The sequence below is a fragment of the Myotis daubentonii genome, chromosome Y (assembly GCF_963259705.1).
Source record: "Myotis daubentonii chromosome Y, mMyoDau2.1, whole genome shotgun sequence".
NCBI classification, from domain to species: domain Eukaryota; kingdom Metazoa; phylum Chordata; class Mammalia; order Chiroptera; family Vespertilionidae; genus Myotis; species Myotis daubentonii.
In genome coordinates this window covers 15,106,705-15,178,793 of record NC_081862.1, presented here as the reverse complement: position 1 = coordinate 15,178,793, position 72,089 = coordinate 15,106,705, and positions in this window count along the sequence as shown.

The following is a 72,089-nucleotide window of genomic DNA, read 5'->3' as shown; positions in this document are numbered from 1 at the left end:
TAAGATTCAGTCAGAGACTCAGCACCACAGGGAATGACCTTTCATATGTCCCAGAACCTCTGTGTCAGGTGCCTCTCTCTTTATCATGTACTATTTCCAGATGTTTAATCTTTCTTCCTAATTGGCATTCTGAAAGGAAATTATTGTGTATCTTTGACCTGAAAGTATGGGTTTGGGAATAAATATTAGTGTGTTTTAATGTATTTGTTTAACTCATTGGTTATTAACTATTGTTGCAAGTAGTCCTTTTGCCTACTCTGGCAGTCTTCATGCTTAGCATGTATATGTCACATGTTATCATGTGGGCACATGGGTAGAGGAGGGTGTTAAATGAGAGTGGTTACTCCTGCAGCACTGGCTCTGCGCCCTGTGGTCCTGACAGAACAAGGCGCAATGAACGAGGACAAGGTGGAACTCCATGAAGGTCAGAGGTCTGCTTCCTGCAGGAAGGATGAGGATAACTGGAATGTGCCCAGGGCTTCCCAAACTTTTCCCAGGAGATGAGGATTCAGTCTACTTGGTCCACAGGTCCAGCTGATGGATTTCTGAACAGGTCAGGGATTAGTACCATTTCACTGTTATCTCACACCAAAGACATTACTGTGGAAACTGACTTAATGGAGCCCATACAGGTTTAGGCACTGACACTGAAGCCATGGTATCACATAGAATATTGTCACTGCCAAACATATCCAATTTACACCGCTCTACACAATCACAGATGCCTGACCTCCCTTAGCCAAGGTGTCACCACCCTTTGCTCTTCAGAATGTCTGTGCTGTGGTATGAACTACAATGCAAACTTTGTGCCCTAGCTTTGTGGGAGCATCTTGATCCATAGAACTTCCAGTCATTACCTGAGGACAGTGCCATGTCAATCTGGAAAGGACCACTCAGTTCTGACTTGTCTGTTCTCCAAATCCAACTCTATCCAGAAGAATACACCACGCCAACCATCTCTCTGTGCATGAGTCAGATTTTGCCTCCAGAAGTCACATGGCTCAGAGGTAATGATTCTCAGTGGATCATGTAGGGGGCATGGCGAAAAACATTGTGTGTTCCAACTGACATCCTGGCACACTCCTAGGAGAAGACCTGGGATAGGGCTCCTTGCCAAGTCAACTCCCAGAATCTCAAACTCAGAATCCCACTTCCTGTTTTTCTCTCAGTGGCAATCAATCCTACTGAGCTTTCTCTTCATCATGGGTATTGTGACCTTCAACTCTGGGAAGTCACTCTGTCTTCCTTTGATCCCATTTTTTTTCATCCGTTTCTCCTCCTGCAATTGATTTTACTCAACTTCTAATGTCTCCTCAAGCAAGGCGAAGAACTACCTCAGGAGCACTAACCCTCTGCCAAAACTACTTAGAAACAAGCAAAATGGTCCTAAGGGCTCGGTTTGGTCCACCTCATGTGGCAGGTGACAGGAAGGAAGTGGGATACAGAGGTAACAGAGCTCAGATGCATGTAGGAGTTATCGAGGGACAGGTACTGAGCTGGATTGGACTTGAAAGAGTAAGAGAAGCAGACAGAGAAGAGTCTGCCACCTCCCTCTCAGCTGCCTTTTCTGGTGCTCCAGTAGAATCACCTGAGGCCTCCAGAGTGTGCAGCTGTCCTGATTTGGATAGAAAACTTGCTGTCGTTTACCCCTGACCTGTATGAAGTCCTCATTGGTGTTTACCAGGAGATTCCGTTGAGTCTGTGTCTGCCACAAAGGGGTATGCTCTATGTCTGATGCGTCCCAACATTTCAACTTCCCAATATTTCTATTTCCTGAAGTGGCAATAAAGGGCCCTGAGCCTCAGACACTATGCAGGTTGGGACAAGGGGGACATGAGGACTCATTGCAACTGAGAGTGTCAAGGAAAAGGCTAAGAAAGAATGAAAGGGTCCAGATTTGCCCTTGGTTCTTGGGTAACTTAGCGATTGGATGTTTTCCTAGACAACCTCAGTCACTGACCTCACCTTCCTCCTAATACCACATGAGGGAAGTCCTCAATTCCTCAGACAAGAACCACGTTGATGACCACAGGAGGTACGACAGGGGCATCCAGTGTTGGCTCGAGGGGCCAGGTCTCAGTGTGTCCTGAGTGAGAAGAAACATGTCAAACTATTCCCATTCTCTCAGGTTGGCTCGCCAGATTGTGTTCTTGGTCTTTTCAGGGTCCTGTGTCCTGTCTGCCTTCAGTGTCTGGAACACCTGGAAAGTAGGTCACCATCTGCTTGCTGGAAGCAGTGATGGTACTGGGTGTTACATTTATGTCTCTGGTACCGTTTATGTATTTGACATGGACCCTACCCCCCTGATTTATGGGGTCAGCGTTGGGCCCTCAGGAATCCCTGAGCACTTCCCTGGCCCCAAGTCTGACAACACGGCCATGCTGACCATGCCTGGGCTGCAGTCGGAGGATGAGGCTGACCACTACTGTTGCTCACATATAAGGAGTGATACTCTTTACACCGTGGTGCCAGCTCATGGGACAGTGGGAACTAAACTGGCCCTCTGCTCACCGCTCCCTTCCTGCTCTGAAGATGCTTCCACAGCTTTCATTCACAATGGGCTGGAGCAACATTGCAGGTGCCTCTCTCACCATGGCACGCAAACCATCTCTCTAGCTTTTTCTTTTGGGACAGTGACAGTTTCCTCTTTCCCTGTGTGTCAGAGTCCCAGAATATGCAACTCTTTCCAACTCTTCAACTGCAGTCATGGGGAGAAGAGGGCCTGCATGCATAGGGCCATTTTACCGTTCTCAGGAGCATCTCCACTTTAAGTGCTTTCATCTCTACTGCAGAGCAGAGCGCCAGAGATGGATTTTCTTCTACTGTTGTCCTCCTCAGTTCTGTGTGCCCAGGCTCTCTTGGCAGGATTACCCTCCTCATGGGCGGTCCCTCTCTGGGCCTGCTGCTGAAAGAACAGCAACTGAGAAACGGTGACTGTGTTGCCAAGGGACTGAGGAGAGTTAGGTGCTCTCAGTCTTTTGGGATACCTCATTGTGACACCATATCCAAGGAAGCTGACCAGTAAAGGTCTGGAGTTGCAACTCTGTTTTCCGGAGCATGTCCTGTCCCTTAGAGCAATGGACTCCAAATCTGGAGGCAGTTCTCACAATGCATGTCTCCCCATCACCTGGTCCAGAGGTCCTCAAACTATGGCCTGGGAGCCACATGTGTCCCGCCGAAAACATTTATCCGGCCCTCTGGATGTGTTTTGCTGCTGCTGTGTGCATAGGAATTTGTTCATAGTTTGTTTTTGTTTTTAAAACTATAGTCCGGCCCTCCAACGGTCTGAGGGAGAGTGAACTGCCCCCCTTTTAAGAAGTTTGAGGACCCCTGATCCTAGCTTTTCCAAATGGCTTCCTTTTCCGCACAAGGAAAGAGATACCGGGTGGGTGTGTCCTCCTTTTGTCAAGGCCCCTCAAGGTGTTTGTGATATTTCGATGAGCCAATCCAATTTCTACCTGGCACATGTGTATTTCTGCTGTGCATATACAATGACAAGAACTGTTTGGACATCTCAGTCAGCAGGCGTAAGCACCAGAAAACCTGCACTGTAACCAACTCTTCCCATTTTTCCAGAATTTTCCCGGTTTTAGCACTAAAAGTGCCATATTGTAGCAAGGTCCTCATTCTCTGAAGATTAATATTATGGATATCTTGAGTGGGCTACTGAGTTCCCCGATTACACATTATTTCCGGATGTGTCTGTGAGGGTGTTCCTGGATGTGACCGGCATTTCATTGGCTGACTCAGTATAGAAGACACATTGCCCTTCCCGTGAGATTGAGCTCAAACAACCCACTTGAGGGTCTAAGCAGAACAAAAGGCCAGGGAAGAAGGAACTCACATCCACTTTGTCTCAAGGATTGAAGGGGGCATCGCATCTCACATTCTCCTGCCCTCAGACTTGAATTCACATCATCCTCACCCCTCGTTCTCAGGCCTTTGTACTGAAATTGAATGGCAACACCAGCTTTACTGTCTCTCTAGCTTATAGGGCAGCTCATGGGAATTTCCTAACTCTGTAATCAATAACCATGCGAGAGTCAATTCCTCACAACGGCTGGGCATATATCTAGGGTTGGGCAAACATAGATTTATAGTTGTTCATATGGAAAAGAATTCCATGATTAATAAATAATAATACAGGCATAAACTCTGTGTTTCCCATACTCACAGCTGTAAACCTGCCTGTGCCCCATCCGTGTGTTTCTGACTCAGGACAGACTGTGCCGAATGACAGACCTGAGGGAATCAAGCCTGCTTTGGGGTGTCCTTACTTTCCTATTGTAGGAGTTACAGTGCTGAAGGCAGAGGAATCCTAGGACATCCCCCCATTGCTGTGTGCGACAAAGGTAACAAGAACATCCCAGGATGGCTGGGGTTAGCCCAATCCAATTCCTGCCCTTCTCAGGGACCACAGGCAGAGCTGGAGATTGGTAATTCTCCCTCAACCCCTTCTTGATCCCGCTCTGATGGGAGAATCTTACTGGCACTTCCAGAAAAGGAATTATCCTGACAAAATAAACTTTGACATAATCAGTAAACCTTCTTTGTGTCCCACTTAGGAATGGCTCATCACGCAGCTAATGAGACTCTAAACAGCAAAGGATAACAAGGAAAGTACCTTTCCCAACTACAGGCCCTTGCTGACCCCTTGTGGCCTTAGATAATGAATACCAAGCACCATGATATGCTCCTACTCCTGTCCTCCCTCCCCAGCTCATGACCAGGGCCCGGGGCCCTCTGATCCACTTCCTGATCCTTTAACTTCCTCCAGAAAGGCTTATTTTGGGCAAAGATGTGTGGCCCATTGTAAAGCCTTTCTTCTTTGAAAGCACTGATACACCTTCGGACAGACACCAGTCCATTTTTGAGAGGTGTTGACAGCAAGCTCTCCTTAATGTTTTCCCCACCTTGGTAGGAACGCCTTGGGACTTAGAGGGGATGGAATCCACCTTCGATGCCCAGAGAAGACCTCTGACAGAGCCTGGAACCCTTGACTCCCCACAGGTCTCTGGGTAACGAGAATCCCATGGAGCTTGGCCTAGAGGTTAGCTCATGTCAGCTATCCGAGGCCAGTGAACCATGATGATCAGGGTTGCTAACTTCTGGGTCCACTTCCATGGCTTCTGGTTTAGCAGTGATGGCAACTTGAAATCGTCACCTGTCTTCTGTGCTGACAAGGGTAGGTGTCAGAGAAAATTGCAATGTAAGTGACTATTCAAGTCAATGGTATTGAGAACCTATGGAACGGGAGCTAACATCAAGCCCCTGTCCTCCTGAAGTATACCCAGCCCCTGTCCACTGAAAACATATAAGATGTCCTTTTTATTTCCATTTTTTTCATGGCAGTTATTTTAAAAAAAAATATTTATTGTTGAAAGTATTACATATGTCTGTTTCCTTCCCCCCAGCGACACTTCCAGGCCACTCCAGCTCCCTTCCCCAGGCCCTGACCGCCCCCATTGTCTGTGAATACATTCACACAAGGTCCTTGGTTGGTTATCTCGCAGCCATCACCCACTCACCCTCCCCTGCCTTCCCTGTGAGTTTCCACAGTCTGTCCATGCTTCCATGTCTCTGCCTCCATTTTTAAATCAATTTAGTTTGTTCATGAGATTCCAAATAAGACTGAGATCATGTGATACTTGTCTAGCTCTGGCTGGCTCATTCCCTTAGTATAATGCTCTATAGGTCCACCCATGCTTAGCAAATGAAAGAGTTCTTCCTTTTTTCTGCTGAGTAGTATTGCATTGTGTAAATGTACAGCAGTTTGTTTGTCTTATCCATTCACCTGCTGATAGGGCACTTAGGTGCTTTCCAAATCTTAGCAATTGTAAATTGCGCTGCTATGAATATAAGGGAACATATATTCTTTCTGATGTGTGTTTTGGGTTTCCTAAAATATATTCCTAGAAGTGAGACGGCAGGGTCATATGGGAGTTCCGTTTTCAATTTTTTTATGGACATGCCATTTTGTTTTTCATTATGGCTGCACCAGTCTGCTTTCCCATCATCAGTGTGCTAGGGTTCCCTTTCCTCCACAACCTTGCCAGCACTTGTCATTTGTCGATGGTACCCATTCTGACAGGAGTGAGGTGATTCCTCATTGTCCTTTTAATTTGCTCAATGTCCTTTTGGTTTCTGGTACGTTGAAGGCGCTTGTTACATATTGACCTTTATACTCTGCCTTCACATGTAGGGTTTTGTAGTAGCTAATAATTAGATTTTCTCATAATTTCTGTTGAGTGCAATGACCCATTTATTTGACTTATGAAGAATAATTTATGATCATTCCCTTATTGCTACTTTCTAAGCACAACAAAATGTAGTTTGTGTAGACATTATTCCTCAATTTCTTTTTTCAACAGATATTCACAGGCTTGCCTTCTGAGTGCTAATGGTTCTGAATAAGACCAACCCCCTATTTTATTGAGCAATGAGTTTTGTGGTAAAGAGAACAGATATTCAAGGAAAAGGAAGTAAGTACCATTATGCACAAGAATGTTGAGAAGGAAAATATGGGTAGTAATTTAGGTGGAATCAGTGGGGGCACTAGAAAACGCTTTTATTCATAAAAAATCAAGGGAACCAAGGGGTATTAGCTTCATCTTGAATGTTGAGAATGTGGCAGAGGTGCATAGATCTCGAGGAAATATTTTAGACCCAGAATATGTGAATGGCTGTTATGGTTGTCACTTTGTGTCAGAGCCCCTGTATGGCAGAAATCTTATTGGGATTTGTTTACAAAAGTAATACCAAATTTTCTTACTAAAGTTGTTTATGTGGATCAGTTACTATCCCCTCAGTTAGGGTTACACAGCCAACTTGACTTTGGGACATCAGGGAATTAAAGCACTTACGATAATGAAAATAATACAGTTTAAAATGTTATATTCATGGATCCATTTAAGTAAAAATAGCTGAGTGATGTAAACATATTATAGATTATGTAAGGATTCTATTTCAAAATAGAAAAGATGAAATCATTTAAAACTGTAAGCAAAGACATGCAATTCAAACGGAGAAGTTTTACTTCTAGCATTTTAACCAGAGAAATTATAAAAATAATACAGACTATAAGTAAAATAACCAATCACTCTGAACGAATGATTCAAGACTTTATTTCCAAGCTAGTGCACACTTGTAGACCACCTGTGCACACATTAAAATAAATAAAACCTGATAATGCAAAAATGAAGAGAGGGCAATCCATGTAATCTCTCATCATATGGGAGACATGTAAAAATTTGCTTATTTCTAGAGGGCATTTGAGTAACTTTTAATAATCAACATATATGGCCCACACCTTTTCCTCCACCTTAGTGGTTTCCTGAGACCCCACCCCATCTAATTGGCAGCTCCAACCAAGCTGTCTGTAGCAGGTTTTCCGTATGCATGGCCTGGCCTGGCTCAGGCTTCAGACCTCTCTAACACCTATAAAACAAGCAGTAGCTGGCATCAGAAAAAAATGTTAAAAACAACCCAAGATCCAGCACTAGCCGCAATCTGCAATGCTTCATGCTGGGTCTCTCCTGGGCATTTCCAAGCCCAATGCAAATAGCAGGCATCTCCAGACAGCCCCCTAGCTCCTGCAGTGTTTCCCTAGGCAGTGGCTGACTTTGCCCCTCCTGGGAGGCCCCAGGGACAGTGCACCTGCTGCACAGCTTCCAAACCTACCAGGTTACAGCTCTACACACCCACAAGCGACACACTCCAGGGGCAGACTCAGTGAGCACGAAAGCCCCATTGAAGCAAGCCCTGCTCTATAGGAGGGTCTCATGCACAGCACCTCTCCCACTGTGGTTCAGCTGGTCCTCACAGCAAATTGGCTTGCAGGTCAGTTCCATCCAGGGATGCCAATAGCAATCAAGGCTCACCTACAACAACACTGAACACACAGCCCACACAGGCACACCTGGAGGTGCCAGCTCAGGTATCTGGGCAGGCTGAGCCACTAGGCCCTATAGAACAGCAATGACACAAGGACACTCTACCTAGTCAGGAGACAGAGAAAATCTACCTAGTACATAGAAAAAAACCAGGGAAGCACCCAAGATGCAGAGACAAAGGAATGAAATGCGAGCAAGCCAACTACTGCATACAGAGTTCAAGACAATGGTGATAAGTTTTCTCAATGATGCTAATGAGAGCTTCAAGGACGTATTGAAACAACAATCTTAGTGGGAACACCAAAGACATTAAAGAACCATACAGAAGCTGGAAAGATGTTGCTATCTTTGTGTTGTTGGTAGCAGGGGACTATAATAGTATTGGGCAAAGAGATCACAAGAGGCTGTGGAAGCAGCATCTCCTGCATTTCAGCCTGCCTGGAAAGAGGCAGGGCTACAGAAGAGGAGACACCAGGCCTTAGAAGGCCTTTGGATGTTGTCGCATTCTTTCAGGGTGTTTTTTGGGAGGAGGAGGGAAGAATGACAAACTTCTGATGAGAAGTCTTGTAATTTGGCCAGAAAATAGGGAACTTGTACACTACAGGACTGCAGGGGCCTGACATGAGCTCCTGACCCTGAGGCTCTCAACTCCCTTGGCTTGGTCATTCACTCACATAGACATGCCGTGGTCAGACAGAAGACAGCTGGCCTTTTCAAGATGGAGGCACTGCTCAACAGAAGCCATGGGGCCTGTCCTGAGAATGTGAATGTTTATATATGTGTGCCTGTGTGGGGGGCGGGGGTGGGCAGGGGTTCCCTCAGACCAGCCTACCTCCTATCCAATCCAGGACCACTGGCTCCTAATTGCTCACCAGCCTGCCTACCTGGTCACCCCTAACTGCCCCCCAAACCCTGTCAGCCTGTTGGACACTCACTGCCTCTGCGTGCCAGATTAATCACTCCTAACTGCCCCTCCTGCTGTCTTGGTCACCACCCACTGCCCCTCCACTAACCTAATCTCCCTTCACTGCACCTGCTGGCCTAATTGCCCCTAAATACCCCCTGCCAGCCTGGTTGCCCCAACTGCACCCCGCCTTTCCACACTGGTCACTTCTAACTGTCCCGCAGCTGGACTGGTCGCCTCTTACTGCCACATCCCCCGCTGACCTGGCTGCCCCCAACTGCTCCCCTGCTGGGCTGGTTGGCCCATACTGCCCCCCTTCTCTGCCTGGATGCCCCAAACCCCCCCTCCCGCCAGCCTATTTTCCCACACAACTTGCTGTTCAGTCGTTTGCTTGTCCCTCACTAAGCCCCAGTTGGCCTGCTCTTCTCACGTAGCCTGCTGTCCAGGCGTTTGGTCATTGCTCACTAACCCCCGTGCCAGTCTGGTCTCCCCATGCAGCCTGCGTGTTCAGTCATTTGGTTGTCCCTCGCTAACACCCTGCCATTCTGGTCATAGGCAGCCATCTTTTGATGATGTGGCAATTAATTTGCATATTACCTCTTTACTATTTAGGAGCGTGGCATTGTGATCTGAGAAGGTACTTGATATGACTTCCGTCTCGTTGAATTTGAAGAGAGCTTGCTTGTGTCTCAACTGGTCTATCTTTGAAAATGTCCTATGTACACTTAAGTAGAATGTATATTCTGTAGCTTTGGGGTGAAATGTTCTGAAGATGTCGATTAAGTCTGTCTGATTTAGTGAGTTGCTTAGGATTGTTGTTTCTTTCCTGATTTGTTTTTTTGCATAGAGGATTTATCCAGTGGTGTCAATGAGGTATTAAAGGCCCCTACTATGATTTTATTAATGTTGATCTCTCCCTTGATATAATCCAGTTTTTTGGGTTTTTCATGTATTTGGTGCTTCTGCAATGGATGAATACATGTTTACCAGAGTTAGACTGTCTTGACCCCTTTAGTTATATGATGTGGCCTTCCTTTTCTCTTTTGATGGCCTCCACATTGGGGTTTATTTTGTCAGGTCTAAGTTTTGTTTCCCCAGCTTTCTTTTCATTTCCCTGTTCCTAAAACTCGTATTTCCATCTGTCCACTTTCAGTCTGCATGAGTCCCGTGTACTGAGGAGGGTTTCTTGTAGACAGCATATATATGGGTCATGTTTCCTTCTCATTTCAGCCACTCTATGTCTTTTGAATGGAGCATTTAGTCCATTTATGTTTAAGATAATTATTGATAGGTACTTGTTTTAGCCATTTTTGTTCTTTCTCCTTATGGTCTTTCTTACCCTTCTATTTCTTCTTTTTATGACAGACCCTTTAGCATTTCTTCTTAGTCATAAACTCCCTTAGCCTTTTTCTTTGTTTGTTTGCTTTGTCTGTGAAGCTCCTGAAATCCCCTTCAAATTTAAATGATAGCCTGGCTGGATAGAGTAATCTTGGATTCAGTTCCTTCCTTTGCACCAATTCTTATACTTCCTCCCATTCACTCCTAGCCTGATGTGTTTCTGTTGAGAAATCATTTGATAATCCAATGGGAGGTACTTTGCAGGTAACTCTCTGACTGTGTCTTGCAGCCTTAAGATTCTGTTTGTGCTGTTACCATTGAAACAGAAATGTGTACTCATCTTGTTTGAGACTCTCTGTGCTTATGTGAGTTTTTGCTTCCCCATTTCAGGGAAGTTTTCTGTCATTGATTCTTCTAATAGGATTTCTAATCCTTGTTCTGCTTCTTGTTCTTCTGACACACCTATTATACAGAAATTAATTTCATTCATGATGTAGCAATGCTCCCTTAGGCTCTCCTCCCGGTTTCTAACTTTTCTCCAATTGCTATTCAGATTGTATTGTTCCCTGTTTGTCTCTGCCCTGTCTTCTAAAGCAGCAATTTGGGAGAGAGAGTAGCTCCTTGGGGGCAGCACGCTTCCTCTCAGCTCCACTAGGGAGTCTTCAACTTCAGGGCCCCTGAGGACTCAAAGTGCACCCCAGGGCTTTTGTGCCAGGAAGACAGGGTGAGAAGGATGGCCCAGGAGGCTTTTAGCTTCACCTTGATGCAGGAAAGTGGTGATACCCAGGACATAAGGGCACAGGAGGTTCAGAGGACAGCTTTGGGGCTGGAGCGGGAGGACTTCATGCAGGTTGGGGAGGCTGAGGTTGGACACAGGCCAGCAGGCTTGGCTTTATCTTGAGTGCAGGAAGGGGAGGACTGGGTGGTTGCAGAGCAGTGTATGCAGGGAGAGGAGAGGGAGGTGCAGCAGGGAACCCAGAGTGAGGAGCAAGGGGAAGACAAGGAGGGCCTGAGGGAGGAGTTGCAGGCACAGGCTCAGTTTGTCCTGTGGACAGAGGGCCTTCTGCAGGACAGAGGCCATGGCAGGCCATGTGGGCAGGGGAGGAGGTTTTCCTAGATCCGCAGGTGGGGAGGCAGGAGGAGGTGGTGAGTGAAGAGCTGAGGCTGGAGGCACAGGCCCCAGGTGACCCGCAAGGGAGTGACCACCAGGAGGAGGGGTGGATGGAGGAGCAATTAATTGCAGGGGAACAGTTTGTCCTGCAGGGGGAGGGGAGGGCCACATGAAGGCAGTGGAACAGGTGGAGACACAGTCCTAGGCCAAGGCAATTCCAGAAGAAGATCAGCAAGTGCAGCAGGAGCAGGCCCAGTCAGGGCCTGGTGCCAAGTTCACCTGGTCACCTCTGGAGGTGCTCCAGGCCATCCATTTAGAGATGGAGCCCGTGAACGAGCAAGCCAGCAGGGTCTTTTCTCAGCTCACGTGCAGGACTGGGCAGAGGCTCAAGCCCTATTTCGAATGGAGAAGCCTCAAGTTCTGGTGCATCCCTGGGTTCTGGCTCACAGCTGTATCCTTGAGGGTAGAGGAGGAGGATCACAAGGAGCATGGGACAGTGCAGGAGAATGGTGTAAGCCAGGATGATTCCCATAGAAAAGAACATTGAGGACAAGCTCGGGGCAGTGCGATCAGTCTAGCCCAGGATCCTGGAGACACCCTCTGTCTTATACAGGCACCATAGAAGCGGTACCTGGGAGTCCAAAGGAAGAGCTCCAAGGCAGAGGCACGCATACACCAGGGGCTGATGCCCACAGACAGGGCTGTGTTGCACGGGCTCTTCTGGGACTAACTAATGCTGCCCTACAGGCCATCTGTATGTCCAATTCCTTAGTCAGAAGCAGGAATGTGTGATGTGTAACCTGTCAAGCCCTCAGCACAAAACAATCTGGTGGGCATCAGGGTCTGTCAGGAAACAGATTGGTGCTGTGGCCCTTGCTGCCTTTTATGGAGAAGGAGTGGCTTTAAGGGAAGGAGAGTCCAGGCCAGGCTGCTCTTTCTAGCTGGTCCATGCCCAGCTCCCAGGGAGCAGGCTCTTTAACCCAAAGCAGTTTGTCAACCACCAGAGTTGTTGGCGATGTCCAGCGTCAAAGATGACAACATGCACGGGCACATGATTGATTTGAAGGTCAGGCCTCCTCTTCCAAGGAGTGGTGGAAGGCAGGTGGGGAAATGGCCTGTCCCTGAAAACAGCTACAGGCAGGAGCCCTGGGCTGCGACTTCAATCCATGGATCCACTTGCCTTCTTCAGGTGAGGGAAGTCAGGCATCCCTGGGGTTGCTGCACCATTAGCCTGTGCTACCGCAGCAACCCCTACTTCTGCAACCATGTGATTGTGAAGGAGTATCTCATCACCCTCACGGGTAAGAGGAAGCTCCCTGCAAGGGCTGCGGCTGGTGGTGGGCAGGGTTGGAAGGCGATTTGCGCAGCTTCACATACCCATCTCCTGCAGAATACAGGGTGTCCCTTGACACTCACATTCAGTGGTCCCAGCATTGTGAACGAGAAGCCTCCAGCCACAGGCTCCAGGACAGCAGCGCCAGCTTCTACTGGTTCTCTGACCACAGTGTGGCAGGATCAGGCAGGATTGCTGAGGTGGGATGTCACTGGCCATGCCAGCATACAGCTTCTTGTGTCTGCCTGCTGCTTGGGTTTCTATTTGGGTCCGAGTACTCCCCTAACCCAGGTCTGTTTGCCCTACCAGATCATCAGCAAGGACCTGTGGTTCAATCCCCTGAAGTATTATGAGAGGACGATGGCCCCCAGTGAGCAGACAGGACAGGTGAAGAGTGGCTGCCTGGGCTCTCCCTTGGTGTGCTGCCAGGTTCCTGGGCCATTACTTCTCTCTCACGTGGACACCTGGATGCTGGGAGGGAAACAGCCTGTAACACCAGGTCCCTAGTGTATGTGCCTGAGGCAGGAACTACCAGTCCAACAAGGGCAGTGCAATTCCAGCTCAGGCTGGGGGGCTTAGGCAGGAGGAGGGAGTGTGCATGTCCACTGTCACTCAGAGTCAAAGCAGATTCCTTGAGCCACTCCTCTGAACTCTCCCTCTAGGCTGCTCACAGCACCTTCAGGCCTTGACACCTGCCCCTCAACAGGGGCTGGCATGACATGTTCTTCCTATACTCATTTCCACAGGTGTCTGCGAATCTTCCTCATGCTGAGGCCTAGGATGCTGTGCTGCCGCACCGCATTGCTCTATGGCTGCTCACCACCATCTCCTATTTCCCTAAGGTCTCCTGTTCCTCCTGGGGCCAGTGCGAGAGGCCTGCTCCTTATCAGTATCTTAGGGTGCAAATTGTGGGCCACAGAGCTTGAGCAATCCTTGTTTTGCAGCCTTGTCAGAGGTTCTTCAATCCTTGTATCCATTTATGATTCCAAGGAGAATACCTCATTTGTTTACCCTCCCTAACTGGAAAACAGGGCAGTATGCCATGACAAAATAACACACTGCTTCATTTTGTATGCAGTTCACTTCAAAGACTTTTTGCACTTTTGGTCATAGACACCCTGGGAAATTTAGGGCCATGAATATAACTCACCATCCAATGAGACTGCTTTTATGTGTTTGTAGTAAAATCTGACAAGAAATCCCATTTTGCAGAACACTTTCCTCTGAAAATTTTTTTTAATGTTAGTGTTTAAGGTTTTACAAATAGTAATACATATGTCTCTTTCTTTTTTTCTACTGACCTCCCCCCGGCCTCCCCTATCCCTAGTTACTTGTTCTCATCACCCACTCCCAGTGTCTTGCCTCTGTTGGCCTGTTGGTTGTGCTTATATTCTGAATATTTTAACAATAAAATATGTAAAATTTAAACATTTAAGTATATTGTAATTTAAATCAGCACTTATGAAACAACCTTGAATAATTCAAACCTTGCCTCCAATCTGAAAATTCATAATGGTACCTACAATTCTTGATGCTTCCCCCAACCTACCATTTGCTTTTAGTCATTCTTAAATAACAGAAGCCAAATTCTTTACAATAAAATGTTGTCTGTACCTTATCATTTTTAATTCCAGTGTCTAATTGTTCTGTCACAGGAGCTTCTGCCCTGAATCCCCCAGTGCCCAGTCAGGTGAGCTACTGTACTGCATGATTCACTCTCTCTTGCGTACATGGTGTATCCTGTGATCGCCGCCAGCACCACACTCAGGGCCTCTCACCGGGGTGTCGCATCGGCTGTTGCAGTAATTGCTGTGCCCCCATCATACCCATCTCCTGTGTGGCTGTAATAATCATCACAGGGACTGAAGTACCATAAGTCAGAGGGGGCCTTCGTGCTGGTGGTGCTCCAAGTGAGCCTCCTGTAAAGTCAGTGACCAAATAACAATACTTGAACCTCTTTATGAATAATTTTATGTCAGTATGACAGGACACTAATAAAGTCTTAACTCTTTTGAAAACCTATGATTTTATCTGCCTAAGCTAAAAAGGTGTCAATGAGGCTGAGGTAGACAATGGGGTTTACGTTCATTTAAAATACAGCTGAAGAATAATGTTTTAACTTAAATAATTTATTATGAATGAATATGAATGCACATTCTCATGAAATGGGCTGTAATTCTGACCTTCATGTTATTCCTATGGTTCATGCTGTCCAATGATCCTTCTGATTAAAAATGTTAAATTACCCCCTTGGCTACTGTGCCTAAGTTGGTGGAGCACCAGCCTTGGCACTGGAGGATCCCGGATTTCATTCCAGGTCAAGGGCATGTTCCTGGCTTGTAGCTAAACAATGGATGTTTCCTTCTCTCCCTCTCCCTCTCCCTCTCCCTCTCCCTCTCCCTCTCCCTCTCCCTCTCCCTCTCCCTCTCCCTCTTCCTCTCCCTCTCCCTCACACCTTCGCTTCCATGCTTAGTGTTGAAAAAGGTCAACAATGGAAAAGATCCTCTAATGTGGATTAGCAACAAAACACAAATGCCACTTAAATATAATAAAACCAACATTGAAAAAATTCTCCAGGCGCCTAAAAGTGACTGAAAATCCCAATGCACCAATGTCTAAGGGGAAAAGAGATTGAGAGGCTGCAGGGCCACAACACAGGTGTAGAGTTGGTAGGGGCCTTGAAAGAGGCTGGTGACCCAACTTCCTGCCTGAGGAGGTCCCTATGGTACAGAGCCACAGTTTTAGTTTTCAGAGTGGTGGTGTTGACTTTAATAAAGGGAGATCTGCTCACTGCTTCTGCAATAACACAGAGGCCCCCAGCTTTCCCCTACCTGTCTCCTGTTCCTCTGCTCCTTGCTCATCCCTCCCTCAGGCATGATGTTCATCTTTCATATTCACCTTGCCAGGCCCTTCCCTGCCCCAGACTGAGGGTCAAAGTATGTAGCAACAGGAACTGACATTGACCATCTAGCGACACCACCCTGCCGAGAGCTTCAGAGCAACAGCCCCCCTGAGACTGGGAAAACACCATGCCCTGGGATGTCTTGGAGGCTTGGGCCCAGTGGCCTCCTCTCACCACCACATGCAGGTGGCTGTGATATTCCTCCTATGGGCCCTCTGCCTGTGCTTAAGCTTCGCAGGTATTGGGAAGCGGATGTCCTCTGTTCCAGACAGGGATTCTGCCAGGATATGGCGGTTGGTAGGTGATCCTCTGGTGAAAGGCACACCCTCATCTTGTCCATGAGTGCTCTTCCTGTGTGAGGTGGGACGTCTGGGGGTACAAGATGTATCAAAAGAGATTTTATTCCCGACACCTGGGTGCTGGTGGGATGACACAGAGAAAGTTATCAGTCATGAGAGCAGAGAGAGAGTTTTTATTTATTTTGCTGGCTGCAAGCCGCTCTGCTGACATGAGGGTCTGGTCTGTCCTTGGTTCCTCCCATGCCAGGTGTCTTCTGGTTATCTGGGCTATGCTGTGCTCAAGGCTGCAAGCTTGCTACAAGATATCTGCTAAGCAAAATAAGGTTTTCTCTGCCCTGTTTTATTCTCTTTAACCCTTTCTACAGCCCCTGGGAGGGGAGAAGTAGACGGTATAAAATGGAGGACTGGGATGCCTGGGTGAAAAGGGAAACTCACAGCACCCACAAAGTGGCCCAGGCTTACTAATCTTAACAACTGACGAGGGAGACGTAGACAAGGCATGACAGAGGATGGCAGGTGGGTGATGCCTGGTGGTTGGCACCCAGGACAGATAATGAGTAAAGAGATGAAGCATGCAAGACAGAGAATGGATGGGTGCTAAGAGATGATATGCACACAAGTGAAGCAGACAGATGCCCTGAGAGAAAAAGACAACAAATGCTGGTCTCCACGCCTTGCAACCTTCCCCAGGAGGTCCTCTTTCGCTCCTGCATTTAGCAGGGGACTCTCCACCCTGCTGCCTGTGCAGCCACTCTGGCATAATGATAACATCCAGGATTCTCAGCCTCCCTGCTTCTGGAGCCAGGCCATGCCAGCCACTAGAGGGCCACACCTCTCTGAGTAGCTTTGAGCCATGGCTTCCCACTGCATGAGGACAAAAGGTGAGGGCCTCAGAATGTTGGGGACAATATAGGAAGTCAAGCCTGAAGAGGAGAATGCAGAGCTGTGCTGTGGCCTGCGGCTGGCGAGATGGGTAATGGACACTCATTCCCTGTCAGGCTGCTTCCTATCCAAAGGCCCAGGAAGTTCCCCTGTAAACATGGATGGGCGTGTAGAGGACTCCTGGAGGAGTGTGTGGAGGCTTGTTTCCAGAAATCGCCCTTTAGTTTCTTCCTAGGTGTGTCTTCTGGAGGTGGGGAAGGAGAGTGGGTGAAAGTCCCAGGCTTTGCCCTTGCATGAGGGGCTGGCAGGGAGGGGACAGACTGCATTTCAAGGACTCCTTGTACTGGCCATAGCTGTCTCAGAGTTGATGAGAATGTCTGACAATTTTTATCTTGGCAAGTCCCAAGGCTGTTGATTCTTTGCTTAGTGAGTGAGATAAAGTCCCCTTTCATCCCTTCCCCAAGACAGCAGGCTGGTTTGTTTTGTGGGCAAGACAAAACTGCCCCTCTGTCCATCCTCCTCTCTCACTCACGCCTTGGAAGTTCCAGGGTGATTGTGCTGAATAGTCTCTCATGGGAAGAGAGATATTAACCCAGCCATGGGCAAACTATGGCCCGCGGGCCGGGTACGGCCCGTTCAGCTGTTGTATCCAGCCCGCGGAGCCGAAAGAGCATTGGGTTCTCTTGCTCTCCCCTCCGCTCCTTCACCAGCAGCAGTGTTACCATGGATTAGTTCACACAAACACTCCATCCATGCTTTTGTTCCAGCCCTCCGGTCCAGTTTAAGAACCCATTGTGGCCCTCGAGTCAAAAAGTTTGCCCACCCCTGTATTAACCACTTGTTCTCAAGTGTCCTTGGTTAGGGAGGATTAAGGACTTTCTACAGGCTGTACAAACTGACCAGGCTTGGTTTTCTTGTCTCAGTTGCTCTATTCCACTTGCCCAGGAATTAATCTACCTTCTTGCAATCATGTTACAGTCCCAGGTAATAAGGAGGAAAAGTAAGACATTGTGAGTTTATTATGGGGTTGGTTCATGGAATGCCATAAGAGAGATTAACTGTGGCGTTTATTCCCTACAGATTTTTGGGAAGGTAATGAGGATGCAAAATGCTTTGTCTCTCTTTTTTTTTTTTTTTTACCAAGTTTCAGAAGATTGGTACTATACTGTGTCCATTATATTAATCTAAAGACCTAGCGCATGCAACTCAGTGGGCGGTCCCTCAGCCTGGCCTAAGCCCTCTGGCATTTCGGGAGCCCCTGGGAGATGTCTGACAGTGGAAGTGCGCCTAAGGTGTCAGTCCAATATCATTAGCACTCCCATGGAGACGGGAGAGGATCCAGCCACCACTGCTGTACTCGCCAGTTGTGAGCTTGGTTTTTCACTGAGGTGTGCTCCCTCTATGGGAGCTCACTGACTACCAGGGGGAAGCTCCTGCATTGAGTGTCTGCCCTCTTTTGGTCAGTGTGTGTCATAGTGACTGGTCATTCCACTGTTCTGTCAATTTGCATATTAGCCTTTTATTATATAGGATTAAGAGTCTCTGTGAGAATTTCTCAAAAACTTAGAGAAATTGAAATATCTCTAAGAGGTTAAATTTTAAGTGGCATGTGGCATTTAAAATTCTAAATTCCAGGAGGTTTGATAAAGGAGGTAGCAAGAAACAAGTCCAGAGGCTTTGCTTTTATTACCTTTGAGAATTCTGAAGATGCGACAGATGCTGCCAAAGAAATGAATGAAAAAGTAAGTCTTTTGCCCTAACTGGTTTGGCTCAGTGGGTAGAGCATCAGCCTGCAGACTGAAAGGTCCCTGGTTCAATTCTGGTCAAGGACTTGTACCTTGGTTGCAGGGACATCCCCAGGTGTGGAGGCAGCTGATCAATGTTTCGAACTTGATAACCCTCTCTCATGCTCTCTGTAAAATAAATCAATAAAACATATTTTAAAAAAATAAAAAGTAAGTCTGTAAATAAAATTCTAGCACTGTGGTTCAAGTAATAGTATTTCCAGGTTTCCTTCTTCTTGTCTTTAAAGTTTTATAATGCCATATGAGCCATGATTATTCAGTCATCACTATTTTTTTTTTTTTTTACAAACGTGCTGGACTGTGGGGTTGGAAGGATTTTGAAATGTCCGTTTTGTGTATCAAAATAGTACATTAAGCTTAGTTATTTTAGTATATGAATACAAATGGAATCCTGCTTTAAGCCTTCAAAGCACTTTCTAATTTAGAACAGCCTGCCCACCCCAGACATATAATGTCAGCAGAAATCAGGTCACTGTTGGTAAGAAGCTAATATAATTGATGCAAACATATCCAAAGCATAAAAAAAGGTCTTGAAAATATGGTATGTGTAGTCCCTTTTCCCTCCAGTTGGAACACTTTTTTAAAAAAGTATTTGTATTGATTTCATAGAGCAAGGGAGAGGGAGACAGAAACATGAATGATGAGAGAGAATCACTGATCGGCTGCCATCTCCCTGTCCCCCACTGGGGATAGAGCAAGGGACTTGGGCTTGTTCTTTGACCAGGAATAGGACAGTGACCTCCAGGCTCACAATTGGATGGTCAACCATCACAGAGACACAGCAAGTGGACTAGGTATTTAGTTCTTCATGACAGGAACTGATGTGAGTTAGGACATTGGGTGTGCCATAACTAAATGACCTTAACTTCCCTAACTAACTTTTCTCTGGTTATTTTTGAATCGTGCCACAAGACTGATTTTTGTAAAATATATATATCCTGATTTATTTTAAAGTAGTGGATAAGAGTTCCTTTCATTGAGTCTTTAATGTACTAGTGAAGGAAATAGTCTTATTTCTCTTTGATCTTAAATCTACCCAATGTGTGTCCCATATCCTTCAAAGTTGTCGGAGATCATTGTACAAGTATTGCTTAATATTACCCTGAAATTCACATCATCCGGGCATCGTTTGGGGTACATATTTTCTTTGGTTCTGTTATATTTTCAGATATTTCCAACATATCATACCATTATTTTAAGCCACGTTCTTTTGGATTTATTAAGAATCACTCTTCCCTGGGACAAGGTAACATATGCAGATTTCTATGTCAATAACCAAGTTTGTGCTTTGGCTACACTTTTGATCTTATATTTAAGTTAATTTGTGTGTGTACTCGTTATGCCATATATTAAGTTGTTGATCTTCAATGACTTTTAGTACATAACTCACTTATGTGCCTGGCCTTTATTTGGAGAGCCTGTTTTATGATACATTGAAGGGGGTCAGTACATATTGACCCCTTTACTTTACCTTTGTCTTTTAGGGTTTGTCAACAGCCAAGAGTTGGATGTGTCTCATGATTTTTCTTGAGTTCAGAAGTCCATTTATTTGATTTATGAAGAATGGTTGATGTTGTTTCCCTAGTTTCTAAGCAGAAGAAATGTAGTTTGTGTAGATATCATTCCTAAGTGTCTTCTTTCAAGTGGTGTTTTGTAGCCTACAAAATGATTCTGAATAAGACAAAATCCCTACTTATTGGGCACTTCTTTTCTATGGTAAAAATAACAAACATGCAAGGAAATGTAAATAAGTACAATCATGCATAAAAAAAGATAAGAGGAAAAATATAGGGGGAAATTATTTTTAGAAGTTATATTGGTAGGAGATAGTGTTTCTATTCATAAAATTAAGGGGAGCAAGGGATGTTTGTTGAATCTCAAATGTCGGGAAGGAGGCCGTGGTGTATAAATCTGTGGAAAACATTTTGGACCCAGAAAGCTCAAGTGATTCCTTCAGGTGGGAACTGTGTCCAGTGGCTGTTTAGTTTGTGTCGCTGCCCATCAGTGTCAGACATCTTGGTGGAATATGTGACTTCAGATTTGTTTACAAAATTAATTCCAGACATCCAAAGGGTTTTATGTGGAGCAATTACAGTGACCTGAGTTATGTTTACACATGCCATGTTGATTTAGCTAAAAGATCAACCATCATGAAGTTACTGGGAGACTGGAAAATTTAGGTATGTATGTTAATCAAATTACTATATTTAAAAGGTATAATTCTAGAAACACATTTTTAAAAAAATTCTTTATTGTTTAGAGGATGGGTTAGCCTGGCTAGAGGTTCATCAATCTTGTTTATCCTTTCAAAGAACCAGGTCTTTGGTCTCTATGTCATTTATTCCTGCTCTAATCTTTATTATCTCCTTCCTTCTGCTCACTCTGGGGTTTTCTTGTTGCTCTCTTTCTAGTTCCTTGAGATGTAGAGTTAGATGATTTACTACCATTTTTTCTTGTTTTTTGAGATAGGCCTGTAGAGCTTTGCACTTCCCTCACAGGAAAGCTTTCATTGTGTCCCATAGGTTTTGGATTGTTGTTCTTTCATTGTTGTTAGTTTCCAGGATGTTTTTAATTTCTTCTTTGATCTCATTGGTAAACCAACCAATATTTAATAACATGCTATTCAGCTTCCAGCGTTAGAGTATTTTGTATGGTTTTTATTGTAGATTATTTCTAATATTACGCTATCGTGATCTGAGAAGATGCTTGGTATAATTTCTTTTTTTTTTTAAGGCATTGGGCATTTTATTGTTTATTTATTTTTTAAATAATTTTTTTTTATTATTAGTTAAGGTATTACAAATGTGTCCTCATCCCCCCCCATTAACCCCCAACCTCCCCCCACACACACAAACTCATGCTCCCATCCTCCCGTTGTCCATGTCCTTTGGTTTGGCTTATATACATGTATACAAGTCCTTCTGTTGATCTCTTCCCCTTACCCCCGCCCTCTCCTACTTTCCTTCTGGGGATTGATAGCCTGATCGCTGTTTCTCAGTCTTTGGGTCTGTCCCTTTTCATCAGTCTATGTTGTTCTCTATAATCCACAAATGAGTGAGATCATGTGGTATTTATCTTTCTCTGACTGGCTTATTTCACTTAGCATAATGCTCTCCAGTTCCATCCATGCTGTTGCAAAAGGCAAGAGTTCCTTTTTTTTTTTTTACCGCAGCATAGTATTCCATTGTGTATATGTACCACAGTTTTCTAATCCACTCATCTGCTGATGGGCACCTAGGCTGTTTCCAAATCTTAGCTATGGTGAATTGTTCTGCTATGAACATAGGGGTGCATATATCCTTTCTAATTGGCGTTTCTGGTTTCTTGGGATATATTCCTAGTAGTGGGATCACTGGGTCAAATGGGAGTTCCATTTTTAGTCTTCTGAGGTAGCTCCATACTGTTCTCCACAGTGGCTGCACCAGTCTGCATTCCCACCAGCAGTGCAAAAGGGTTCCTTTTTCTCAACATCCTCTCCAACACTTGTTGTTTGTTGATTTGTTGATGATAGCCATTCTGACAGGTGTGAGATGATAACGCATTGTCGTTTTGATTTGCATCTTTCGTATAATTAGTGACTTTGAGCAGGTTTTCATATGTCTTTCGGCCTTCTGTATGTCCTCTTTCGAAAAGTGTCTATCTAGGTCCGTTGCCCATTTTTTTTTATTGGATTGTTTATCTTCCTTTTGTTAAGTGTTCATGAGATCCCTGTAAATGTTGGAAATTAAACCCTTATCGGTGGTATCATTGGTAAATATGATCTCCCATGTAGTGGGTCTTCTTGTTGTTTGGTTGATGGTTTCCTTTGCTGTGCAAAAGCTTTTTATTTTGATGTAGTCCCATTTGTTTATTTTCTCTTTAGTTTCCATTGCCCTAGGAGCATTATCAGAGAAGAAATTTCTTCGGCATATGTTTGCGATTTCGCTGCCTGTGGATTCCTCTAGTATTTTTATGGTTTCCCGTCTTACGTTTAAGTCTTTTATCCATTTTGAGTTTATTTTTGTGTATGGTGTGAGTTGGTGATCTAGTTTCATCCTTTTGCATGTATCTGTCCAATTTTCCCAACACCATTTATTGAAAAGACTGTCTTGACTCCATTGTATGCTCTTGCCTCCTTTGTCGAATATTAATTGGGCATAGTGGTTTGGGTCGATTTCTGGGGTCTCTATTCTATTCCATTGATCTATATGTCTGTTCTTGTGCCAGTACCAAGCTGTTTTAAGAACAGTGGCTTTGTAATACAACTTGATATCTGGTATTGAGATCCCACCTACTTTGTTCTTTCTCAGGATTGCTGCAGCTATTCGGGGTCTTTTTTTATTCCAGATGAATTTTTGGAACGTTCGTTCTAGATTTGTGAAATATGCCATTGGTAATTTAATGGGGATTGCATTGAATCTATAAATTGCTTTGGGTAGTATGGACATTTTGATGATGTTGATTCTACCAATCCATGAACACGGTATATTCTTCCATCTGTTTATGTCTTCCTCTATCTCTTTTTTCAGTGTCCTGTAGTTTTCAGCGTATAAGTCTTTTACCTCCTTAGTTAAGTTTATTCCTAGGTATTTTAATTTTTTTGGTGCAATGGTAAATGGGATTGCTTCTGTAGTTTCACTTTTTGTAAGTTCACTATTGGTGTAAAGAAATGCCATGGATTTCTTAGCATTAATTTTGTATCCTGCTACATTGCCGAATTCATTTATTAAGTCTAATAATTTTTTGATGGAGTCTTTAGGGTTCTGTATGTACAGTATCATGTCATCTGCAAATAAGGACATTTTTACTTCTTCTTTTCCAATCTGGATGCCTTTTATTTCTTCTTCGTGTCTGATCGCAGTGGCTAGTACTTCCAGTACTATGTGGAACAGGAGTGGTGAGAGGGGGCATCCCTGTCTTGTTCCTGTTTTTAGGGGGAATGGTTTTAGTTTTTGCCCATTGATTATGATGTTGGCTGTGGGTTTGTCATATATGGCTTTTATTATGTTGAGGTATGATCCCTCAATTCCTATCTTGCTGAGAGTTTTTATCAAGAAAGGGTGTTGGATTTTGTCAAATGCTTTTTTTCCGCATCAATTGATATGACTATGTGGTTTTTTTCTCTCAATTTGTTTATGTGGTGTATCACGTTTACTGATTTGCGGATATTGTACCATCCTTGCATCCCTGGGATAAATCCTACTTGGTCATGGTGTATGATCTTTTTGATGTGCTGCTGGATCCGATTTGCTAGGATTTTGTTGAGGATTTTGGCATCTATGTTCATGAGGGATATTGGCCTGTAATTCTCTTTCATTGTATTGTCTTTATCTGGTTTTGGGATTAGGGTGATGTTGGCTTCATAGAATGAGCTGGGAAGTGCTCCTTCCTCTTGGATCTTTTGACATAGTCTGAGGAGGATAGGTTTTAGGTCTTCCTTGAATGTTTGGTAAAACTCCCCTGTGAAGCCATCTGGCCCCGGGCTTTTGTTTGCTGGAAGCTTTATGATGACTGCTTCGATTTCCTCCATAGTTATTGGCCTATTGAGATTTTTAGATTCTTCCTGGTTAAGTTTTGGAAGGTTGTATTTATCTAGGAATATGTCCATTTCCTCCAGGTTGTCTAGTGTGTTGGAGTAGAGTTGTTCATAGTATTTTCTAACAATGCTTTGTATTTCTATGGGGTCTGTTGTTATTTCTCCTCTTTCTTTTCTGATTTTGTTTATTTGGGTCCTCTCTCTTTGTTTCTTGGTGAGCCTGGCTAGAGGTGTATCAATCTTGTTTATCCTTTCAAAGAACCAGCTCTTGGTTTTGTTGATCTTTTGTATTGTTTTTTTTTTTTTTTTTTGGTCTCTATGTCGTTTATCTCCGCTCTGATCTTTGTTATTTCCTTCCTTCTGCTTACAGTGGGCTTTTTTTGTTGCTCTCTTTTTAATTCTTCGAGTTGTAGAGTTAGGTGATTTATTCTCATTGTTTCTTGTTTCTTGCAGTAGGCTTGTAGAGCTATGAACTTCCCTCTCAAGACTGCTTTTACTGTGTCCCATAGGTTTTGGATTGTTGTGTTTTCATTGTCATTTGTTGCCATGGTGTTTTTTATTTCTTCTTTGATCTCACTGGTGACCCAGTCGTTGTTTAATAGCATGCTATTTACTCTCCATGTGTTTGATTTTTTTGGATTGTTTTTGTTGTAGTTGATTTCCAGTTTTATGCCTTTGTGGTCTGAGAAGATACTTGATATGATTTCAATTTTCTTGAATTTGAAGAGACTTTGTCTGTGACCCAATATATGGTCTATCTTTGAAGATGACAAATGTGCACCTGAGGAGAATGTTTATTCTGTGGCTTTGGGGTGAAATGTTCTGAAGATGTCAATTAATTCCATCTGATCTAGTGAGTCATTTAGGACTGATGTTTCTTTGCTGAGTTTCTGTTTAGAGGATTTGTCCAGTGGAGATAATGGGGTGTTAAGGTCCCCTACTATGATTGTATTGCTGTCAATCTCTCCCTTGATCTTCTCCAGAAGATTTCTTACGTATTTGCGTGCTCCTATATTGGGTGCATATATATTTACCAGAGTTATTTCTTCTTGTTGGACTGCTCCCTTTAGTATTATGAAGTGGCCTTCTTGATCTCTTTTTATGTCCTTCACTTTGAGATCTAATTTGTCAGATATAAGTATTGCTACCCCGGCTTTTTTTTCACTTCCATTGGCCTGAAAAACCTTTTTCCATCCCTTCACCATCAATCTGTGTGCGTCTTTTTTTCTGAGGTGGGTTTCCTGTAGACAGCAGATATATAGGTCATGTTTTCTTATCCACTCATTTACCCTATGCCTTTTGACTGGGGAATTTAATCCATTTACATTTAAAGTTATTATTGATAGAAACTTGTTAGTCGCCATTTTTGTTCTTTACCGCTGCATTCCTTCTTTGTTTCCTGTTTTTTTCTATTTACAGCAGACCCTTTAGCATTTCTTGCATTGCTGGTTTGGTTGTAATAAACTCCCGTAGACCGTTTTTGTCTGAGAAGCTCCTGATTTGACCCTCAATTTTGATTGATAGCCTCGCTGGGTATATTATTCTTGGATTCAGACCCTTCCTTTGCATGACTTTGTATATTTCATTCCATTCCCTTCTTGCCTGATGTGTTTCTGTTGAGAAATCGGTCGCTAGTCTGATGGGGGATCCTTTGTAGGTAACTTTCTGTCTCTCTCTGGGTGCTTTTAAGATTCTTGCTTTGTCGTTGGTGTTTGCCAATTTAATTATTATGTGCCTTGGTGTCGGTCTTTTCGGGTTAATTTTGTTTGGGACTCTATGAGCTTCTTGGATTTGTGTGAGTTTTTTCCTCCCTATATCAGGGGAATTTTCTGTTACTATTTTTTCAAACAGGTTTTCTAGTCCTTGCTCAGTTTCCTCTCCTTCTGGCACCCCTATTATTTGGATGTTGTTTCGTTTAGCATTGTCCCAGAGTTCTCTTAGGCTCTCTTCCTGCTTTTTAATTTTTTTTTTCCAGAAGCTGTTCTGCTTGGGTATTTTTTTCTACCTTGTCTTCTAGCTCGCTGATGTGGTCCTCTGCTTCTTCTAGTCTACTGTTGATGCTTTCTATTGAGTTCTTTATGGCAGTGATGTCGTTTTTCATTTCTTCTTGGTTTCTCTTCATTTCCTCTTGGTTCTTCTTCATTTCCTCTTGGTTCCTACACGTATTGTTGAATTGGTCTTCCATTCTTTTCATCCACCTTATGGCCATTACTCTGAATTCTTTCTCTGACAGGTTGCTTGCCTCCATTGCCTCGATTTCATTGACTTCCTTTTCTGATGATGCCTGTTTTTCTTTCATATTTGGGTTGGTTCTTTGTTTCACCATGATTTCTCTTCTCAAGGTGTTTGGTTATGTAGTTCTCTCTCTGCTGCGCTGATTCAAAGGCACAAAATACAACACAACAAGGCACAACGTACAAGGCACCGAACTAAATGCATTCACGATATTAATAACCCCAAATAAAGGTGACCCCCCAAGTGAAGAGAATTAGGGGATAAAGAAGAAAAAAGAGAAACAGATTAAAGAGAAAAATAAAAAACAAAAAGGAGTGCCGAAATGAGATTGGGAAAAGGGAGAGAGAGAAAAAAAAAAAGACAAAAAAACAAACAAAACAACAACAACAACAACAACAACAACAAAATTAAGAGAATGAAATAGAGGTGGGGAAGAGGCTATTTGTATGGGGAGAGCGAGGGATTGGAAATTACATATATAAGTAGGGTGAAATTTAGACAGTGGGTAGAAAGGAGGAATAGGTAAAATCCAAAGCAGGAATAGGGTAAGAGAAACAGGACAACAAAAGGGGAAAAGTGAGGAAGAGAGTTTTGGCTTAAGGGTAAATGTGAGATAGAGAGAAGTGATGCTAAAGGAACGATGAAAATAGAGTGTAGAACACTAATCCCAAAATAAAATAAAGAAAAATAATAAAAAATAATAAAAAATAAAATGACACTTGAAAAAATGGTAAAAGGATAGCAATAATACTGGTTAAAAAAATGTAGTAATTAAAAAGGTAAAATCAGGTGATGAAAAAAATAAAAAATAAAAATAAAATAAAATAGGTTCTTGATGAAATGGTGAAAAAAGAATTTTAAAAAATATATATAAAAATATTCGGAAGTGAAGGTGCTTCAGATCTTCCACTTTTCTTTTTGGCACGCCTCAGTCCTGCCAGGCATTTAGGGGAGTGTTGAACTTCCCTGTGATACACTGATCCTCCCTGCAGTAAACCACAGACCTGATTTTAAGGCAGGGTGTATTTGTTTACCAGACTTCCTTTATTTGTGATCGCAAAAGAGACAGTTCGTGGCTCTGCCTCTGGGTGGCAGTGTGTCTGGATTGACCTCCGAGGCTATTAGTCCTCTCTATCAGTAGGGTTTTGTTTTTGTTTTTCCTCTATGGTATTCGGAACTGATTCAGGAAAGACCACTGCCCAGAGCTTCTTCCTTGCCATTGCCCGCTGTTTCCCAGGCTCCCCAAAAAGAACTTTCCCCTACAGGCTCTGCGAATGACCCCAACTGGGGAATCCCATGCACTGGGTTTAATAATCAAATGCATGGATCAAAGGGGAACTGTAACAAGAGCCTGATAGTTGTGCGAATTCGCAAGCCTCCACATTCCAGGTCTGCGCACAGTCTCCGGGCACAGTTTCCGTGCGCCCATTCGCCCCTGGCACCAAGCAGCCAGCAGATTGGCAAAGTCCAAGGCTGCTCCTTTACATCCAGTCCAGCTATGGGCTCATTTTTCGCGTTCCCTTCTGCCAGCAGCCCTGTGGGGCCCCTTCCCCACTCGCGGGTCACACTGGTCCCAATGGCTGCGGACTCTGTGGGGCGCACATTCTGCCCTGCTCCTGCGCTTGGTCCTCCCTCCAACCCAAACTGCAAACCGCACCTTTAGGGGATGTCCAACCTTTCCCTGAGAAGAAGCAGTGCTCAGTGCTCTTCTGAGTTCACACAGTCACGCTGCTTGAGATCCCTTGTTTCCAGGTTAGTAGCTGGTCTCTGGATGCCAGCGACAACCACCCAAGATGGCTTGGTATAATTTCAATCTTCTTGAATTTGGGGAGACCTTGTTTGTGACCCAATATGTGGTCTATTTTTGAAAATGTCCCATGAGCACTTAAGAAGAACATATATTCCACGGCTTTGGTGTGAAATGTTCTGAAGATGTCAATTAAATCCATCTGATCTAGTGAGTCATTTATGATTGCTGTTTCTTTGCTGATAATTGGTCTAGAGTATTTATCCAGCAATGTCAGTGTTGTATTAAGGTCCCCTACTATGATTGTATTGTTGTCGAACTCTCCTTTGATATCCTCTAGGAGCTTTTTTATGTATTTGGGTGCTCCTGCATTGGGTGGATAAATGTTTATCAGGGTTATATCCTCTAGTATTGATCCCTTTAGTATTATGAAGTGGCCTTCCTTATCTCTTGTTATGGCCTTCAATTTGAGGTCTATTTCGTCCTATATAATTATTGCTACCCCAGCTTTTTATTTTTTTCATTTCCACTTGCCTGAAAAATATTTTGCCATCCCTTCACTTTCATTCTGTGTGAGTCCCTTCTTCTGAGGAGGGTTTCTTGTAGACAGCAAATATATGGGTCATGTTTTTTTTTTTTTATCCATTCAGCCACTTGATGTCTTTTGATTGGAGCATTTAGTCCATCTACTTTTAAAGTTATTATTGAAAAGTACTTGTTTGTAGCCATTTCTATTTTTTGTGCCTGTTTTCTTTCTTACCTTTTTATTTCCTCTTTTTACACCAGTCCTTTTAGCATTTCTTGCATTGCTGGCTTGGTGATGATAAACTCCCTTAGCCCTTTTTTGTCTGTGAATCTTCTTATTTCCCCTTCAATTTTGATTGATAGCCTTGCTGGATAGAGAATTCTTGGATTCAGTCCTTTGCTTTGCATCACTTTGTAAATTTCCGTCCATTCTTTTCTGGCCTGATGTGTTTCTGTTGAGAAATTATTTGATAATCTAATGGGAGATCCCTTGTATGTAACCTTCAGTCTCTCTCTTTCAGCCTTCAAGATTCTCTCTTTGTCCTGAACATTTGCCATGGTAATTATGATGTGTCTTGGTGTGGGTCTTTTCGAGTTTACCATGTTTTGGACTCTGGGCTTGTGTGAATTTTTTCTTCCCCACATCTGGGAAGTTTTCTGATATTATTTCTTCCAATAGGTTTTCTAATCCTTGTTCCTCTTTCTGTTGTTCTGGAACCCCTATAATTCGCATGTTGTTTCATGGCATGCTGTCTCATAGCTCCCTTAGGCTCTCCTCCTGTCTTTGAATTTTTTTCTCCTATTGCAGTTCAGTTTGGGAGTGTTTTGCTTCCCTGTCTTCTAATTCGCTAATTCGGCCCTCTGCTTCTCCTAATCTACTATAGAAACTTTCAGTGGTGTTTTTTATTGAAGCTATATCACTCTTCATTTCTTCTCGGTTCTTACATAATTTATTGATTTTTTCATCCATTTCTTTTTGATTCTTACGTAAGTTGTTTATTTTTTCTTCCGTTTCTTCTTGATTCTTCCATAACTTGTTGATTTTTCCTTCCATCTGGTTTATGCCTTCTAGCACCCTTAATCTGAATTTTCTTTCTGTCAAGCTGCATGCCTCTGTTTCACTTAGCTGCTTTTCTGGGGAGTCCTCCTTTTCTTTCCTTTGGGGGTTTCTTTCTCTACCCATGTTTGGTCTCACCAATATATCTAGATGTTGAGTCACTCAGGGGCTGCTCCTTGGGTGGCAGTGGCTCCTCGGGCTATGGTTGCTCCTCAAGCAGTTGTGATAGCTGCTGTTCCTCAGTTGGCAGCCGCTCCTCTGGTGGGTGCTATTCACAGCTGTGGTGGCTCCTGTGGCTGGCGGGGGTAGGCTTCACACACAGCTGCCGTTCCTCAGACCAAGGATGTGCTGATCACAAGGCTGCTGTTCCTTGGATGCTGGTGGGCCACACACAGAGCTTCTACTCCTTGAACTGGGGCGGACTGCTCACATGGCTGCTGATCCTTGGATGGGGGCTGGCTGCATGCTGCCGTTGTTCCTCTGATGTGGTGGGCTGCTTGTGGGGCTACTGCTCCTAGGGCTTGGATACGTTGATTGCAGGTCTACTGCTCCTCACACAGAGATGGGCTGCTTGCAAGGCTGCTGATCTTTGGACGGGAGTGAGCTGCAGGCGAGGCTGCTCCTCCTCGGACAGGGATGCGCCACTCACTGGTCTGCTGCTCGTCAGACAGGTGCAGGCTGTTGTGGCTCTGCTCCTCGGACTGGTGCGTGCTGTGCAGGGCTGCTGCTCCTCAGATGTGGGCGGTATACTCGTGTGACTGCTGCTCCTCGGACCGGGTTGGGCTGCTGCTGCTCCTCGAATGGGGCCGGACCACTCGCAGAACTGCTGCTCTTCAGGTGGGGGTGGGCTGCTCGCACAGCTGCTGTTCCCCAGATTGGGCAGAGTGCTCATGCGGCTGCTGCTGCTTGGACCAGGCCAAGCTGCTTGTGCAGCTGCTGCTCCTCAGACTAGTGCAGGGTGTGCGCAGCTTCTGCTCCTCAGATGGGGGCAGGGTTCGCAGGGGTGCCGCTCCTCAGATATAGGAAGATTGCTCATGCAGTTGCTCCTCCTCAGAGAGGTCAGACTGCTCGCGTGGTTGCTGCTCCTCAGACAGGGAAGCAGGCCGCTCACACAGCTGCTGCTCCTTGGACAGGGGCAGGTCACATGAGGCTGCTGCTCTTTGGCTCGAGGCAGGCTGCTCATATGGCTGATGTTCCCTGGACAAGTGCGTGCCACTCACATTACTGCTGCTCACGTGGTTGAAGAAAGAATGTGAAAAAAGTAGGAAATAAGGGAACAAACAATAAAAAAGGTGAACAAAGAAAAATGCAAAAAAATGCTAACAAAATAATAATAAAAACAATAAAAATGAAAAATTGAAATGTCATTCCTTAGAATGGCTTCAGATCCCAGTTTTCAGGAATATCTGTGCTTTTTGCTGTTGTTGTTGTTGTTGTTGTTGTCATTGCTGGGACAGAAAGCCCCGCTATAGGCCAGACCCTGATAACTCCCAGGGACTAATCAGATTATTTTAATCCTTCATCTCATGTAGGGTGGAATCTGGATGTGGCTGTTTTCCTTGCCTGGGGCCTGGAGGGAGGAATTAGAGCCTCAGGAGAAAATGGCTGCCCAAGTCCTGGGCTCAGGGGTGACTCAGCATTCAATTAATTTACTGCCACTTCTCCTGGTCCACCTTCTCTTCCCAGCCTCTCCCCAGATTCCACTTGTCCACACCTTCACCTGCTCTTCAGCACAGGTGAGTGTCTGTATACAAAATGTCCTATGAACAGGGTTCATTGAAAACAAACAAACAAATGCAGGCCACAGAAACAGGGCAGGCTGAGTCTCTGTAAGGTCCTCTCTTACCGGCACTGCATGGTCTGGTCAGCGCTTCAGGCTGCCCCTTTTAGGCTCAGTCCTCTGTAATTATGAAAACCAGATCTCAAATCCCCCTGTACCAACAGTCCCGCGGATCTCCTTTCCACAGTCAGGGGCTGTGCCTGTCCCAAGAGTCTTGGCTGTGTGCTGCGTGGTCTTCCTCTGACCCTCTGGGCTCAGAGGTGTGGCAAACTTTCCTGCCCAGATCCCTGGTTTTTACCTTACCAGAGGAACTCTGCCCTTCCCAGCTGTAAACTGTCTCACCACCTGAGTGTACTTCGCCAATTCTAGGTGGGTGTTACTAGTTTCAGCTGAACACTCCATTTGCTCCAGGACAAGCCCTGGGACAGGTCTGCCTATTCCGCTGCCATCTTGGCTTCTCGAGATTTATTTTTTCAAATATAATTATTGATCCCCTAGTTTTTCCCCCCCTTTGCCTGAAAAATATTTCTCTCCTTCCATTTTCAGTCCGTGTGAGTCCCTTATTATGAGGTGGGTTTCTCATAGACTGCATACATATGGGTCTTGTTTTATTATAATTTTAGCCATTTTATATCTTTTCAATGGAGTGTTTAGTCCATTTAGGTTTAAGGTGATTTTGATAGGTACTGATTTGTTGCCACTTTTTTCTTTATCCCTGGGTTTCTTCTGTCTCTTCCATTCCTTCTTTTTACAACAGTCCCTTTAGCATTTCTTGCATTGATGGTTTAGTAGTGAAGCACTCCCTTAGATTTTTTTTTTCTGTGAAAACACTGAATTCCTCTACAGTTTTGAATGATAGCCTTGCTGGATAAGTATTCTTGGATGTGGTCCCTTGTTTTGCATCACTTTGTATATTTCCTTTCATTCCCTTCCTGCCTGATGTGTTTCTGTTAAAAACCATTTGATCATCCTACAGGAGAGCCTTTGTAGGTAACTCTCTGAATCTCTCTTGCAGCCTTTAAGGTTCTGTTTGTGTCGTTGTTGTTTGCCATTATAATTACAATGTGTCTTGGTATAGGTCTTATTGGGTTCATCTTGTTTGGAACTGTCTGTGCTTGTGTGACTTTTTCTTCCCAAGATGAGAAGGTTTTGTGATAATTTCTTCTGATAGGTTTCCTAATCCTTGTTCCTCATCTTGTCCTTCTGACCCCCTTAATATACACATGTTACTTTGTTTCATGTTGTCACCAATTTCCCTTAGGATATCCAACTGCTTTCTATTTCTATTTTTTCTCTGTAATTGCTATTCAGATTGTGTTGTTCATGGTGTGTTACACTTCCCTGTCTCCTAAATCGTGGATTCAATCCTTTGCTACTTCTAGTCTACTACTGAAACCTTCCATTGTATTTTTTATTGTAGCTATTATCAATTTTTTCATTTTTCCTTGATTCTTACCTAAGTTGTGGATTTCCCAGGCATCCGGTGTATAAACTTTATGACCCTTATTCTGAATTCTTTTTCAAACATATTGTATGCCTCCATTTAGTTGAGTTTCCCTTCTCGGCAATTCCTCCTTTTCTCTCCTTTGGGGTTTGTTTGTTTGTATCACCATTTTACCTATCATTGCAGAACCCAGGTGCCAGGGTGCGAGTTGCCCATGGCCACAGAGTGGATCGGCAATTCAATTGTGCACTCCAAGACTCACAGGAGGTAGTGGAGGTGGTTGGGGGCTGCAGTCCCGGTGTCCGTGGGTCTGCTGTTGCCATAAATGGTCTTTGGCCAGAGTGGCTCTAGGATCTCAGGTGATGTCTGAGGCCCATCTGGGTGGAGGTGAGGCTGGGTTCCTAGTCATAGCAGCTCTCTCCTTCAAGATGGCTTGTTTTCTTAGAACCATATTTAACAAAACAGTGTATAACATAAACATACTAAAGATTGAGCAAGAAGCCTATTAGAAATAGAATGAAGAAACAATTCAGAACTATGTAAATACTGAGTTGCAGTCATACTGGACATTTTTTCTTTCGTTTTAACTACAGAAATAATAAAAGTAAGAAATCTGAGAGTTGGTAGAGGAGGAATAAAGTACCTAATCATTTTGAATGGATGATTTTTGTTTTAAAAAATAGTTTATGTAAGACATGTACCCTGGAAAAAATGAAATAGATGTTGTCAATACAAAAATGGAGTAACAGACACATTCTAAAAAGTAATCCACATTGCCCAGTCAGTATTGCTCAATGGTTGAGCATAGAATTGTGAAGCAAGATGTCTCATCATCTATTCCTGGTCAAGACACATGCCTAGGGTGCTGGCTGGTCCACCAGTATGAGACATTTAAGGAAGCCACTGATCAATATATTTCTCTTTCATCTATGTTTCCATCTCTCTATCCCTCTCACTTTCTCTCGCTCCAGAAAACCAAGAATAAGCCTATTAAAAGACAAGAATGGAATGTATGTTTTTTTTTTCCTGGAATGTGAGACATTTTACTTATTAGACATTGCTTATTACTAAAGGTCTTTGAAGAACTTTTATTAACCAACATATATGGTTCTGTGTTGAATACTTCAATGGAATATTGTCAATAATGAAGTGTTTCATAAACTTACCATGAAAAAGGATTCTATCATTTTTGAAGGAAATGCTTTGTTTGGGAGAAAAATTTGAGGTAGATCTTGATTTTAGTTGCAATAATAAGTAGGTTTCAAACAGTTGTTCATTTGTTCAGGTTAAATGTTATGTAGTGTTCATATTATGTGTACTGTTTAGTCTGTGGGTGGAAAAACAATTAAAGTAGACTACACCAAATAACCATCTTTTCAAAGTGGGGGTGGGGAGAGGGCACCACTTCCATCAAGAAATAGAGGTGATATAAGAAGTCTGAGAAGTGAAAGAAGAGGAAGTAAGAGAAGCAAAAGGATATCCCTCAGGTGGAAATAACTTAGGTAATGTTTCAAAATCTAGGGATAGTAGGAGATCTGACTTAGGTAAACACATAATGCAATACGCAAATAAGTTATCATAGGCTTCTGTACATGAAGCCTATGTGATCATATTAACTCCTATAAATTCAATAAAGAGTGCAGAAACTGTCAGTAACTCAAATGTTTTTAAAAAATTAAAAAATAAAAGATATGAGCATGAAACCATTATTTATGTGAAAACAGTGACATTCAATGAAGAGATACACCTCAATTTCATTCATATCTTTCAAAGCAATAGAAATGATACCATTCATTAGATTGAGAATGTATACTGATGATCATTATGATTTGTAATTGCTAAAGAGGTATAGCACTTATAATAATGAATGAAATATGTAATGTGTAAAAAAAACTCATAATGACTTACAGGGATAGAATTTAAACCTCAAGCTAAATTCAGTCTATTTTAGCATTACGTTTGCCTCTTGTCACTTCAACAGTTCTCCGAAGAACTCAATTCTATTGATCTTATGTTAGAATGTTACACTTTAGGAACAAGAAGCTATGTAGGTTTAAAGTGAAGATTCATACTTATTGAACTACAATAATTTGTTCTGAAAGTACACTTCTTTTGTCTGAAAAAAGGACATCAGTTCACCTTTGAAAATACCCACTGTAATAAAAGTTAGTCTAACTATATAAACTTAAAGGACACACACTTCATTATTTAGAATTGGATATGAAATACTAGATTTGAGTATAGGAATGTGCAACCCTGTACTGTGTAAAATAAAAATCTCTATTATTATTTTGATAAGAGGATCTTGTACCTATGTTTGCTCTAGAGAACTTTCATTTGGAAACTACATAAGGGAAATGTCTATAGTATTCAATAGATTCACCAAGGGGTCTCTGACTCAGGAAAAGGCTAAAAACCAATGATTCACCACGTTTATTGGTCTTTCTTTCTTTCTTGTATATAAGAAATATGAAACATGAATGAAAATGTTGATGAGCTATTTTCAGGGAAGTTGTCTTGTAATTAATTTATCTATTTACTTATTTTACTGATTATGAAACGAAGGTATATTCATTTCAATATATCTGTAGCAGGAAAAGTTGGTTTCATATTAACCAGTTTTCCCAATTCCAAATATTTAGTGTTCATTTGTGATAATTAGGCGTGTGATATTTCACGGGAAATTTCCTAAAGTGTTATTGCAGAGTTTGTGCAAATGAAGGCGGATGTACCTGTTTTTCCCACTGAGGTGATACTGAGAAGAGTTTGCCAGTTCATATTTGGCCACATATGAGGATGCTCATAGTTCTTCTTTCACAATACAAATTACAAAATTGGAAGATAAGCCTATTTTCTATTTAAAAATGAAAAAAAAAATGCTTTCACACAGTGAAGTATTATACAGCTATAAAAATGGATTCCGAAGATGGTGGCGATATAGGCAGACACGTCTCAGGTCGTGTCCTGGAGCAAATGGAGTAAGCAGCTGAAACTAATAACACCCACCCCAAATTTGCAAAATTACTCAGCTGGTGAGATGGTTTGCGGCCCGGGAAGGGAAGAACTCCCCTAGAAAGGTAAAAAAAAAACAAAAACAAAAAAACAGGGATCAGGGAAGGAAAGTTTGCCACACCTCTGAGCTCAGAGCTTCAAAGGGAGACCACATGGCTGACAGGCGAGTCCCTTGGGACAGGCACAGCCCTTGACTGGGGAAAGGAGATCCAAGGGATTCCTGGCACAGGGGGATTTGATGTCTGGGTTCTGTGACCACGCAGGACTGAGCCTAAAGGGGGCAGCCTAAAGAGCTGACCAGAGCATTCAGTGCCAGTAAAAGAAGAGCTTACAGAAACTCAGCACTCCCCGTTTCCACGGCCTGCAATTGTTTGTTTTCACTGAATCCTGTTCAAAAGGCATTTCGGATATAGACACTCACCTGTGCTGAAGAGAAGGAGAAGGTGTAGACACGTGGAATCTGGGGAGAGGCTAGGATAGAGGGAGGGCCAGGAGAGGTGGCAGCGAATTGTGTGCTGAAACACCTCTGGACCCAGGATCTGGGCAGTCATTCTTTCCAGATTGTGGGACTCCTCTACCTAGCCCCCAGGTAAGGAGCACAGGCACACCCAGATTCCACCCTGAAGGAGATCAAGGATTAAAATAATCTGATCAGTTCCTGGGAGTTAACAGGTTCTGGCCTATAGAGGGATTTTCAATCCCAGCAATAACACAGAGCAGGGTAATGATTAAAGAACCAGCTCTGGACAGTTGACCTCCCCAAACCAGTTTTAAGTGCAATCGAGAAAATAAACCCTTGCTACTGGAAAGAAAAGCCATATAGCCTCAGAGGCCAACCAAAAAACACTGCCTCCCAGAGGCTGAGCCACAAACTGACTCTTAGCTAAACACAAATTAAGGCAGTCTGGGACACTAATACGGCCTGCTTTAAAATCAGGATTGTGGTTTACAACACAGAGGAACAGTGTATCCCCGGGAAATTCAACACTCTCCTGAATACCTGGCAGGACCAAGGTGAGCCAGACTGATGAGTAGAATAACCGAAGGACGTTCACTACTGCAATTTTTTTTCTTTCTCACCTTTTAACTAAGAAACCAATTTTTTTCTTATTTTTCCAACATCTGATTTTACCCTTTTAATTACTACATTTTTTTATTTTTAACCAGTATTATTACTGCTACCATTTTACCATTTTTTAAAGTGCCATTTTAATTTCTCTTTATTTTATTTTGGGATTAGTGTTCTCCATTCTATTTTCATTGTTCCTTTAGCATCAATTTTCCCTACCTCAATTTTACCTTTATGATAAAGCCCTCTCCCTCACTTTTCCCTTTTTGTTGTCCTGTTTCTCTTACCCTATTCCTGCTTTAGATTTTCCCTATTCCTTCTGTTTACCTCCTGTGAAAATTCACCCTACTTATATATCCTATTTCCAATCCACTGCTCTAAATCCTTATACATATATCCCTTATCTTTCTTCACTATCTAATGTTTTTCTTCTTTTACCTTTCTATTGTTTTGTTGTTGTTTGCTTGATTGTTGAGTATATTGGGGTTTTCTGTTGTTTGCTTGTTTATTTGCTTTTTTGCTTTTGCTTTTTTTTCTGATGGTTTTTCTCCTCCCTACAACCCCCCCACCCCGCCTCCCCCCGATTATTTTTGTGCTTCTGTTTTCCCTTCCCTCTCTTGATATTATTTGTTGTTTCTAGTTTGCATTCATCTCCAGGGAGCTGTTGCAGGCATTTGTTGGGATTAGTGGTGGTTCTATAGGAGTTTTCTCCTCCTATATATAGTCTCATCCCCTCTTCTACTTCATTCTTTCTTTTTGCTCTTGTTTTTCCTCTTTTCCCCCCTCCTTTTCCCAATTTCATTTTTGCACTCCTTTATTTTTCTATTTTTCTTTTCTTTTCTTTTTTCTCTTTATCGTTATCTTTCTTCCTTATCCCCTAATTCTCTTAATTTGGGTGGTCACCTTAATTTGGGGTTATTACTATCGTGAATATATTTGTGTTCAGTGCCTGGTACGTGGTGGTGCCTTGTTGTGTTGTATTTTCTCCCTTTAAATCAACGTAGTAGATCCATGAAACAGCAGCCTCCTGAGCACCATACCCTCTGTCTGAGGAACAGTAGCTGTACGTGAAGCCTCCCCCCACCAGCCAGAAGAGCCACCACAGCTCTGAACAGCACCCACCAGAGGAGCTGCTGCCAACTGAGGAGAAGCTGCTACTGCAACCGCCCAAAGAGCAACAACAACACAAGGAGCCACTGCCATGCAGGGAGCAGCCATTGAACGACTCAATGTCTAGATATGACAGTGAGGTCAAACATGGGTAGACGAAGAAACCCCCAAAGGAAAGAAAAGGAGGACTCCCCAGAAAATAAGCTAAGTGATACAGAGGCATGCAACATGACTGAAAAAGAATTCAGAATAAGCGTCCTAGAGTGCATAAACCAGGTGGAGAAAAAAATCAACAACTTATGCAAGAAGCAAGAAGAAACAGATGAAAAAATCAATAACGTATGCAAAACGCTAGAAAAGACAGATGAAATTATCAATAAATTATGTAAAACCCAAGATGAAATGAAGAGCGATATAGCTGCAATAAAAAAAACACCATTGAAAGTATCAACAGTAGACTAGGAGAAGTGGAGGACCAAATTAGGGAATTATAAGACAAGGAAGCATAACACACCCAAACTGAACTGCAATTGCAGAAAAAAATTAAAAGACAGGATGAGAGCCTAAGGGAGATTTGGGACAACATGAAATGAAACAACATGCAAATAATAGGGGTTCCAGAACAAGAGAAAGAGGAACAAGGATTAGAAAACCTATTGGAAGGAATAATATCAGAAAACTTCCCTGAGGTGGGGATGAAAAAAATCACACAAGCACAGTCACAAACAAGGTGAATCTGAAAAGACCCACACCAACACACATCATAATTACCATGGCAAATGTTCAGGACAAAGAGAGAACCTTACAGGCAGCAAGCGAGAGATGGAAAGTTACATACAAGGGATCTCCCATTAGATTATCAAATGATTTCTCAACAGAAACACATCAGGCCAGAAAAGAATAGACAGAAATTTACAAAGTGATGCAAAGCAAAGGACTGAATCCAAGAACACTCTATCCAGCAAGGCTATCAATCAATATTGAAGGGGAAATAAGAAGCTTTAGAGACAAAAAAAAAAAAAAAAAAAAAAAAACAAAAAACAAAAAACAAAAAAACAAACAAACAAACAAAAAAAAAACACAAAGGGAGTTTATCAGCACCAAGCTACCAATGCTAGAAATGTTAAAGGGACTGGTGTAAAAAGAAGAAATAAAAAGCTCAGAAAGAAAACAGCCACACACAAAAATAGAAATGGCTACAAACAAGCACCTTTCAATAATAACTTTAAATGTAAACAGACTAAATGCTCGAACCAAAAGACATTGAGTGCCTGAATGGATTAAAAAAAAAAAAAAAAGACCAAACTTCTGCTGTCTATAAGAGACCCACCTCAGAAGAAGGGACTCACACAGACTGAAAGTGAAGGGATGGAAAAATATCTTTCAGGCAAATGGAAAGGAAAAGTAAGCTGGGGTAGCAATATTTATATCGGGAAAATAGACCTAAAAGTGAAGGCCATAACAAGAGATAAGGAAGGCCACTTCATAATACTAAAGGGATCAATACAACAAGAAAATACTACCCTGGTAAACATATATGTACCCAATGCAGGAGCACCCAAATATATAAAAAAACTCCTGGAAGATATCAAAGGAGAGATCGACAACAATATAATCATAGTAGGGCACTTTAATACCCCACTGACATCACTTGATAAGTCGTCTAGACAAACAATCAGCAGAGAAATAGCAATCCTAAATGACTCAGTAGATCAGATATACTTTTTTTTTTAATATATTTTATTGATTTTTTACAGAGAGGAAGGGATAGAGATAGAGAGTCAGAAACATCGATGAGAGAGAAACATCAATCAGCCGCCTCCTGCACATCCCCCACTGGGGATGCGCCCGCAACCCAGGTACATGCCCTTGACCGGAATCGAACCCGGGACCCCTCAGTTCGCAGGCCGAGGCTCTATCCACTGAGCCAAACCGGTTTCGGCTAGATCCGATATACTTAATTGACATCATCAGTACACTTCACAGCAACGTTGTGGAATATACGTTCTACTCAAGTGCTCTTGGGACAGATTCAAACATAGACTACATATTGGGTCAAAAGAAAACCCTCCCCAAATTCAAGAAGATTGAAATTATAAAAAGCATCTTTTCAGACCACGATGGCATAATATTAGAAATAAACTACAATAAAAACAATTCAAAATACTCAAACACTGGAAGCTGAATAGCATTTTATTAAATATTGATTTGGTTAACAATGAGATCAACGAAGAAATTAAAAACATTCTGGAAACTAATGACAATGAAAACACAACAATCCAAATCCTATGAGACACAATGAAAGCAGTCATGAGAGGGAAGTTTATAGCTCTACAGGCCTATCTCAAGAAACAAGAAAAAATGGTAGTAAAACATCTAAATCTACTACTCAAAAAATTAGAATGAGAGCAACAAGAAAACCCCAGAGTGAGCAGAAGGAAGGAGATAATAAAGATTACAGCCCAAATAATTGACATAAACACACAAAAAAATTACAGAAAATCAATGAAACCAAGAGCTGGTTCTTTGAAAGGATAAACAAGATTAACAAACCTCTAGCCAGGCTCACCAGGATGCAAAGAGAGAGGGCCCAAATAAACAAAATCAGAAACGATAGAGGCGAAGTAACAACAGACCACACAGAAATACGAATGATAGTTAAAAAATACTATGGACAGCTCTACTACAACAAACTAGATTACCTGGAGGAAATGGACAAATTCCTAGAAAAATACATCATTCCAAAACTCAGTCAGGAAGAATCTAAAAATCTCAATAGGCCAATAACTATGGAAGAAATTGAAGCAGTCATCAAACAGCTTCCATCAAACAAAAGCCCAGAACCAGATGGCTTCACAGGGGAGTTTTACCAAACATTCAAGGAAGAACTAAAACCTATCCTCCTCAGAATACTACAAAAAATCCAAGAAGAAGGAACACTTACAATCTAATTCTATGAAGCCAGCATCATCCAAATAACAGTACAGACAACACAATGAAAGAGAATTACAGTCCAATATCCTTCATGAACATAGATGCCAAAATGCTCAAGAAAATCTTAGCAAATCAGATCCAGCAGTACATCAGAAAGATCCTACAACATGACCAAGTAGGATTTATCCCAGGGATGCAAGGATGGTACAATATCCGCAAATCAATAAGAGTGATATATCACATAAACAAATTGAAAGAAAATAAAAGGTCATATCAATTGATGCAGAAAAAGCATTTGACAAAATTCAACACCCATTTTTGATAAAAACTCTCAGCAAGGTGGGAGTAGAAGGATCATACCTCAACATAATAAAAGCCATTTATAACAGGCCCACAGCCAACATCATACTCAATGGACAAAAACTAACACTATTTCCTCTAAGAACAGGAACAAGACAGGGATGCCCACTCTCACCACTCCTGTTCAACATAGTACTGGAAGTATTAGCCATTGCAATTAGACAAGAACAAGAAATAAAAGGCATCCTAATTGGAAAAGAGGAAGTAAAACTGTCCTTATTTGCAGGTGACAAGATATTAGACTTACAAAACCCTAGAGAATCCATCAAAAAAACTACTGACTTAATACATGAATTTGGCAATGTAGTAGGATACAAAATTAACCCCAAGAAATCTGAGGCATTTCTATATACCAGTAGTGAACTTTCAGAAAGAGAGATTATAAAAACAATCCCATTTACCATCCCACCAAAAAGATTAAGCTACCTAGGAATAAACTTAAGTAAAGAGGTAAAAGACCTCTACTCAGTAAACTACAGGACGTTGAAAAAAGAGATAGAGGAAGACATAAACAGATGGAAGAACATACCATGTTCATGGATTGGTAGAATCAACATCATTAAAATGTCCATACCACCCAAAGCAATCTATAAATTCAACGCACTTCCCATTAAAATACCAACGGCATACTTCACAGATCTAGAATGAACTCTCCAAAAATTCATCTGGAATAAAAAAAGACCCCGAATAGCTGCAGCAATCCTGAGAAAGAACAAAGTAGGTGGGATCTCACTACCAGATATCAAGCTGTATTACAAAGCCACTGTTCTCAAAACTGCCTGGAGCTGGCACAATAACAGACATATAGATCAATGGAATAGAATAGAGATCCCAGAATAGGCCAGAACAAATATGCTCAAATAATGTTTGCCAAAGGAGGCAAGAACATACAATGGAGCCAAGATAGTCTCTTCAATAAATGGCGTTGGGAAAATTGGACAGAAATATGCAAGAAAATGAAACGAGACCACCAACTTACACCATACACAAAAATAAACCCAAAATGGATAAAGGACTTAAATGTATGACAGGAAACCATAAAAAATTCTAGAGGAATGCAAAGGCAACAAAATCTCAGACATACCTTGAAGCAATTTCTTCACTGATACAGCTCCTATGGCACTTGAAACTAAAGAGAAAATGAACAAATAGGACTACATCAAAATGAAAAGCTTCTGCACAGCAAAAGAAACCATCAACAAAACAATGAGAAAACCCACTGCATGGGAAAACATATTTGCCAATGTAATGTCTGATAAGGGCCTAATCTCCAAAATTTATAGATAACTCATACAACTTAACAAAAAGAAGATAAAAAATCCAATCAAAAAATGGGCAAAGGACCTAAATAGACACCTTTCAAAAGAGGACATTCAGAAAGCCAAGAGACATATGAAAACATGCTGAAAGTCACTAATCATCTGAGAGTGCAAATCAAAACAACAATGAGGTTCCATCTCACACCTGTCAGAATGGCTATCATCAAGAAATCCACAAACGACAAGTGCTGTGGAGGATGTGGAGGAAAGGAACACTCGTGCACTGCTGGTGGGAATGCAGACTGGTGCAGCCACTATGGAAGACACTATGGAGTTTCCTCAAAAATCTACAAATGGAACTCCCATTTGACCCTGTGAACCTCTTCTAGGAATATATCCCAAGAAACCAGAAACACCAATCAGAAAGGATATATGCACCCCTATGTTCATAGCAGCACAATTCACCATAGCTAAGATCTGGAAACAGCCTAAGTGCCCATCAGTAGATGAATGGATTAGAAAACTGTGGTGCATCTACACGATGGAATACTATGCTGTTGTAAAAAAGAAGGAACTCTTACCATTCGCAATGGCATGGATGGAACTGGAGAGCATTATGCTAAGTGAAATAAGCCAGTCAATGAAGGTAAAATACCACGTGATCTCAGTCATTCATGGATAAGAGAGACCATTATAAACTTTTAAACAATAATAGATAAAGAAGCAGAGCTGCCTCAAACAGATAGTCTAACTGCAGTGGGTAGGCCGGGGAAGTTTGGGGGCAGGAGGGAGGGGGGTAAGAGATCATCCGAAGGACTTGTATGTATGCATATAAGCATAACCAATGGACATAAGACACTGGGGGGTAGGGGAGGCCACGGGATTGTCAAGGGCCGTGGGAAAAAAAGGACACATAAGTAATACCCTTTGTAATACTTTAAGCAATTAAAGAAATCAATAATAAATAAATAAATAAATAAATAAAATAAAAAGGAAAACAGTGATTTTTAATTATGTATTATTCAACATGTTTTCTTTAAATACTATTAAAATAGAGTATAGAATTCTGATCAAAGAATTATTTTATAAATGAACTGTAGGCATTATATGATAACATATGTTAACACTTTTTTGTGATGCATCATGTTTTGACTGTATATTTTAATTTTTATCTATGACATTACATGTTTTAAAAGATTTAATTAAGATGAAACTAATTTGAAGACTAGTTGAGACTCTTTTCTTGTATGTTAAACTTCTTTCCCTTACTATATCTGGATTCTCTGCATTCAAATTCCGATGTGTGTGTGTGTGTGTGTGTGTGTGTGTGTGTGTGTGTGTTTTGTTTTATTTTTGGCAAGTATATATAATGCTGCTTCAGTTTTTTCTCGGTTATCCAAACTGATTTTCAATAACTCTGAGCACTGTACTGAAGACATGACAAGATAGTATTTTATCATTTTGGGCTAACCAGCATGCTTATGACCATGATCCTGTTTAGGAAAGATTTATGCACAATAACCAGACTTGACCATTTAAAAAACGTTGACCCTACTCAAGTAGAATGATGTTATTTATAACACAGAGGATGGTAGACATACAATTAATCTTCACAGCAGTGGCTCCATGGATGGGTTTCCTTCCACTGAAAAGGGCTCCATCTTCAAGAAGTTGGGATCCTCCACCTACAAAACCTGCCCATTCTATTCCAAGGCAAAGCACTACTGAGATGTGAAGTCACGGTACATGGTACAGCCTCTCATGGATTAGAGTAATGAGCTGTTTTAAAAGGAATGCTGCACCTTAATTTCAGGAAGCCAAGTGGAAAGTGAGTACTGGATGGGCATCTGTACTGAACACTATCTTATTGTTTCATTATTAGGAAATAATTCTTCAGCTTCTAATGAGTGAGGTAATAAGTAGATAACACCAGAGTGAGGAATGCATTCCTTTTAATCCATGTTGATACAGTGTCCCTCTTTTTTATATTTACTTTTTTAATATTTTAAGAAAAATGATTTTAGCATCATAATGGTACATTCAATAAATGTTAATATTTCCAGAAAAACTATTTTAAATGTAATAATTGTACATGCAATAAGCATTAATATTCCAAGAAAAACTATTTTAAATATACTAATACTGGAGACCCAGTGTACAAATTCGTTGTATGCGTGGTGTCTGGCCTGCACACCCCAATCGCTGGGTTGGCCAGCGGAAGGCGATGCAGGTGTTTGGCTGGCTGGCCCAACCCCGATCGAGTGGGGGATCAGATGGGGGAAGATGAAGGCTAGGGGAAGGGGCTGTGGGAAGCTTACTGGCTGGCGGGTCCTCAATCATTGCAGGGGGTGGGGGGTGGGGCGGACAGAACAGTGTGGGGCTGGCTCGAGGGTGCAGCCGGGACAATAGCTACACAGTCCCACCCCATGGTTGATCTCCTGGTCAAACTCGTGTTTGAAGGGACAATTTGCATATTAGACTTTTATAATATAGTGTTACATGCAATAAAAATTAATATGTTAAGAAAAAAATTAAATATAATATTACCAAAACAGTGCAAACCTATTTTATCAGAAAAGTTGTAGGAATTATTAAATATCTGAAAATAATAGGATTCCTTCTACTGTATTCTAAAACATATTTTTTTTTACTCTGGCACTATTTCATTCATCTCTTTCATTTTTTTATTTTTTGAATTTTTTTTTTTTATTTCAGTGAGAAAGGGAGAGGGAGAGAGAGATAGCAACGTCAATGATGAGTGAGAATCATTGATCCTCTGCCACCTGCACGCCTCACACTGGGGACCAAGCCCACAATCCAGGCATGTGTCTTTGGCCAAGATCAAACCTGGGACCCTTCAGTCTGGAGAACAATAATCCATCCACAGTGCCTAACCAGCTAGGGCTTTTTTTTTTCTTTATTGATTAAGGTATTACATATGTGTTGTTATCCCCCATTTGTCCCCCCTACCTCCTACTCATGTCAAAACCCCCACTGGTGTCTGTGTCCATTAGTCAGGCTTATATGCATGCCTATAAGTCCTTTGGTTGATCTCTCCCCCTAACCCCACCTTCCCCTACCTTCCCTGCAGCAACCGTTTGCAGCAAAAATTCAGGATCTGGAAAAGTGGATGAACTCAAATGAATACACTAGAAAACAATTACAAATTTAGAGGGCATTGGGAGCCAGGTGAAGATATTTCTCTCTAGTAAAGAGGCTCTCTGAAACCCAGGATCCATCAGCTTTTATTTACTTGAATACACATTTGCCCTTTAGCAAAACAAACAGGCATATCGATGGTAAAGTTTGGTAAACCATAAAAGTATTATCATGGTAGGAGGTTGCTTTCAGCCATTTTGTGAACAGCAGGGTAACAAAATGCTGATTTTCAGCCTTGCTGAATATCAAAGTCCATTCCTTTTCTGTGGGACTTCTCTCATTGATATGTTCACTACTGTTGGTCTTTCCTCCTCATTTCCCCCTTTTTGCTTTCTTAATTAATTTAGAAAGGTGTATGCCATTAGCTGGGCTCAGATCCTTTTAGGACTTCATTCTGCATCTTCAGACTGGAAGCAAACATAGAAGAACAAGAAAGAAAGACACTAGTGGTTATTCTAAAAAGGAAATATAGGGAGATTCGACGACAAAGATTGAGTTCTTTCATGTCCTTCTAAGTATTATTGTCAGGTATTTAAGGAATTCATTCATAGTAGGCTTCGTTTGGAGCCATTAGATTTTTATGGATCCCTTTCCCAGTCACTGTTAGCTTGTGACATGACAGCAATGATGTTTGAGTTCTGGATGGTGGACAAATGGTGAGAAATGACAATGCATGTCTGACCTTTTTTGGCTTTGTCATGGGCAACCTGCACCAATGCACAGCTGATGAGTGCTAGCATGGCAAGCCGTCTTCACCATCCCCCAACTCTGGATGTTTTCTTCTGACTCCTCAGTGTTTTGCTTGGGGCCACTGCTATCTGTGGTTGCAGTAGTCTGGTCAGTTCCTCTCTCAGATTCATGTTGCAGGAATTGGAGAAGTTTTCTGGAAAGACACAAGTATATCCTCAACCAAAGGTTAATAAAGGGACCCTTGTATAAACCAGACTCAGTATCTTTCCATTTAACCAGAACATTTTCCTTTAGCTTACTCTTTCACTAGTGTCTTTCCATAGGTGTCTTGCCATGAGCATTACAAGGGAAAAATTAAAAGTAATTAAGGCTTTGTGTAGTCTACTTATAGGAGATTTCACTATTCCCCCACTTTTGTTTTTCAAGTTGGGATTTAGAGGCCCTTGTAGCAGATATAACATGCAAGGGGGGCATTTCTTGATAATCTGTTTTGTCTGCTGTACAATATTTTGGCAGACTAATGTAAAAGTTGATGAGATTCCCCTGACCTGTTTCTTTAAAATAACTAATTGATAGGCATATTCATTTCCTTTCGTTAAAGGACGAGGACTTGTTCAAATAGTAGAGATAGGCGTAGGTCACAGCCATTTAAATTGAGTAGTTGCAGTTCTGTTTACCCGGCTGGCAGCATGGGCAGATCTGCCCGTGGCCTGTCCATGCTCCCTGTTTTCAAGGGACCTGGCATATATGGCATACTGTTCTTAATATGGTTGCTCACCTTCTTGGCACTATGTGTTTTAACCAAGGTCTCTGAGAAAGGTTGTTTCCCCAGGTAGGGATTTTCCCCTGAAGTTAGGGAGGGAATAAAACCTCTTAACTAAGTGCCAGGTGGGTAATTAATCACTTTAACTACGAACAATCATGCTTAAGCTACATAATCTTTACTCCCTGGAATGGAGATAAAAAACGCCCTAATCTTTGTAATAGAGATTGATAGGATTGAATCAACTGGTATAAATACAGATGTAACAAGACAGCAAGACACAGAACTTAGGAGACAGAACTTAGAACACAGAACTTAGAAGACAGAACCAAGAGAGACAGAACCTAGGCAAAGAACCGACACAGAACATTACCTAGAGACAGAAGAACTTCTCTGGAGAGAACATGGCAAAAGATCCTGTACAGAAACTGGCAGAACTTCGCTGGAGAATCTGGAGAACCTAGCAAGAGAACATGGACACAGAACCTGGCTGGAGATTCAAAGCAGAACCTCTCTGGAGATCCAGACCAGAACTTGGCTGGAGATCCTGGCTGGAGATCCTGGCTAGGCTGCTGATCAACTGAACACTGTCTCCGTGTCCTTCCTTCTTCGCCGACTCCGTGTACGCCTTTTGGAACCCCTGGACCTGCTGTGGTTGGACCCGGCACAGATCAGAGATAATATGAAGAGGCTTTTGGAAATCCTGCAAGTCAGCATTGATCCTTTCTAATTCGATTCTTTGCACACAAGTATGACTGGTCTGAATGACTTGATCTGAATTCATTGCATTATAAGCAGCTTTACCATGAGATGAACTATCAGTAAAAACAGTGACTGCTCCAGGAATCGGTTTCTGCCTATTACAACTAAGTTCCCCTGAATATTCTTTTATTTTCATTTGCTAATTTAAATCAGTCTAACATAAGGCTTCTTTCCTAACTTCCTTTGTCATTGGGTGGGGACAGTAAATGACACTAATAGGGTTTCTGCTATCAGTCTTTGAGTATATTGACATAAGCTTTCTTTAAGGAGGCAAAATGCAAATTGTTTACTTTTCTTCTCTGAGGCCAAATACATTTATTTTTAATTACAGTTTTCTAGATATTTGAAGGGAATCTCCTTCCGTTTTTTCTTCCAGAGAAATTTATAGGCCACAATTAGGGAGTTTCTTTTCAAAGCCTTTTTCTTTCTTTTAAATAGAGCTACAAACTTGGTTCCTTTTCAGAAATACCTATAAGAGAGACGTATGCTGGCCAATAGTGCAGTGCATTCAGATCAAGTAAAAGTAACTCTCTTTTTTTATGGTTTCTTACTAATGGTGAGATTTAATGTTTGAATAATAACTCTTTGTTTACCTTGTAAATAGCAGAAGAGATTTAAAAAATTCTCCTTTTTATTAAGCTTAAAATTTACTTTTAAACAGCATTCTTTTGGCTAGTGCTCATTTGCATAGGTACAGAAATTTTACTCTAGACTGTGTCAGAACCAACTGCTAATCAAATATCTGCTTCTCGTATAACTGAGTTTATATGAGACCTTGATTATATTGTAAAAAGCTAATTTGTTAAGTGACTAAAGTATGCATCTTTATTGAAAAAGCAAAGTAAGTAAACTTATACGTTTGACCTATGAAGTCCAGATGTTGCACTACCCCCTGGCCTATCTAAAGATCAGGCTGTCAGGGCTCCCATGTTAAAATTCTGCTGCTGAATAATCCGATGTTGCTTAAGAAGTATTCAGCAACTTTGTCCTGCCCTCCCTTAGAGGTTGATACTTTTATAACATTTAAAATATGTGTATGTAAAGAGAACACAGTTATTAATTTTTATTTGATGAAGCTTCAAGTGATTTCAAGAATATAAGATCGGCGTAAATTGGTTTAAAAATATTTCTTTTCCAAAATATTTCTTTTAAGAAGAGTAAACCCTTGAATTATCCCAGGGCACTTGGAAAGTTTCAATGCTATTTCTTGGTTAAAGTCTTGAAATTTAACATGGAAAGACTATCACAAATATGTGTAACCCAAACATTACATTATACATTTGTTGTAAGTATTCTAAAACAGATCAATTAAATTTAAACTTGTTTTTATATTAAAAATTTGGTTCAGACCAAAGAATTATTCCTCTTTTTTAATCAATCCAATTAAATATTATATCCTAGGATGAAATTTTACCACACATGGTACACATAAGTACTACAATATATTTTGTACTACTATTTTTTTCCAGAGAAATCACAGGAATTCTTTTTCTTTTTTCTTTTTTTTTATTCTTCATTTTGTTTTGTTTTTTAATTAAATCTTTATTGTTCAGATTATTACATTTGTTCCTCTTTTTTCATCCCATAACTCCCTCCTCCCAGTTCCCGCCCCACCCTCCGCCCTCACTCCAAACCCACTGTCATCATCTATAGGTGCACGATTTTTGTCCAATTTTTTCCAGTCTCTTCCCGCATCTCCCACACCCCTTTCCCCACCCCCCAAGAATAGTCAGTCCATTCTCTTTCTATGTCCCTAATTCTATTATGATCACCAGATTATTTATTCACTTGATTCTTAGATTCACTTGTTGATAGATGCATGTTTGTTGTTCATAATTTGTATCTGTACCTTTTTCTTCTTCTTCCTCTTCTTAAAGGGTACCTTTCAGCATTTCATATAATACTGGTTTGGTGGTGATGAACTCCTTTAGCTTTTCCTTATCTGTGAAGCTCTTTATCTGACCTTCAGTTCTGAATGATAGCTTTGCTGGATAAAGTAATCTTGGTTGTAGTTTCTTGGTATTCATCACTTTGAGTATTTCTTGCCATTCCCTTCTGGCCTGCAAAGTTTCTGTTGAGAAATGAGCTGACAGCCGTATGGGTATTCCCTTGTAGGTAACTGAGTTTCTTCCTCTTGCTGCTTTTAAGATTCTCTCTTTGTCTTTTGCTCTTGGCATTTCAGTTATGATGTGTCTTGGTGTGGTCCTCTTTGGATTCGTTTTGTTTGGGGTTCTCTGCGCTTCCTGGACCTGTAAGTCTATTTCTTTCACCAGGTGGGGGAAGTTCTCTGTCATTATTTCTTCAAATAGGTTTTCAATATCTTGTTCTCTCTCATCTTCTGGCACTCCTATAATTCTGATGTTGGCACGCTTGAAGCTGTCCCAGAGGCTCCTTACACTATCTTCGTATTTTCGGATTCTTTTTTCATTTTGCTTTTCCAGTTAGGTGTTTTCTGCTTCTTCGGATTTCGAATCTTTGCCTTGATTCTTGCGCTCCTCTGGTCTGCTGTTGGGTGTCTGTATAATATTCTTTATTTCAGTCAGTGTATGCTTAATTTCTAGTTGGTTCTTTATCACAACATCGAGGGTCTCATTAGATTTCTTAAGGTTCTCACTACATTTATCGGAGGCTTCTAGACAGTTCTTGAGAGACCTTAAAAGTGTGGTTCTGAACTCTATATCCTCCATGGACAATTTTGTCCTGTTTCTTTGTCTCCACATTTTTTATGCTTTCTTGGTGCACCCCCTAGTGTTCTTTGTGCACAGTCTTGTTGTAGTTAAGCCTTGATTTTTGTTGGCAATACCGGGGGTGATTTGACCTCCAGGCTAACTGGCTATGAGAGTCTGCTGTGTCTGCAGTGGGAGAGCTTCTGTGCTGGATCTCTAGGGCGGTGCTAATCTAGCTAGCATTTGCCTGAGGCTATCCCGCAAATGGCTGTGTTCAGGGCTTGGGCGGGGCGGGTCCCCGGGGATCTACAGGCATGCCGGAGCAAGCAGTTATGGCTGCTCTCAGTTCCGTCCCTGGGTGATCTGCCTCACAGAGTCCCAGCAACCGCTGCAAACCTCAGAGAGAAAGCTGTCTTCGAGTTCTGACCGAAGCCCGACAGTCCCGCTTCTCCCGTTTGAGTCTGGGTCCCTAGAGACTCGCCCGGATCTGGATTTCAGAGTCTGAAACTCCCTCCCGATTGAAAACAACAACCTCGCCCTCCGCTGCCAGCCCGCTCCGCACACACTCCACACCTGAGTATTTCACTTCAGCACTGCACCTCCTCTGAGTCTGGGTATGATATTCTCTTTCCTCCTAGTTGCAGAATTTCCACTCAGCCAGCCTTCCTGTGGTTCTGGATGATGTCCGTTCCGTCTTTAGTTGTTTTTTGAAGTGGTTGTTCGAGGCAGCAATCTGCGGCGTTGACCTATGCCGCCATCTTGGTTTTCTCTCTATCTATTTTTCTTGATAATGAATTTCTATACTTTATGCATTTTATCATTACAACCATATAATTTCTCCCAATTTAATTTGAACTTTTAACTCTTGGAAGCCTTAAACTTTAGGTGGCAAGTTAAATACTTAGCATTTCTTAGATTAGTAATACCTTCACATTTTTAAGGATATATTTCCAATAAAATTAACAAAGACTTATTTAATTAATACATTCAAATCTGTCCTTTATTTGTTCATTCTTGGCAAACTCAAATTAATATTTCAGTAGTTTGTTATTTCAAAACATTTAGAGATTTAAATAAGTTTTATTCCTTAATGTAACCAACTCCAAATTTTTAAGTTACCAAAACTTTAGAAGTGTATGTTTACACATATGAGGTTGCCAAAGAAGTAGGGGGAGAAGGGAAGAAGGCCTGTAGGCATTTGTATTTTAAAACCACCACATTTTTCCTTCAGAGGTTAGATATAAGGTTGCTCTGCCAGGTTCTCTGCTTTTACAGGGAGAAGATCCACTGGTCCTTTCCTCCAACAGAGAGTGCAGTCAGCCTCTCCTCAGTGACTGCACCCTCACCATCAATATATTAATTTATCATTACTACTGAAAAGCTTTGCCACAAAGCCTTCACATTAGTTATATCTATCTATTTAACTTTTAACAATTTTGAGATTCCAAAGCCAGTTATCACCATCTAAGGCGTTTTACTTTGGCAAATTTTGCAGCAGAGAAAACTTACTGGCTTTCATTGGCTTTAATGTTAACCTTGGAATATGGTCCATTATTATTTAAGAACTGCCCCTTATTATGGAAACACTAATCTTATTGCCTAAACACAGCCTGTATATTTTCCTTGTGTCATTTTTTCCATCTTATAAAGAAAAACAGTCTTGGGTTTGTACTATAGCATCTGTGAGGAGATAGGGGTCAGTCCAAGAGGCCACCAAAATCGGGTGGGATGCGCCTTCCCTTAAGGTAGTGTTTTTCTCTTCACGGGTACAGAAACCCCAGAGATATCCCTTAAATTGTGAGGAATGTCTCATCTATCCAAAGTTCAAATGACGGTCTGGGAAATAAAATGAGGCTTTTAATAACACTCTCGAGAGTGGGCATACATTTTACGGGATCACCAAAAGACTAGTAATTAATGGGTTGGGAGGTGTTTTAGATATTAATAATGACCTGTCCGTCCACTGTTTCTTTTATTATTAAATTAAATTGAACGCATGCTTAATAGACTAACAATAAAAAACCTAGACAGATTGATAATAATCAACAGACAAGTGCCCATAACATAGAGACAAGGCTTCATAAATCAGAGTAGTTTTCATGGGTCTTATCATATTCTGCTCTTCATGGCATTGACTGTACTCTAAAGTTATTTTTGATAAAATCTGCCTGTCCCAAGGTGTCATATGGTAATTTTCAGACAAAGCATTAAAGAGTCCTTTTTTAAAATGACTGTTAACCCCATTTTTTCTAGCTGCTGAGCCTTTCCACACTAAAGGTGGAGGAACCAGGGCTTAGGTATTACAGACTTTTGATCCCCAATACAAATTAGGCATAATGCAGTGCGAACAAGAGCCCACATAGTTTAAGATGAGAAGGTTACCTTTTTTCCTTGAGCCTGATTTAAGAGAGTATCTTTTGATATTTTAATTTCTTTATCCTTGAGCATGCAAGTAAATGTTTACAATTATTATTATTATTATTATTATTATTATTATTATTATATTATTATTATTATTTATTTTTTTTTTGCTTTATACTCAAAGTTTTCCTCATTATAGCCTGGCAGAAATAAAAGATTTTCCGCCCACTTTATGTTTCACAGTTTCCAAAGCTGGCATGGGCTTTGTGCACAGAGAATTTTCCCCTCCTTTTCAGTGCACTTCTCAGCGCACTTCTCAGCTTTCTAGTGAAATGTCTTCCTTTTTCACACTGGTGAAATTTCTTCTCCAGATGCCCCACATTGGGCGCCAGAATGCTGCAACCTTTTGCAGCAAGGATTCAGGATATGGGAAAGGAGGTGCACAAAAATGAATACACTAGACAACAAATATAAATTTAGAAGACATTTGGGAGCCAGGCAGAGACCTTTCTTTCTAGCGGAGAAGCTCTCTGAAACCCAGTACCCATCAGCTTTTATTGACTTGGCTTTACGTTTCTCATATATGCCCTTTAGCAAAGCAAACAGGCATATCAGCAGTCAAGATTGCAAAACATTAAAAGGGTTATCAGGTTAGGAGATTACCTTCAGGCATTTTGCCAACAGCAGGGTAATATAATGCTGATTTTCAGCCCTGCTAAATATCAAAGTTCATTAGCCATCTATGGGAGATACATATACATATACATATACATATACATATACATATACATATACATATACATATACATATACATATACATATACATATACATATACATATACATATACATATACATATACATATACATATACATAAATGTATGTAGGTATATGTGTGTGTGTGTGTGTATATATACTAGAGGCCCAGTGCACAAAAATTTGTTCACTGATGAAGGGGTGTCCCTCAGCCCCACTTGTGCCCTCTCACAATCTGGGGCCCCTCGGGAGATAACGACCTGCTGGCTTAGGCCTGCTCCCATATGGCAGAGGGCAGGCCCAATCTCTAGGTGCAACCTCTGGTCGGGCTTAAAGAAGGGCCGATTGGGGAGTTGGGACGCTGCCCACTGTCATGCACAGAGCAGGGCGGATCGGGAGGTTGTGATGCCACCCCCAATCATGCTCAGGGTAAGGCCGATTGGGGGGTTGGGGTGCCACCCCCTGTAGCACTCATGGCAGGGTTGATGGGGAGGTAGAAGCACCACCCACTGTCATAGACAGAGCAGGGCCCATCATGGGGGTAGGGGCTCCATACCCTGTCACACACAGAGCAGGGCCAATCAGGGTGTTTGGGAGCTCCCCCCTGTCATGCACTGAATAGGGCCTATAGGGGAGTTGGGGCACCGCCCCCTGTCACACACAGAGCAGCTCGGATCAGGGGGTTGGAGCACCACCCCCTGTCACACACAGGGCAGGGCCCTGGAGGTGGTTGTGGCTCCACCCTGTCACACACAGAATAGGGCCCATGGGGGGTTTGGGGTGCCTCACCCTGTCACACACAGAGCTGCAGGGCGATCATGGGGTTTGGGAACTGCCGCCCCTCAGGCTGCTCCAGGGGCCAGGAGGACTCACGGCTCTGCTGATCAGAGTGCTGGGAGGCCTCGCAGCTCCGCTTGACACAGTGTCAGTGAGGACTTGCTGCTCCTCTGATCCCTTTGTTCTGAGGCTTTGCGGCTCCGCTTGATACAGGGGCAGTTAGGACTCACTGCTCCACTGATCTCGGTGCTGGGAGGCTTTGTGGCTCCGCTTGACACAGGGGCAGTGAGCATTCACTGCTCCACTGATCCAGGTGCTGGCAGGCTCCACTGATCCCGGTTTCAGGAGGCCTCGCTTCTCTGCTCATCCCAGTGCTGGGAGGCATATTACCCTCTTACTATGTAGAATAGAGGCCTGGTGCATGGGGGGGCTGGCTGGATTGCCCTTAAGGGTGTCCTGGATCAGGGTGGGGTTCCCGTTTGGGTGCCTTGCCAGCCTGGATGAGGGGATGATAGCTGTTTGCAGCTGGACACACCCCCTTCAGGGTCCAGTTCCCCACTGTGGTGCCTGGCCAGTCTGGGTGAGGGGCTGAGGGCCGTTTTCAGGTTAGCGGGTGACTGAAGCGCCCAACCTGTCCGTTTTTTCTTTTTTATTTTGGGATTTGTTTACCTTCTATGACTGTCACTGGAACTGAAAGCCAAATTTAGCTCTGAGGCTTGGCTCCAGCGTGGAGGCCTCGGCTGCTGAAAGCAGGTATCTGGGTTTCTTAGGGTTCTATTATCAAAACTCTGTTGCAACTCCAGTTCTGCCAGCTGGCTGAAAGCATGGGGTTTGTTTAGTGTCTATAATTGCAACATAGTTGCTTAGAGTGCAAGCACACAGCCCAGCAGTGGCAGGCGGGGAACCTTGGCTTCTTCCTTCACTGGAGCAAGATTGCCTCCTGTTCCCTGCAGCTGCCTGGCTGCCAACCAACGTCATGGTTGGCAGTTAATTTGTATATTGCCCTGATGAGCCAATGGGAAGCATGTCAGAGGTACGGTTAATTAACATCTTTGTCTGTTATTGGAAAGGATATGTATATGTATATGTATATGTATATGTATATGTATATGTATATGTATATGTATATGTATATGTATTAACTACTGTCGGTCTTTGCCTCCAGCACCTTAATCTGAGGTTTGACAGTCTGATCAATTCTTCTTTGTGTCTGGATGTCTTGTTTCTCATCAGTTAGCATAGTTCATTATATTCCACAAATAAGTGAGACAATGTGATATTTATCTTTCTGTGACTGGCTTATTTTTCTTAGCATAATGTTCTCCAAGTCCATCCATGCTGTTGCAAATTATAAGAGTTAATTCTTTGTTATAGCAGTAGAGTTTTCCATGGTATAGGTGTTCCACCATTTTATAATCCGTGCATCTGCTAATGGGCATTTAGACTGTTTCCAAATCTTAGCTATTGAAAATTGGGCTGGTATGAACATACAGTTGCATATAGCTGTCCTGATTAATGTTACTCATTTCTTGGGATATATATATATATATATATATATATATATATATATATATATATATATATATATACTTAATCAAATGGGAGCTCCATTTTCAATTTTTGGAGAAAACTCTATACTGTTTTCCACAATTTTTGCAGCAGTCGGCATTCCCACCAGCACTGCACAAGGGTTGCTTTTTCTTCGCATCCTCTCCAGCACTTGTGGTTTTTTATTTTTTATTTTTTTCTGACAGCTATTCTGACTGGTGTGGACTGGTACTTCTCTCCTTTTGATTTCCATCTCTTGGACTGTTAGTGCCTTTGAGCATTTTTTCCTATTTCTCTTGGCCTTATGTACGTCCCCTTTCAAAAAGTGTCCATTTAAGTCCTTTGCCGATGTTTTAATCGGATTGTTTATCTTCCTATTGTTAATTTGTGTGAGTTCCCTGTAAACTTTGGAATTCAACACTTATCAGAGATACCACTGGCAAATATGTTCTCCTATGCAGTGGGCTTTCTTGTTGTTTTGTTCAGGATTTAGTTTGCCGTGCAAAAGATTTTTATTTTGATGTAGTCCATTTGTTTATTTTCCCCTTTGTGGGCATTGCCTTCGAAACTGTGTCAGTAAAGATATGCTAAGACATATGTCTGATATTTTGCTGCCTATGCAATCTGCTAAGATTTTTTTATATAGATTCCCAACTAACGTTCAAGTCCTTTATCCACTTTGAGTTTATTTTTGTGTATGGTGTAAGGTGGTGGTCTGGTTACATTTTCTTGCATATTTCTGTCTGATTTTCATCATTTATTGAAGATACTGTCTTGACTCCATTGTATGCTCTTGCCTCCTTTGTAAATTAACAATAAAGCGTAATGACTTGGGTCCACTTCTGGGTTCTCTGTTCTGTTTCAGTGGTGTATATGTCTTTTCTAGTGCCAGTAGCAGGCAGTTTTGAGAATGGTGGCATTATAATATATCTTAATATCTGGTATTTTGATCCTTCCATATTTTTTCCTTTTTTATTTCATAAAGTATTATAAAGAGTATTATATATGTCTCCTTTTTTCCCCCCGCCCTTGACAATCCCCTGGCCTCCCCTTCCCACCAATGTCTTATGTCCATTGGTTATGCTTATATGCATGCATACAAGTTCTTTGGTTGATCTCTTACCCACCCCCCTCCTGCCCTCCCACTCTCCCCAGCCTTCCTGCTGTAGTTTGACAGTCTGTTCGAGGCAGCTCTGCCTCTGTATCTATTTTTGTTCATAAGTTTATAATGGTCTTTATTATCCAGAAATGAGTGAGAACATGTGGTATTTTTCCTTCATTGACTGGCTTATGTCACTTAGCATAATGCTCTCCAGTTCCATCAATGCTGTTGCAAATGGTAAGAGTTCCTTCTTTTTTACAACAGCATAGTATTCCATCATGTAGATGTACCACAGTTTACTAATCCATTCATCTACAGATGGGCACTTAGGCTGTTTCCAGATCTTAGCTATGGTGAATTGTGCTGCTATGAACATAGGGCTGCATATGTCCTTTGTGATTGGTGTTTCTGGTTTCCTGGGATATATTCTTAGAAGTGGGATCACAGGGTCAAATGGGAGTTCCATTTTTAGTTTTTTGAGGAAACTCCATAGTGTCTTCCATAGTGGCTGCACCAGTCTGCATTCCCCCCAGCAGTGCACCATTGTTCCTTTTTCTCCACATCCTCTCCAGCACTTGTCGTTTGTTGATTTGTTGATGATAGCCAGTCTGACAGGTGTGAGATGATACCTCATTGTTGTTTTGATTTGCATCTCTCAGATGATTAGTGACTTTGAGCATGTTTTCATATGTCTCTTGGCTTTCTGAATGTCCTCTTTTGAAAGGTGTCTATTTAGATCCTTTGCCCATTTTTGATTGGATTGTTTGTCTTCCTTTTGTTAAGTTGTATGTGTTATCTATAAATTTTGGAGATTAGGCCCTTATCAGATATGACACTGGCAAATATGTTTTCCCAGGCAGTGGGTTTTCTTGTTGTTTTGTTGATGGTTTGATTTGCTGTGCAGAAGCTTTTTATTTTGATGTAGTTCCATTTGTTTTTTTTCTCTTTAGTTTCCAATGCCCTAGGAGCATTATCAGAGAAGAAATTGCTTTGGCATATGTCTGATATTTTGTTGCCTTTGGATTCTTCTAGTATTTGTATGGTTTCCCGTCGTATATTTAAGTCCTTTATCCATTTTGAGTTTATTTTTGTGTATGGTGTAAGTTGGTGGTCTAGTTTCATTTTCTTGCATGTATCTGTACAATTTTCCCAACACCATTTATTGAAGAGACTATCTTGACTCCATTGTATGTTCTTGCCTCCTTTGTGAAATATTAATTGAGCATATTGGTTCGGGCCAATTTCTTGGCTCTTTATTCTATTCCATTGATCTATATGTCTGTTATTGTGCCAGTACCAGGCAGTTTTGAGAACAGTGGCTTTGTAATACAGCTTGATATCTGGTATTGAGATCCCACCTACTTTGTTCTTTCTCAGGATCTCTGCCGCTATTCGGGGTAGATTTTTATTCCAGATGAATTTTTGGAGAGTATGTTCTAGGTCTGTGAAATATGCCATTGGTATTCTAATGGGAAGTGTGTTGAATTTATAGATTGCTTTGGGAAGTATGGACATTTGAATGATTTTGATTCTACCAATCAAAGAGCATGGTATGTTCTTCCATCTCTTTATGTCTTCCACTATCTTTTTTTTCAACGTCCTGTAGTTTTCTAAGAAGAGGTCTTTTACCTCTTTAGTTAAGTTTATTCCAAGGTAGCCTAATTTTTTTGGTGCGATTGTAAATTGGATTGCTTTTTTAGTCTCTCTTTCTGCACATTCACTATTGGTGTATAGAAATGCCATAGATTTCTTGGCGTTAATTTTGTATCCTGCTACATTGCCGAATTCTTTTATTAAGTCTAATAGTTTATTTATGAAGTCTTAGGGTTTTTTAAGTATAATATCATGTCATCTGCAAATAAGGACAGTTTTACTTCTTCTTTTCCAATTTGGATGCCTTTTATTTCTTCTTGTCCAATTGCAATTACAAATACTTACAGTACTATGTCGAACAGGAGTGGTGAGACTGGGCATCTCTGTCTTGTTCTTGTTCTTAGGGTAAATGGTGTTAGTTTTTGTCCATTGAGTATGATGTTGGCTGTGGGTTTGTCATATAAGGCTTTTATTATGTTGAGGTATGATACTTCAATTCCCACCTTGCTGAGAGTTTTCATCAAAAATGGGTGTTGAATTTTGTCAAATGCTTTTTCTGCATCAATTGCTATGACCTTGTGGTTTTTATCTTTCAATTTGTTTATGTGATGTATCACGCTTATTTATTTGTGGATATTGTACCATCCTTGCATCCCTGGGATAAATCCTACTTGATTTATATGTATGATCTTTCTGATGAACTGCTGGATCCGATTTGCTAGGATTTTGTTGAGGATTTTGGCATCTATGTTCATGAGGGATATTGGCCTGTAATTCTCTTTCATTGTGTTGTCTTTACCTGGTTTTGGTATTACGGTGATGCTGGCTTCATAGAATGAGCTTGGTAGTGTTCCTTCCTCTTGGATTTTTTGTAGTATTCTGAGGAGGATAGGTTTTAGTTGTTCCTTGAATGTTTGGTAAAACTCCCCTGTGAAGCCGTCTTGTCCTGGGCTTTTGTTTGCTGGAAGCTTTTTGATGACTGCTTCAATTTCTTCCATAGTTATTGGCCTATTGAGATTTTTAGATTCTTCCTGATTAAGTTTTGTAATGTATTTTTCTAGGAATATGTCCATTTGCTCCAGGTTGTCTAGTTTGTTGGAGTAGAGTTGTCCATAGTATTTTTTTTAACAATCATTTGTATTTCTGTGGGATCTGTTGTTTTTTTTGCCTCTATCATTTATGAATTTGTTGATTTGGGTCCTTTCTCTTTGCTTCTTGGTGAGCCTGGCTAGAGGTCTGTCAATCTTGTTTATCCTTTCAAAGAAACAGCTCTTGGTTTCATTGATTTTCTGTATTGTGTTTTTGGTCTCTATTTCATTTATTTCTGCTTTAATCTTTATTATCTCCTTCCTTCTGCTCACTTAGGCCTTTTCTTGTTGCTCTCTTTCTAATTCTTTGAGCTGTAGATTTAGATGATTTACTACCATTTTTTCTTGTTTGTTGAGATAGGCCTGTAGAGCTATAAACTTCCCTCTCAGGACTGCTTTCATTGTGTCCCAAAGGTTTTGGATTGTTGTGTTTTCTTTGTCATTAGTTTCCAGAATGTTTTTAATTTCTTCTTTGATCTCATTGGTAACTCAATCAATGTTTAATAACATGCTATACAGCTTCCAAGTGTTTGAGTATTTTGAGTTGTTTTTATTGTAGTTTATTTCTAATATTATGGCCTTGTGATCTGAGAAGATGCTTGGTATGATTTCAATCTTCTTGAATTGGGGAGACTTTGTTTGTGACACAATTTGTGGTCTATTTTTGAAGATGTCCCATGAGCACTTGAGAAGAACGTATATTTTGTGGCTTTGGGATGAAGTTTTCTGAAGATGTCAATTAAGTCCATCTGATCTAGTGAGTCATTTATGATTGCTGTTTCTTTGCTGAGTTTTTGTCTAGCTTGATTTATCCAGTGATGACAGTGGTGTATTCAAGTCCCCTACGATGATTATATTGTTGTCAATATCTCCCCTGATATCTTCCAGGAGTTTTCTTATGTATGTTGGTGCTCCTGCATTCGGTGCATATATGTTTATCAGGGTTATATTTTCGTGTTGTATCGATCCCTTTAGTATTTGAAGTGGCCTTCCTTATCTCTTGTTATGGCCTTCACTCTGAGGTCTATTTTGTCCGATATAAGTATTGCCACCCCACCCTTTTTTTCATTTCCCTTTGCCTGAAAGATATTTTTCCATCCCTTCACATTCAGTTTGTGTGAGTCCCTTCTTCTGAGGTGGGTCTCGTGTAGACAGAAAATATATGGGTCATGTTTTTTGTTTTTTTCTATTCAGCCACTCGATGTCTTTTTATTGGACCATTTAGTCCATTTATGTTTAAAGTTATTATTAAAAGGTAATTGTTTGTAGCCATTTTTATTTTTTTGTGGCTGTTTTCTTTCTGTGATTTTTATTTCTTCTTTTTACACCAGTCCCTTTAGCATTTCGTGCATTGCTGGCTTGGTGGTGGTAAACTCCCTTACCCATTTTTTGTCTGTGAAGCTTCTTATTTCCCTTTCAATTTTGAATGATAGCCTTGCTGGATAGAGTATTCTTGGATTCAGTCCTTTGCTTTGCATCACTTTGTAAATTTCTGTCCATTCTTTTCTGGCCTGATGTGTTTCTGTTGAGAAATCATTTGATAATCTGATGGGGGATCCTTTGTACGTAACTCTCTGTTTCTCTCCTGCAGCCTTTAAGGTTCTGTCTTTGTCTTGTACATTTGCCATCGTTATTATGGCGTTTCTTGGTGTGGGTCTTTTGGGGTTCACCTTGCATGGGACTCTCTGTACTTGTGTAACTTTTTTCTTCCCCATATCTGGGAAGTTTTCTGACATTATTTCTTCAAATAAATTTTCTAATCCTTGCTGCTCTTCTTGTTCTTCTTGCAGCCCTATTATGCGTATGTTACTTCGTTTCAAGTTGTCCCGAAGCTCCCTTAGGCTCTCCTCCTGCTTTTTAATTTTTTTCTCCAGTTGCTGTCAGATTGAGCTTTTTTCTCTGCCTTATCTTCTAATTCACTAATTCGGTCCTCTGCTTCTTCTAGTCTGCTGTTGAAACTTTCCATGGAGTTTTTGATTGTAGCTATATCATTTTTCACTTCTTCCTGATTCTTGCATAGGTTGTTGATTTTCTCAACCATCCGGTGAATGAATTGTACAACCATTATTCTGAATTCTTTTTCTGTCATGTTGCATGCTTCCACTTCATTAATGTCCTTTCTTGGTGACTCCTCATTGTCTTTCCTCTGGGTATTGTTTCGTCTCTTCATTCTGATTATCTCCTGATGGTTCAAACGTCGAGTGTTGTCGGCCTGGACCGTGGACAGTGGGAGCCTGCCACCCCCCCTAGTGTCACTGAAGAGCTCTGACACTAAGATGTGTGGTTGTGGTTGGTTTGTGCGAACCAGGCTCGCTCAGAATCAGTGTTGTCAGCACTCAATGTGGCCTCGTATGCACCCATAGAATCAGGGACCCTGCCTGCACCATGCTGAAATAGAGACCCCCCTGAAGCGTGTTGAAAACCAGAGCCACCTAGCGTGCGCCAGGCGTCAGAGTTCCCCAGAATCCAGTATCAGAGTCTCTGTTGCTTCCCACACCCTTGCCTTGAGAATCAGGGTCCCTGTGTGCCCTTGCACCAGGAATTGGAGTCACTGGCTCTTAGTATGAATGCACAGGGAATCAGGATCTCAGGCGCAGGTGATAAGAAGCAAAGTTAAGTAGCTGGTGCTTGGTGCTGCCTCCTGCCCAGAGAATCTGGGTCCCTGGGCCTGTGATATGACAGACAAATTCCCAGTGTTCACGCGATTGCTCCCAGCCCAGGGCTCAGAAGCCGGCCCTAAGCGGGATCAGTTCCTAGGTGCTCATGCACTTCCAGGCTAAAGTTCCTGGAGTACTGATCCCTGGCAAGGGGTGGGTCTATCAGTTAGTTACTTGGGCTCTGTCTGCAAGCCTGCAGGAAGGGGGGATGGGCTCTGTTACTCAGGGATCTGCCTCGGGGATTTCTGAACTTTTGGTGCCCGCAGGTCTGTAGCTGTGATCACAGGTCTCTGTCCCCAGTGGCTGCAGGGTCCTGGTATGCGTCTGAGATCAGAGTGGGTGGTGCTGAGGCCAGGATCCTAGTCTGAATCAGCTCTGTTTCCCAAGATGGCGTGGTCACCGTGCCTGTGCTGGCCGCCCAGGTGTGTCCGCGCAGGGAGCGGGACTCCGCCACCTAAGACTGCCCGGTTTAGCAGCCCCTTAGAAGACCTGCAGAATCTAACTATCCCTAGGTCATACACACACACCACACGAGTCCACACACTCCTCTATCACTTCGTTGCGCTCTCACACTCTCTCCCTCCCTACCTTTCTGCTAGTCACCATTTTCTCAAAAGTCAGATTTTTTTCTTGTTCCCTGGATTACTGAGGCTATTTTTACTCCATATGAATTTTTGGAGAGTTTGTTCTTTGTCTGTGAAATATTCTGTTGGTATATTAATGGAGATTACATTGAATCTATAAATTGCTTTGGGTAGTATGGACATGTTAATGATGTTAGTTCTACCAACCCATCAACACGGTATATTAGTCCATTGGTTGACATCTTTATCTCTGTTTCAATGTTCTGTCGTTTTCCAAGTGGAGTTATTTTACTTCCTTCATTGAGTTTTTTCCTTAATTCTTTTACTGCAATGGTAAGTGGGATTCTTTTCTTAGTTTCTCTTTTTGTGAATTCATTCTTGGTGTATCTCAAGACATATATTTTGAGGTTTTAATTTTGTATCCTGATACATGACCAAATTCATTTATTATCTGCTTTTCCGGTTGGGATGACTTTTATTTCTTCATGAACACTATGGTAGCACTTCCTGTACTATGTTGAACAGGAATGGTGAAAATTGGCATCACTGTCTTGTTCCTGTTCTTTCACGGGAAATGGTTTTAGTTTTTGCCAATTTAGTATGATGTTGGCTGTTGGTTTTTCATATATGGCCTTTATGATGTTGAGGTATGCTTCTCTATTACGACGTTGCTGAGAGTTTGTATCACAATTGGTGTTGGGTTTTTTTTTCAATTCTTTTTCTGCATCTATCGATATGATCACGTGATCTTTGTCTCTCAGTTTGTTTATGAGTTTTATCATGTTTATTGATTTGTGAATATCATACCAGCCTGGCATCCCTGGAATATATCCAACTTGATCATGGCATTTGGTCCTTTAATATAATGCTGGATGCAATTTGCTAATACTTGGTTGAGGATTTTAGTATCTGTCATCATCAGCTATATCGGCCTGTAATTCTCTTTCTTTGTCGTGTCTATACCTTGTTTTGGAATTAGAATAATGCTGGCCTCCTACCAAGAGTTTGGAAGTATTCTTTCCTCTTTTCATTTTCTGAAATAATTTGGGGAGTATAGATTGTAGTATTCTGAATGTTTGGTAGAACTCCCATTTGAAGCTGTCCAGACCTGAGCTTTTGTTGGTTGGAAGTGTTTTGATTACTGCTTCTATTTCATTAGTTGTTATGAGGCTATTCAGGTTTCTTCATTCTTTCTGAATCACTTTTGGTAGATTGCATTTTTTACTGACTTCATCTATTTCATGCACACTGTCCAGCATTTTGGCATATAGTTGTTCATAGTATTTTCTTACAATCCCTTTAATTTCTGCGGTGCCAGTGCTTACTCCTCCACTCTTGTTTCTGATTTTACTTATTGGAATCATGTGTGTTTGTTTCTTAATGAGTCTGGCTAATGGTTTATCAATTTTGTTTATCCTCTCATGGAACCAGCTATTGGTTTCATTGAATTTTTTGTCTCTGTTATTTTTTTCTGCTATAATCTTTATTTTTCCCTTCCTTCTACTTACTCTGCGCTCTTCTTGTTGGTCTCTTTCTAATTCTTAAGTTGTAGGGATAAATAGTTTATTGCTGATTTTTGTTATTTTTGGAGATATGTCTATAGTGCTATGAACTTCCCTCTCAGGACTGCTTTTGCTGATTCCCAGAGATTCTGTGCTGTTATTTGTTCATTTTCCTTTTATCCAAAAAGTCTTTGATATTTTCTTGAACTCATAGTAACAAATTCATTGTTTAATAGCATGCTATTTAGCCTCTAAGTGTTTAAATGTTTTTGGGTGTTTTCACTCTACTTGATTTCTCATTTCATTCCACTGTGATCCAAGAAGATGCTTAAATGATTTAAATCTTCTTGAACTTGTAGGGACTTGTTATGTGTCCTACCATGTGGTCTATCTTTGGGAATTATCCCTGTGCACTTGAGAATAATGTATATTCTCTGTTGGGGTGAAATGTTCTAAAATGTCAAATAATCAATCTGATACAGTGTGTCCTTTAGAGTCTCTGTATCATTATTTTGTCACATGGAAGACCTATCCAGTGAAGTCAGAGGAGTGATAAAAGTCTTCTAATATGACTGTCCTGTTTTCAGGCTCTCAATTAAAGTCCTCTAAAAGTTTCATTGTTTGTTTTTGTTTACTCATTTGATTGTTTCATATATATATATATATATATATATATATATATATATATATATATATATATATTATATATGACTGACAAAAGTCTACTCTCTTAGCCAATAGTTAAGAAAAAAGGCCACCAAGATTCTTCCACCCTAAGCTGCCTTTTGGGATATTGATTTTCACCTGTTTATTTAGAAGCCAAGAGTCAGAGAGCACCTTTGTGAAACCCCTGCCTGCTCCTGCCCAAATGATTCAAGAGAGAGACCCTCTTCAGAAGGCTGTTGCCTTTGCCTGATTGGAATGAAACATGGTAAACAGGAGGGCTTCAGCAGATGTCTATTAGCTAGATTCCCCTCCTCCCCTGTGACACTATCAATCAGGAGTGTGGGAGCGGTTCAGAGTTATTGTTGTTCCCAAGAAGCAAGTTTACAATTTCCAGCGGCTGCAGTTCAGCTCACCCAGCACACCCAGCACACCTCCTGAGCCACAGCTGGACAAGGCAGAGGCTGGGTCCAGGCTGGTGGGCCTAGGACCTGGAGAAGAGGGGGAAAATAGAGGGGGGTGACTCAGGTGTACCTGGAGGGGAGGGAGAGGCATCAGTGCAGATACCCACATGAACTGTCCTTGGAAAAGGTCACCTGTGTCCTGAGGAGAGAGAGGGGAGTAGAGCCCAGCCATGGGGGAGAAACCTCAGGGCTCTGCCCACTGACACTCTGACACTTGTAAGGACACTCACCACTGACTCTCTCATCCCCTCCCCAACCAGGTTGGCAGGGGAGGAGGGATCTCCATGCAAATTGATCCTGAACTCTGAGGTTTCTAAGTATTTTGTTACAAGCTTGAGGCTTAGCAACATGGGGAGGTACTAGTGGACACCCTTTCCAGGCAGGACTGGACCAGGACTGGTAGGGCAGCCTACATAGCCTTCCCCAAAAATTGCTTTGAGGCTGGGCCAAGGCCCTGGAGCTATGAGAGACCCTGCCTGTCAGTGAGCAGCTGGCTTTCAGCTGAGGGTTCCTCTCCACACACCCAACCTCTCCCCCAACAGTTACTGTAAGTGATTGTAGACAAAAGGATGTACCCCTTTCACCTCATCTCTATTTCATCCCCTCACAGGATAGGCTAGACTCAGCCTCTCTCAGCTGTGCAGGAGTGTGTGCACGCACACACACTCACACACAACTCACACACACACAAGGACACACATACACATGCACACACACACACACACACACACACACACACACACACAGACAGCAGCTCCTTCAAAAACATTCCAGCTTCCCTCTCTTCCATCACTGAAGGGTTTTTAAGTCAAAAGGGTGAACATTACAATGCAGTGCTGTTTGATTTACAGATTTAATGTTTCTAAAATGAAAACAGCTCTACATTACTAGTCCAGGAGAGGCAATTGTGATAGTGAGCCTTGTAAAAAAAATAACAGGAAGATAATTTACAATAACTAGCGTTAGCATTTTTAGTGGACATGTGGACTGCTTTAAGAGATTCGTAAATATGAATTGCTGATTTCCTAGGAGAGTGGGGCCCGGGAACTTTCATTCCCCCTTCCTTATGCAGGCTTACTGTGACCTAGGAACATAATAAACATTGTGAGGCAATGGGTGAAGGACTGGAATAAATGAATGTTACATTCACATTTAATTTTACAAGAATAGGGTTGTATTATGTAATCAGTCGGGTGGCCTGCATTTTGCTTTTCACATAACAGACCTTGTCTTTTTAGTGCATCAACCTCTGCCTGGTGACAAGCAACCGGATCATCATGAACATAAGGGTGGCAAACTTCAAATAGATTCCCTTTGAATTTCACCTTCCAGGGTGCATCCATTGCAGTCTGTGTCACTCTATGACCCTCCCCTGTGCCCCAGTGTCTCTTGCATTCTCAAATTGGCCAAGCACTCTACTCTCTCAGAAATTGTGCAGTCTGTCCTCATGCCCTGAACAGGATCCTTCTAAGCCCCTGATGGCCCCTCCTTGTACAACCCTCAGGCAGGAGTCTTCCTGCATCTGTATCTTTCCATACCAGGACCTTTGTTTTCATGAAAGAATTAGTTACAAAGAGCCATTTGTAGACAATGGTCTTCTTGGGTTTTGCTGTGTTTGATTGTGTGTGTGTGTGTGTGTGTGTGTGTGTGTGTGTGTGTGTTTTCTATTTTCGTCCTAAACTCTGTGAGGAGAGACTGTGTGTAGCTCTGAGCATGATATTAGCAGCCACCCCAGGTCAAATAGTTGCCAAATGCATCTAGGAGAGAGGTGGGAGGGCTAGGCTGAATCTCTAGTTCCCAGGTGAAATAGTGGAGTTGTTTCTGTTTCTGCTTTTTATCTGCTCTGCTCTAGGTGACAATCCCAGATCCACTGGGGCTGAGTGCAGTCGCCTCATTTGTCCTCATTCCTCCATCTATGTAGCTGGAAACCTTAAACTCTGCTACTTCATAGGCATGGGGAACCTCTGGAGGAATGGCAGGGTAGGGACCCACAAGAAGCCAGCCTCACCACCTTGCTGTTATGCTCCGCCCCCACGACCTCCCCATACCCTATGGTGAAGAGATGCAGCCTCACCTGCATGACAGGGACACAGTGTCCTCACTCCATGCTCACCCTCAGAAAAGGTCTCACAGTTTGCAGAGTCTGAATATTCCCCAAGTCTGAGTGAGTAAGAGCAAGGCAGCACAATGTGTCTGAGGCTGCCTGTCACTACTAGAGCCAAGTTAAGCAGAGACAGGGTTGATCCACACAATGAGTATTTATCCAAGGATGCGGTCAATATGGGGAGAGCAGTTGCTCACCCTGGATATTTGGCTCTCAGCCACTAAGGAGTGAAGATAGCTACCTGTAGCTGCCAGCTGCAAGTGTAACATGGAAAGGGGAGGGGAGGGCCTGCTGTCTAGCCCTTCAGGAGCTCAAATCTGACCACAAGATGGCTAAACTTCTATGACTTCAGGATCATCTGAGGCCCTTCCTGGGATGAGATTGGAATGGTCAGCCTTCCTGAGAAAGACACCAGGAGGGGGTCAGGATGTGGGCACTGCTGCCAAATCAAAGCCTGTCCTGTGCCTGGTCTCTTCCCAAAATGCAATTATTTTCTGAATAATGGGCCATGGAGGCAGCCTATGTTTTCAGTAGAGACTGTTTCATCCTCCAGTGTCCCAGGGTCTCGTATTTATAGTTTGCAAGTAATTATTAAACAACTGTGGCTCTATTCTTATTACAAGTCCTTCCCCACTATGAGAAGCTGATTTCCAAAGACCCTCAGGAGATGCCTCAGGCCAGCTTGGATGAAAGGGCTGGGCCTCAGCTTTGCTCTTCCCCTCTCCCTCTCTCCTCACAATCCTGAATTTATCTCCTAAAGAGTATGGAAAAGCAGGCAGAAAAACTTGTCAAACAGAGCATGCCAGGACCCCTGTGCCCCTTGGAGGTGCCACCTGAGAGGATAGCCCTGGGTTAAGGTTCAGCTAAGAGGCAGCTCTGCCAGAGCCTGAGCACCAGGCTGTGGCTAGTGCCTCCCTACCTCTCCTCAGCTTTGTTAGCCTGCCCACTCCTTCTGCTTTCAGGCCCTAGTGTGACTTTGCCAAAGGGATTTGTTGGTGAGAGGAGAACCCCTTCATGAGGGGGGAGGAAGGCAGGTAGACTGCCATTACCTGAAGGCTTAGGGGAGGTGAGCAGAGCAAGGGATACATTCGGGGCTTGTCAAAGAGCTCTGGTGACCCAAACCTCAGGGGAAGTCTGAGGAGAGCACCTGTGGAGAGAGACAATGTAATTGCATCTGGCCAGCTCTCCTCTGCCCCGGGGGTTACTAACATGTCCCCATTCAGACAGTAGGGACAGTGGACTAGCCCAGGGCAGGGAGCTCTTTTCTATACAGAGGGCTGCGTTGGGGTGGGAGTGGGGCGCCAAGCCTGGCCCAGGGAATGAGGTAGGTAAGTGGCAGCCACAACCACAGAGGGAAAGTGGTTCCCAGAAACACAGACCAGGGGTGGCAAGTGGGAGGTTAGCTGGGGTTCGCGACCTCCTCTTTCTCCCTCCATATCTGAGACCACCTCCACCCTCATACCTGGAAGCACAGGGTCCCCCTAACAACCACCGACCCTCTGCCACCCCTTGCAGCCTGGTGGGTGTAGCACAGGCACCCCTGTCCCCACCATCTCTGGGCCTGTTAAACCACAGCCCCCCTCCTGCCCCCAGTACTTTGTTTGCTCCTGATCTCGTGATCTCACGAGATTTTGCCCCCAAAGGAACCAGGGTACAGCCCCAGGATGCTTGCCAGGTGCCACCTGTCACTGCTTCCTTCCTGCCAGCCTCCCTGCTGAGTGGGAGACCACCTGGTGAGGAGCATGGCCTTTGGCAAAGGTAAGCACACACTCTGGGTTCTTGCTGTCTCCGGGGGTGAACTTGCTGTCTCCAGGGGTGAACTTGCTATAGTCACTGGTAACCCACAGCACCTACCCCGCCAGCGTTTTCCATCTGAAAATGAGTTCCTACCTGTTTGGAGTGAAGGCTTGAGGTCCAAACCAGGCTCCCTGGGGTGAGGCTGTTTCCTGCTGTGCCAGAGTAGGAGCTCGCTGAGAAGACTTACACGCAACTGTTCATGGAACTCCGGCGTTTGCCTTTATTGTGTGACCTCAGCTGGCCGAGTTTGCACTTGACAAAGGGTGTCCCCACAGCCCCCTGCGCCAGCTCCCCAGGGATCTGGCTCCTCAAGTCTGTGGGTTCTCAGGCCAGCCCAGCCCTGCTCAGGGCAAGGGGGACAGAGAAGGGGCAGAAAATTGGCTGCTGGTCAGTGGGCAATGTCCAGGAGTGAGAGGTCGCTTTCCACAGAGCAACAGGCCCATCACTCATCCTTGTCCTCTGGTTCAGCTGGTGAGAAAGCAGTGGCCAGGCTGGGAGATAAGAGGTGATTTCCACTGAGAGCTTCAGAGCCCTTTCCTGGTGTGAGTGTGCCTGTGCCTGGGTGTGCATGAGTATGAGTGTGTGAATTCTCACCTGATCTTATGTTCCTGGGTTCCTTTTCTTTCTTTCTTATTACTGATTAAGGTATTACATATGTGTTCTTATCTCCCACTGCCCCCACACTCCCACCCCGATGCCCGCAAGCATGCCCTCACTCTCACCTCCTGGTGTCTGCGTCCATTGGCTAGGTTTATAGGCATGCATAAAAGTCCTTTGGTTGATCTCTCCCCCTCAGTCCCACACTCCCTTACCTTCCCTCTGAGGGTGATGGTCTGATCCATGCTTCTCTGTCTCTGGATCTGTTTTTGTTCATAGGTTTATATTGTTCATTATAATCCACAGATGAGTGAGGTCATGTGATATTTATCTTTCTTGCACTGACTGGCTTTGCTTAGCATAATGCTCTCCAGCTACATCCATGCTGTTGCAAATGGACAGTGTTCCTTCCTTTTTTGCGGCAGCATACCATGCCAGTGTGTAGATGTACCACGGCTTTTTAACCCACTCATCTGCTGACCAGCACTTAGGCTGTTTCCAAATCTTAGCTATTGTGAATTTTGCTGCAGTGAACATAGAGGTGCATGTATCATTTCTGATTGGTAATTCTAGTTTCGTGGGATATATTCCTAGAAGTGGGATCACTGGGTCAAATGGGAGTTCCGTTTTTGTTTTTGGAGGAAACTCCATACTTTTCTCCATAGTGGCTGCACCAGTCTGCATTCCCACCAGCAGTGAAGGAGGGTTCCTTTTTCTCCCCGTCCTCACCAGCACTCGCCCTTTGTTGATTTGTTGATGATAGCCATTCTGAAAGCTGTGAGGTGGTACCTCACTGTCCTTTTGATTTGCATCTCTCAGAGGATTAGTGATTCTGAGCATGTGTCTCTTGGCCTTCCTTTAGTCCTCTCTGGAAAAGTATCTTTTTAGTTCCGTTGCCCATTTCTGTGATTGGGTTGTTTATCTTCCTTTTGTAAAGTTGTATGAGTTCCCTGTAAATGTTGGAGATGAAACCCTTATCACAGAGAACATTGGCAAATATGTTCTCCCATGCAGTGGGCTTTGTTGTTGTATGTTGGTCATTTATATTGCTATGAAGAAGCTTTTTATTTTGATGTTGTCCCATTTGTTTATTTTAACTTTATTTTCCATTGCCCCAGGAGCTGGGTCGGTGAAGATATTGCTTCAGCATATATCTGAGACTCTGCTGCCTGTGGCTTCCTCTAATATTTTTAGTTTCCCATCTTATGTTTAAATCCTTTATCCATTTTGAGCTTTTTTTTGTGTAAGGTGCAAGTTGGTGGCCTAGTTTCCTTTTATGCATGAATCTGACCAAATTTCCCAGAACCATTTACTGAAGAGAATGTTTTGTCTCCATTGTATGTTTTTGCCTCCTTTGTCAATATTAATTGAGCTTAGTGGTTTGGATTGGTTTCTGGGTTCTCAATTCTATTCCATTGGCCTATATGTCTATTCTTGTGCCATTGTCAGGCAGTTTTGAGAACAGTGGCTTTGTAAAACAGCTTGATATCTGGTACTGAGATCCCTCCTTCTTGGTTCTTCTTTCTCAGGATCGCTGCAGCTATTTGGGATTTTTTTGTTTCTTAAACATCTTTTATTGATATTTTATAGAGAGTAAAGGAGAGGGATAGAGAAATAGAAACACTGATGAGACAGAAACATGGATCAGCTGCCTCCTGCACACCCTCTACTTGGGATGTGCCCCCAATTAAGGTACATGCCCTTGGTCAGAATTGAACCTGGCACCTTTCAGTCTGGAGGCCGACACTCTATCCACTGAGCCAAACCTGTTCGGGCTCAGGGTCATTTTTTTATTACAGATGGATTTTTGGAGAGTTCAATCTAGGTCTGTGAAATATGCTGTTGGTATTTTAACATGGAATGTATTGAATCTATACTTCGTTTTGGGTAGTATAGCCATTTTCAAGATGTTGATTCTACCAAGCCATTAACATGGCATGTTC